Genomic DNA, 60,948 nt, shown 5'->3' with positions numbered 1-60,948 from the left:
CGAGGGGCCGAATGGTCTACTCCTGTTCCTATTTTTTATGCTCTTATGACAGTTTAAAAGTGGCAAGTTCCACTCAAGCCCCTGTACCAACAGAACTGCTCAGAGTCACAGAATTAGAATAGTCACTTCCTGGAGGACTGATAGCATCGGGTCCACATCCGATGAGATCCAGTTGAGAATGGTCTAATTCATAAGATTACAGGAGGGAAATTAAGGAACTGCACCTGAAATTATCCAAGTCACAGTGAAGATTTATTTTCCTGTGTTACTTGTGTGGCTTGTTCAATGAAATGTTTGTCCCGGGTAACGGAGGGGAAGGATTGAGAGTTTTCAGTGTGGGACAGAACTGAGAGCAGAGAGAACTGATTGATACAGAATGGCATCATCATCCCTTTTGTGCTTTTTTCATTCATTCATAGGATGTAGGCAGTACTGGCTGGGCCAACATTATATTGGCTATTCCTAATTGCTCTTGAGAACCGAGTGGTTTGCTCAGCCATTTCAGAGTCAACCACATTATTGTGCATCTAGATTCACATGTAGGCCTGACTAGGTAAGGACAGCAGATTTCCTGAAGGACATTCGCGAATCGATGGGTTTTTAATGACAATTGATGGTTTCATCATTTAGACTTTTAATTCAAATTTCACCACCTGCCATGGTGGGATTCAAACACTACCCTGGGCCTTTGGAGTACTAGTCCAGTGAAAATACCAGTCCGCTGCTCCCTCCATCTCTCTTGCTCCTACCAACTTATCACATACCTTCCCTTTTGTTCTTTCCTCCTCTCCTCTGTATCTGTTTCAAACCTGTTACATCTCTAGCATTTACCAGTTTTGATGTAGCATAGTGGTATTTTCACTGGACTGGTATTCCAGAGACCTAGGGTAATGCTCTGGTGGTCCAACCATAGCAGATGGTGAAATTTTAATTCAACAAAAATCTGGAATTAAAAGTCTACAAAACCCCATCTGGTTCACTCGTGACCTTTAGGGAAGGAAATCCGCTGTCCTTACCTGGACTAGCCTACATGTGGCTGACTCTTAACTGCCCCCTGAAAAAATGGGCAATTTAAGGATGCTGGCTTAGCCAGTGATGCCCACATCCCATGAACGAATAAGAAAAAAACCATTAACTCTGTTTCTCTCTCTGCCTGCTATTTCCAGCTTTTCCTGATTGAAAAGGCAGGAATCACTCTGTAAAAAGAACAAAAGGGAAGATCTGTGATAGAGAGTGAGGCAGGATGGATTAACTGACACAAGAATGATGGACAGGGCAGCACGGAGCTGGTGATGGTGGACCCGGGTGGTTCGGAGTCAATGCTTTCTCCACCACGGCCTGGGCTCGATGGCCGGTGACCAAACGTTAACCAAACAAACCATTTTGTGTGAGAAACCTGTCGGCAGTGTCAGCGAACTGAAGGGCAGTAACGGGTAAAGAAATGATCATCAGTGATTTTGAAGGCTTGCTTGTCAGCTTCCCTGGTCAGTCCAACTATTGGAATCCTCCAAACATTCTGGTAGCTCAGCACTACCCTGTTTGCGATACAAATATTTATCCTCTGTAAGATTCCGGTCCAGGAACAAAATTATTTCAAACCAAATGAATTAAACAAACAATTGAAGCACGTGATCTTGGCAGGGCCCTGTTAAACTCCGGATCAAACATTTTCCTCTGTAATATCGCACCCTCGATTGAAGGGCTGTGGAGCAAAAGTAATAAGATTGTAAAAATACTAAGGTTGAAAAAGTAACACTTTCGCAAATTCGATGAGATCAATTGTATAATTACATCATGTTCATCTGGCGAAGTATATTAGGAACCCAAGTCCAAATCGTCGTGTGAACCTTGTGAATTAAAGCAAACCAGGCATGGATTCTGCAGAAACGACTTTTTCAAAAGGGAATTCAGCAATTTAAATGAAAGGGAGGGAAAAACGGGTTCATTAAGAGAGAGAAGCAAATTGCGATTAATTAGTGTTCTCGTTTAAAAAGGGCCCTCGGATCGGATGTTGGAAGGGCCTTTTAAGCCTTTTGGATGAATACATGGTGCTAGGCCATTTTATGATGACATTGTTACATCAGTCTCGCTGCAGCGTTCCTGAGAATCGCAGCTGTATTTCATTTCTCCGCAACAGAGACTCAGATTGCTGCAGCGTTACAGCGCAGTTTAGCATGCCAGGCAGGCTCGGTTATACCACGGCAGTTTCTGTAGTGTAGAGGTTATCACGTTCGCCTACCACGCGAAAGGTCCCCGGTTCGAAACCGGGTAGAAACATTATGAAAACTTACTCATTAAATTGTGAGAATAATTTGCATCGTTAAAGCTGACCTGAATCTCCAATGTTGCAGGCATAATGCATTTGCTCTCACCGAGGTCATAAAACACGTGCAGCAAAATCAGAATACCCGCAATAACTCAGCAGGCCGGGCAGCATCTGCGGAGAGGAACACAGTTAATAAAAAGAAAAGAGGTGCAATATAAAAGATATATGCGATTTTATATTTCACCTCTTTTCTATTTTATCTTAGTTCTGTTGAAGAGTCATACGGACTCGAAACGTTAACTATGTTCCTCTCCGCAGATGCTGCCAGGCCTGCTGAGTTTTTCCAGGTATTTTTATTTTTGTTTTGGATTTCCAGCACCCGCAGTTTTTTGCTTTTATCTGCAGCAAAATCAGTACGTCTTTCGATGCAGCTTAACAGTTACTCACCATGTCAAAGGTGTCTCATTGTAAGGTGTGCTCACAAAGACAAAGAGTGATCAGATCTAATTAACGCATCATTCTCAAGCCTGTTCCCAATAAAATTCTCGGATTTTGTTTAATTTCAAATGAGCACCATGTGATTTGCATTCCCTGTTGACTGACATTCTTTCGTCTATCAGTCATGTTTGCAATTCGGGGCTGGTGTATATTTCAGAGAGTCTCAATTCAGACGAAGGCATCAATAACGGATAAAATATGAATATTAAATATAGAATAACGGAACAAATACTGAGTTTCTTTAATTTCGTCTTCCAAGGATGAGAAGGATGTTCCTAATGATTGAGCAGAAAGCATTGCACCCGGAGACATTTGCTGGACGGACACGTCTACATTTTGAAATTCAAAACAAGCTGAGGCACCAGGGTGAAATCAACAGTTGCTTCCCTGCAACAAGTGACATGGACCCTCAGTCCAACCATTGGAAACCTCCAAACACCCTGGTAGCTCAGCACTGCCCTGTTTGTTACACAAATATTTATTCTCTGTTAGATTCCGGTCCAGGAACAAAATTATTTCAAACCAAATGACGTAAACGAATAATTGAAGCCTGCGATCTTGGCAGGGCTCTGTTAAACTCCGGAACAAACATTTTCCTCTGTAATATCGCAACCTCGGTTGAAAGGGTATGGAGCAAAAGTAACAAGATTGTAAAAATAGAAAGGTTAAAAATAATACTTTCGCAAATTCGATATGAGATCAATTGCATCATGTTCATCTGGTAAAATATATTAGGAACCCAAGTCCAAATCGTCATGTGAACCTTGTGAATTAAGGCAAACCAAGCATGGATTCTGCAGAAACGACTTTTTCAAAAGAGAATTGAGTAACTTAATGAAAGGGAGAAGAAATAGATCATTTAGAGAGAGAAGCAAATTTTGATGAATTAGTTTTCTCGTTTCAAAAGGGACCTGAGTTCGGATGTTGGGAGGGCCTCTTTTGCCATTGTTTGGATAAATGGTGCTCGGCCATTTTATGATTACATTGTTACATCAGTCTCGCTGCAGCGTTCCTGAGAATAGCAGCTGTATTCCATTTCTCCGCAATATAGATTCAGATTGCTGCTGAGTTACAGCGCAGTTTAGCATTCCAGACAGGATCATTAAAGCCGTGGCAGTTTCTGTAGTGTAGTGGTTATCACGTTCGCCTCACACGCGAAAGGTCCCCGGTTCGAAACCGGGTAGAAACATTATGAAAACTTACTCATTAAATTGTGAGGATAATTTGCATCGTTAAAGCTTACCTGAATCTCCACTGTTGCAGGCATAATGCATTTGCTCTCACCGAGGTCATAAAACGCGTGCAGCAAAATCAAAATACCTGCAAAAACTCAGCAGGTCTTGCAGCATCTGCGGAGAGGAACACAGTTAATAAATAGAAAAGAGGTGAAATATATAAGAGAGATGCGATTTTATATTTCACCTCTTCTATTTTTACTTAGTTCTGTTGAAGAGTCATACGGACTCGAAACTGTGTTCCTCTCCGCAGATGCTGCCAGACCTGCTGAGTTTTTCCAGGTATTTTTATTTTTGTTTTGGATTTTCAGCACCCGCATTTGTTTGCTTTTATCTGCAGCAAAATCAGTACGTATTTCGATGCAGCTTAACACAGTTACTCACCATGTCAAATATGTCTCATTGTAACGTGTGCTCACAAAGACAGACAAAGAGTGATCAGATCTAATTAACGCATCATTCTCAAGCATCATTCTGTTCCCAGTAAAATTCTTGGATTCTGTTTAAAAGCTAACTGCGCTCAATTTCAAATGAGCACCATATGATTTGCATTACCTGTTGACTGACATTCTTTCGTCTATCAGTCATGTTTGCAATTCGGGGCTGGTGTATATTTCAGAGAGTCTCAATTCAGACGAAGGCATCAATAACAGTTAAAATATGAATATTAAATATAGAATAACGGAACAAATAATGAGTTTCTTTAATTTCGTCTTCCAAGGATGAGAAGGATGTTCCTAATGATTGAGCAGAAAGCATTGCACCCGGAGACATTTGCTGGACGGACACGTCTACATTTTGAAATTCAAAACAAGCTGAGGCACCAGGGTGAAATCAACAGTTGCTTCCCTTCAACAAGTGACATGGATTGTCCAACGATTGAAAACCTCCAAACACCCTGGTAGCTCAGCACTGCCCTGTTTGTTCCACAAATATTTGTCCTCTGTTAGATTCCAGTCCAGGAACAAAATTATTTCAAACCAAATGAAGTAAACGAACAATTGAAGCCTGCGATCTTGGCAGGGCCCTGTTAAACTCCGGAACAAACATTTTCCTCTGTAATATCGCACCCTCGGTTGAAGGGGTATGGAGCAAAAGTAACAAGATTGTAAAAATAGAAAGGTTAAAAATAACACTTTCGTAAATTCGATATGAGATCAATTGCATAATTACGTCATGTTCATCTGGTAAAGTATATTAGGAACCCAAGTCCAAATCGTCATGTGAACCTTGTGAATTAAGGCAAACCAGGCATGGATTCTGCAGAAACGACTTTTTCAAAAGAGAATTGAGTAACTTAATGAAAGGGAGAAGAAATAGATCATTTAGAGAGAGAAGCAAATTGTGATGAATTAGTTTTCTCGTTTCAAAAGGGACGTGAGATCGGATGTTGGGAGGGCCTCTTTTGCCATTGTTTGGATACATGGTGCTAGGCCATTTTCTGATTACATTGTTACATCAGTCTCGCTGCAGCGTTCCTGAGAACAGCAGCTGTATTCCATTTCTCCGCAATACAGATCCAGATTGCTGCTGAGTTACAGCGCAGTTTAGCATTCCGGACAGGATCATTCAATCCGTGGCAGTTTCTGTAGTGTAGTGGTTATCACGTTCGCCTCACACGCGAAAAGTCCCCGGTTCGAAACCAGGCAGAAACATTATGAAAACTTACTCGTTAAATATTGAGGATAATTTGCGTCGTTGAAGCTTACCTGAATCTCTCATGTTGCAGGCAATATTGCATTTGCTCTCACCGAGGTCACAAAATGAATGCAGCAAAATCAGCACGTGCTGAGATTCCATGACACACTTGAGTGGATAGATGTTCGTATTTCACTGCGCTCACATATTAGCAGCTCGTTTAGTCAACAAGATAAATCAAAGGATCTTTCGATGCAGCTTAAGAAAGTTACTCACCATGTCAAAAGTGTCTCAGTGTGATGTGTGCTCATAAAGACAGACAAAGAGGGATCAGATCTAATTAACGCATCATTCTCAAGCCTGTTCCCTGTAAAATTCTTTGATTTTGTTGAAATGCTGACTGTTGTGCTACATCTCAAATCAGACCCATATCAAATGCATTACCTGGTGACTTACATTCTTTTGTTTGCCAGTCATGTTTGCAATTCGATGTTGTCTATTTCAGAGAGCCTCAAGTCAACCAAGGGCATCAATATCAAATACATTAATACTGAATGGTGAATAAGGTAAAAAATTGCTGAGAAAAGTTTGTTGAATTTCTTCTGCTCAGGAGGAGAAGTGTGTTCATAATAATTGAGCAGAAAGCATTGCTGCCTAAGACATTTGCTGGACCGAGCCTTCTGCATTTTGAAATTCAAACAAACTGAGGCACCAGGTGGAAACCAAGAGTTGTCTTCCTGTAACAAATGACATGACCACTCAGTCTAACCATTGGAATCCTCCAAACATTCTGGTATATCAACACTTTTTCCTAAACAGATATGTATTCTGTAAGATTACCTTCCCAGAACAAATGCATTTTAAACCAAACGAACGAAACAAACTATGCCAGCCTTTGATCTTGGCAGGTCTCTGTTGAACTGTAACAATGATTTCCCACTGTGATATAACACCCTCGATTAGCCGTTTGTGGAGCAAATGTAATTAGATTGTATAGATCAACTCAAAAATAATGAGATGTTTGATCAGAAAAATAAGCACTTTTGTCAATTCTATATGAAATCAATAGAAAAAGTAAATAATGTTCATATGCATAGCTATGTAAGACGCACTAGTCTAAATCTTCATGGCATTGGGTGAGGGAAACAGTGTTAATTAAGGTAAACTAGGCATGGAATCTGCAGAATCTCCTTTTTCAAAAGGGAATTGTGCAATTAATTGATATTCAGAATAATAACAGGTTTACTAAAAGAGGGAAGGAAACTGAGATTAATTCGTTTGCTCTTAAAAAAGCTGATCGAGACAGGATTATGGAAGGGCCCCGTATGCCATTGAATAGATACATGGTGCTTTGCCGTTTTATGATTACATTGTTATATGAATCTTTCTGCAGCCTCCCTGATAATACCAGCTGAATTCCATTTCACCGAAACAGAGACCCAGAGTGCTGCTGCATGACAGCATGGCTTAACATTCCGGATAGGCCCTGGTCAGTCGGACAGCTCACCCTTCATTCTCCCCTGATTCCGTTTCCTAAAGAGTTTGTAATTATTCATAGAACTGGAGACTGGGTTTCCTGTTTTGGTTCCTCCTCTATTTTTCCACCTGCCAACGAACAACACTTTCCAAAATCTCGTCACAATGTTCCGCCTTGCACCATGTTCAGGGGTGAACACATTTAGTTTTGTGGAGAGACTTTAAAAGCTGGGATCGTTTTCTTTAGATCAAAGCAGGTTAAACCGAGTTTTCATGGTGTTGTTTAAAATTATTGGGCTGAGGAAGGGATCGGCGGCGGATGGTTTGATAGAGCAGTTAGGGAGAAACTGTTTCCACTCTCGAGGGTCAGTCACCAGAGGACTGGGGTTTATGATAATTAAATAAAGACAGGCTTGAATTTACATAGCACCTTTCCCGACCAGCGGACGTCTCAAATCACTTTCCAGTCAATGAAGGACATTGTGAAGTGTCGTCATTGTGGCAATGTCGGAAACACGGCTGCCAATCACCGCTCAGCAAACTCCCACAAACATTAACGTCATAATGAGCGGAGAATGTGTCTTTGTGACGTTGATTGAGGGATAAACATTGACCAGGAAGCGGGGAGAACTCCCCTGCTCTTCTTTCAAATAGGTTCATGGCATCTTTTACATTCTGGCGCCTACATCCCGTTCATGTCTCTTTTTTCCGTACTGAATATGAAAGGAGGGATGTCACCAGACCTGCACCGAGTCGTGGCTTCCTCGGTTCCTTGGTAGTTTTTCCTCTTCCTCTATTCTGAAGACCGATACAAAGTGATTCTGTGGCATATCTGCCATTTCCTCGGTTTCAATTACAGTATCGCTTGTCTTGCTAGTCTTTAGGAGCACTCATTGCTATTAGCCATCTTTGAGACGGAGAGTAATTATGTTAATCTGCATCTGTAAACAAACTGCTAATACGTCTACCGAGTGACAGTTGAAAATGATTCATAACCTTTACTGTTTCGTGTATCATGAAATGTGCTTCTTTTTCGTTTGTGGGATGTTTTTCAGCGCATCTGGAAGAGCAATTGCCACGTGGCTGTAAGATACTGTATTTAATATTTAACAACACAAGTGAATTATCGAACTTCTCTTCACATTTAAATGTGCAGTTTTTGATAGTGTTTCTGCCCAATTTCAAAACGGGGTCTTTTTGTGTGTTTGGCGAACGTGATAAGCACCACACGACAGAATCACTGTGCTGCCGAAACCCAATGGACCTGTCCACAATGTTAACCTGCGTGGTCATGCAGCAGCACTTTGGGTCTTTGTTTGGAAGAAATGGAATTCAGCTGCTACAATCAGTAATTCTGGAATCAGACTGACTTAGCAATGTCGTCATAAAATGACACAGCACATTAGGAGACAATTCGGCCCATCGTGTCTATGTCAGTTTTTTTACAAAGAGCTTTCCAATTCGCCCTAATTTCCTTCTCTTTTTCCATAACCCTGATTTTTCTTCCCTTTCAGTTCCCTTTTGAAAACTCTGAGTGAAGAGAAACAATATTGAAAGAGGTGCAGGAGTTTCTGCAGTGTCCATGCGCACTGTGTAATCATTAACAAAGTTTCCCAGACCCAAAGACATCAAGGGTTGGACTTTAGATTCCGATATAATTTTTGAACCAAAAATGTATTTATGCAACTGATTTCATACCGAACTTTCCAATGAGATTGTTTCAGATCAAGCATGTCCTCGTTTTTCTCAGTCGCTCTATACAATCTAATTTCCCTTGCTGTACAAACTGTTACAGAGACTGTTTTAGAAAAGAGGGAAAGGTTTGCTGCAGCTACACAAAGCCCTGGTTAGGTCACACCTGGAGGACTGTGGATAGTTCTGGGAACGGCACCTTATAAAGGATCAGTATTTGCCTTGAAAGTTTCAGAGGAGCCGCATTGATTTTGTTGGTGGGTTTGGAAATTGAAAGTTGTCCCTCCGCAGCTTGTGGCACTATTTCCCCTCACTGTTCACTTCATGTTCATGTGGAACACACTCGATGCTGTTATTGGCTGAACAAGTCTTCTGTGTTTTAACTAAACAGGCTGTTATTCGGCGCTCCCGCTCCTGCCGCCCGGGGTTAGCCCTCATCAGGGAATGTTGTTTTCTTGTTGCTGTGTGAACTGTCACAATGAACTGATCCCGGAGTCTCTTTCCCCCGGGATCGACAAAACCCGTCACGTCTCTTCTTCTTTCATTCTCACTCTTTCATTCCCAGTTTGAGTCGGTTCTCCTTTCGGGTTCTTCAACAAATCCATTTGGACGGACAAGTGGCAGCTGAAATTTAATGTACGGAAGTGTGAAGTGATTCATTTTCGTCGGAGAGGAGAGGAAACAGAAAATAAAGGTTACAATTTTAAAGGGGCTTCTATGTTGCACAGCGAGTGGTTCGGATCTGGAATATATCAATTCGGTTCAGTTCCACGAGGGGGTGGACGCATTTTACCATCGCAAACTTCATTCACATTAGTTGTGTAGCTTCATATTAAAAAGGTTCAGGGAGAAAAAGCAGGTTGGGAAGATGCAAGAGGAGATTGTTTCTTTCTGTATGTTTTTACATTGGAGGCCGTTCAGTTACTGAGCGTTACAAAGTGGACGGCGTTTGAAATTTCCAGTCAAGGCAATGACAATTTTAGACGTCGCAGTGGCCGAGCGGTCTAAGGCGCTGGATTTAAGTTTCAGACTCTATGGAGGCGTGGCTTGAAATCCCATCGCTGCCAGAGTTTCAGACTGTCCGTATTTTGAATCAATTTTGCCACACCCTTCAGTCATTGAGTTGGAAAGGGCTGCAGCACAGAGAAAGGCCCTTCGTCCCATCGAGTCTGCGCCGGTCAAACAAATACCTAACTATTCTAATCCCATTTTCCAGCACTAGGCCCATAGCCTTGTATACCATGGCATCGCAAGTGCACATCCAAATACTTCTTAAATGTTATGAGGGTTTCTGCCTCTACCACCCTTTCAGGCAGTGAGTTCCAGATTCCCACCACCCTCTGGGTGAGAAAATTCATCTTCGCATCCCCTCTAAACTTCCTACCCTTTACCTTAAAATCCGTCCACCAAGGGGAAAAGTTCGTTCCTGTGTGCCCTATTATGCCCCTCATAATTTTATGCACCTCAATCATGTCCCCCCTGTGTGCGCTCGGTGTGCAGTGCTCCATTCTGGCGGAAAGATCGAGGAGAGGTAGCAGAAATTGCAGGACAGCCAGGAATAGATGGGGCTGCATTTCTTCGTTCCCTTCTGTAACCCCTCTGTCGTTTTATGTACAGAACATTAAAAGGTACATGGCGACGATGTACGGAACTGACTTGCTTATGTAATGGGTTTGAAACGCTTTAGAGTGAAAATCCGACATTTTGAACCTGCAATCTACATTTATTAGTTTACATTTCTCACTGTTCCTGTTTTAAGAATGAGTTACAGAACTTATTATCTATTAAATGGACTAAAATACCTTTCAAACGCTTCCCGGTATTTTTCATTTACGTTCATCTGTTGGCATACACCAAATTTGCAGTTGCAAATGGAACAAAAACGGAGCCAATTTGGTGACATCCCTGCTTTCTGGATGTTTGTCTCTCCTTAGGCCGCTGTCTCTATCGGTGTCTATGTCTGTGTGTGTTCCTCTGCGTGTGTCAATGTGATTCAGTTCCCCGAGGGGGATGAATGCATTTTTACCATCATAAACTTTACTCACTTTCGTTGTGCATCTTCATAGTACATGGCACAGAAAATAACAGTAGGTTTAAAAGTTGGAAGAGGGCCTTAACCTTTCTGGCGCTGTTGGCGTAACCCGTGGTTAAAATAGTGGACTTATCAAACCAGATGCTGTGAGTTCGATCCCTGCTGGTGCCTATGGATAAAGTTTAGCTGATTGAAGCGGTGGAAATGTAAACTGTGGGGAGGAGTATCTCGGCTGTGAAGAGATTTAGACACGTCAGGGTAACAAGGATAGGACATGGGAGAATACTTTCCAGATGTGCAAAGCTATTAAGAAGGTCTGACAGAAATTGAAAAAAATGCTGAACTATTTAGGCACAACAAGTAATTAGGAAAGCTAATAGAACGCTATCATTTGCTGTGAGGGGAATTGAAGTAAGAAGGTTATACTTCAGTTGTATAGGACAGTGATATCAGGAGTACAGTGTAGAGTACTGGCCTCCTTATTTAAGGAAAATGTAAATGCGTTAGAAGCAGTTCAGAGAAGGCTTACTGAGCTAATACCAAGAATGGGCGGCTTGTCTTATGAGGAAAGGTGGCAGGCAAGGCCTGCATCCGCTGGAGTTTAGAAGGTTAAGAGGCGACTTGATCGAAATCTTTCAGATCCTGAGGGGTCTTGACAGGGTGGATGTGGAGAGGATCTTTCGTCTTGTTGGAAAATTTAGAACTAGGGGTCACTTTAAAAGTAAGGGGTCGCTCATTTAAGACAGAGATGAGAGAAGTTTTTTCTCAGACAGTCGTGAGTACTTGTAACTCTCTCCTTCAAAAGGCAGTGGAAGCAGAGTCTTTGAATATTTTTAAGGCACAGCTAGATTGATTCTTGATCAACAAGGGGGTGAAAGGTGATCGGGGTAAGCAGCAGGTTTCAATCAGATCAGCCGTGATCTTGTTGAATGGCGGAGAAGGCTTGAAGGGCCGAGTATCCTACTCCTGCTCCGAGTTCATATGTTCACATGTTCTTTGAGTCCAGACTGCTTTCCGGCTCAGTGCCCAAATGCGAAAAAGTCAAGGATGATTGAAATTTTCACTGAGCAACATGTAAACTGACAGTGGATTCACTCGGTGCGATGGTGTGTTCCAGTTCTATATGTGCAATCATAGAATCAATTTCTATTTGTTGTTTTGAACCCAATATTTCTATTGGGCTGGATGTTATGCACATGTTTGATATGATTTATCCCATTTACAAAAATAAATATTGGAAAACTATTTGTGTGGGAGGTTACTGGATAAAAGCAGGCCTGGAAATGGAGCAGAGGAAGAGGATCCCTGGAGTGATGTTCAGTCAGTTCAGGAGGATGGTATCAGAGGGAATGGAGTAGGGAGAGAGGATCCCTGGGGTGATCTTCAGTGAGTTCAGGAGGATGGTTTCAGAGTGACTGGAGAAGGGAGAGAGTATCCCTAGGGTGATGTTCAGTGAGTTCAGAAGAAAGGTATGAGAGGAAATGGAGCAGGGAGAGAGGATCTCTGGGGTGATGTTCCGTGAATTCATTTGCTGTTGCGCCTGGCAGGCCGCAGGGCCTGGGAATTTCCACGATTTGTGCTCCCTGGTGTTCCTAATAAGCCCCAAACTGTGGTAATAATTTGCAGGATTACTGCTCGATAATGTGTTTGTGTCAGATCGGCCCTAGTCTCCAGGAATCTCCCATGGTTTGTGTCAATGGTTCAGTCTGCGGTATTTGTGTATTTTTTGTTATTCATTTATGCGATGTGGGCGTGGCTCTCTGGGCCAGCATTTATTGCCCATCCCTAATTGCATTGAGAAGGTGGATTGTGACGTCTCTGCCTTGTGAGTGTTTAATTGGACAAGGTGGAGAGAGTCCAGGCGAATGCTCTGGGCGCATGGGTTCAAATCCCAACATGGCAGCTGCTGGAATGTGACTTCAATTATTAAAACCTGGGATTGAAAACTAGCCTCAGTAATGGTGACCATGACAACTATCACCGATTGTCGTAAAAACCCGTCTGCTGCACGAATGTCCTTTAGTGAAGGGAATCTGCCATCCTTACCCAGCCTGGTCGACATGTGATTCCAGGTCGACAGCAACCTGACTGACACTTAACTGCCCTCTGAAATGGCCTTGGAAGCCTGGCTGTTCTGGGCGGCCTTGCCAGCGACACCCACACCTCATGAAAGGATAAAGAGATAAAAAAAACTTTTATTCCCTATCTAACCCCTGCTGCACCGACCCTGGGAGTGTTAGATGGGACAGTGTAAAGGAAACTTTCGTCCTCCATATACTGTCCTGTATGGGCCTCTGATGAAGCAGATCCCTGCTGTTTACAATTACCTGACATGTGACTGTGACAGGCCTGAGTATGAGTGAAATCACCGAGGTTCCCCTCGCTGTGCAATCATCCTGGCTCTGAAGTTTGCCATAAAAAGGTAGAGGTAAAGGTGTAGTAACACCGATGGGTCGCTGGATGGCGCAGTGACTCTTTCACTGAAGGACCTTGGGCTCTGAAGAAGAGTCATGAGGACTCGAAACGTTAACTCTTTTTTTTCTCCACAGATGCTGTTGGGCCTGCTGAGCTTTTCCAGCATTTTGTGTTTTTGATTCACATCCCAAACAGAAATGGTTAAAAAAAATCTGGGAAAGGCAGGAAACAGTGTAATGGGGAAATGGAGCGGTGTCGATGGGCCTGGGGGAAAGGAGTTCAGCAAAGTCCGTTCGTTTCACATTCATGATTTATTAACAATTTCGGAGAACATTTTACAGAAAAGTTTATTTTAAAGTCAACTGGACTGAATATGATGACTGAGTCACACTGAGAACAGAACACATTCGCTCTGAGCTGCCAACTGTATGTACAGCTGTGACAGAGACCAGAAAGAGAAAACCGGAGCTCAACATAAAGGGAAGGGAATAATTGTGAATGAGGAATGAGGAAAGCTACTTATTTACACATGGAATTCAAACTACTGGGGAATTATAAGCTACAATTACAACACAGCCATAATTATCTCGCACATTTCAAACAGAGAAGCGGAAATACCGTCCATGACTGTCTTAGTTACAAATTCGGAAACATGAACTGAAGGTATTTAATTTTTAGATTCACCGAGAGGACATATTTTAAATTCGTAATACAGAGATCTCAATAAACGGCTGAGGAAAATCTACGGTGTCCAAAATTCAACGGGTCACTTGATCTGTAAAAGAGGATAAAATAATGAAGCAGATTTTTAGAATGTGGGACATTTATGTTAGTGTTTTAATCAATGAAATATTGAGAGATTTTTCAAACCGCTTCTGTCAGTTTGAAGTGTGAGTGGATTGAACCTTCTGACCTTCACCAGAGTGACGGCAGTGCTGTAGAAAATGCTCAGGAAGAACAGGATGATGAATGTGGAAGCGGTTGTCCAGATGTTGCCGTTATCATCCTCAGAGTCTTCAATCCAGGGGCGATCTGTGGAATCTGCGAGGATATAACCGAGGAAATATAATTAGGTTATTTATTAATCTAGGATATCTTTTAAAAATATACTCTTTACTCTTTCCTAAGTTATTAATGTATTCTCTAATTTAATGTTCAATATATATCTACTGTTAAACTCGTGAATTTCAGCAACCTATCTCTGTAACTATCTCCACAGCTGTTCTTCCTTTACAATCCTCGTATAGTCCGAGTCGGAAAATATAGAAAATTATCTCCAATATCATTTTATTTTCGAACAATTTCGAACGATCTATTATTGGAGAATATTATGATGGGTATTGGGAGAGATTCACTGAGCAACTTATTTGGAAACTGTGAACGTTGCTTTTTAAAATCTCGGATGTGATTTCCCATCTTGTTTGTCTATTTGTGATGGGAATGTTTGGTGCGTCATTAACTTAAATCAGATTCTCAGTAAGAACATTGTTTCAGTGTGCTTTTCGGATCATTATGTAATAGGGACAATTGCCGGAGGATACGTCGGTTAAAAAAGTGCATTTGAATTATACCTTCTTCAATAGCCTGGCGTTTGTGTCATGCTTTAGCTTTTATGTATGTGTGCATGAGTATATCGTGCCTTGCATCACTCTTTGTTTCTGTGTCCATATGTGTGTATGAGTATTGAGGTGTGCTCATTTGCCAATGAGTGCTGACTTGTGCATTTTTGTGTCTGCGTCTGCATGTCTATTTTGTTTTTTTTGCCAATGTGTATGTATGAGTGTGTTATTGTGTGTGTTTATGTATTGATATCTATGTTTATTTATTACTATCTGTGTTAATGTGTGTTTATGCGTTCTTGTCTGCTAATATGTGTTAATGTTTCTTTTTGTGTTCCACGTATGTGTCAGCATATTAATGTCTGTGTCACAGCGCGTGTGTGTGTGTGAGAGAGAGAGAGTTTTTAATGTGTGCATTTGTGTGTTGATGGATATTTAAAACTATGTATCAATGTGTGTTTATGTTTTCAAACGTACTAACGTGTGTTTTTTGTGTTCTCGTGTGTATAAGCGTGTTTCATGTTTGTGTCTACATGTGTGCCTGTGAATATGTTAGTCTGTTCCTCTATGTGTTTGTCTGTCTGGTGCCGTCTGCTCATGTGTGTGCATGTGTTCATGTGTATCCATGTACTTGTTTTAATGTGTATGATAGTGTGTGTCTTTTTGTCTGTATTTCTGTCATTGTGAATGTGTGATGATGCATATTTGTGTCCTTGTATGAGTCTGCTTGTCTGGTTTTATCTGTTTGTGTGTGTGAGATTGTGTATATGTGTGTGAGTATGTGTGTGTGTATGTGCGTGTGCACGTGTGTATTTGTTTGTGTGTGTGTGATTGTGTATATGTGTGTTCCTGTGCCTGCATTTGTGTGTGTATTTGTGTTTATGTGTGATTGTGTGTGTGTGTGATTGTGTGTGCGTGTGTGTGTCTGTCTGTGCCTGTGTTTGTGTGTGTGCGAATGTGTATTTGTCTATGTGTGTGTGTTTGTGTGTCTGCCCTTGTTTGTGAGTGTGTCTGTGCCTGTGTGTGTGTGTGTGTGTGTGTGTGTGCCTATGTATGTATGTGTGTGTGTCTGCCTGTACTGTGTGTGTTTGTGTCTGCGTGTCTGTGCCTATGTGTGTATGTATGTATGTTTGTGTGCGTCCATTTGTGACCCTTGTGTGCATTTTTACCATTTTTCAGTGTTTCACCAGGTCCTAACGATCGATCCCACCCTGATAGTGAAAATTTTGGTGAATATTTTCAATGTTCTGTATAAACGTGTTTTCTGTGAGATGCAAGGTGATATCAGGTGAACGAATGCAAACAATCAACCATCTGCCTCATAAAATGCAGGGACAGAACCGTGAACAACCCAGGGAGGATTTAATAATCAGTTTAGATTCGGATGATGGGAAATCAATCTTAGCATAAGATTAACAGGAACAAGAGTGTGAAAACTTCTTAAAATTATGTTGCATAAATATATATTTTACAACATTTTAAGCATGATGGGACTTTAAAACCTGTGGCCAGTAAGCTAGAAGCCGACTTCTGCTGTTGGTAACTGGGTCCTTACAGCAAAGGCCCGTTCCCTTCCAGATTCTCTGCTCGGGGACTGAGAGTCCAGTGAGTTAATAGTTTTGTTCCGTCTGGTTGGCTAAGCTATTTCCCTTTCGGTTCTCTCTGCTGAGAAGGTGGAGACACACCAGGTTAACCAATGACCTTCCTCGTCTTTCTGTTTAGGAAGTGGAGGTAAAATTGGCTAAAAATTTTCCTTTCAGTTTTCTCTGTTGGGGAAGCGGAGGTACAGTGGGTTAATAATTTCCCTTCCCCCTCTGTCTGTTGGGGAAGTGGAGGTATAGCGGGTTAACAATTTCCCTTCCCCCTCTCTCTGTTAGTGAAGTGGGGGTACAGTGGGTTAACAATTTCCCTTCCCCCTCTCTCTGTTGGGGAAGTGGAGGTACAGTGGGTTAACAATTTCCCTTCCCCCTCTCTCTGTTGGGGAAGTGGAGGTACAGTGGGTTAACAATTTCCCTCCCCCTTCTCTCTGTTTGGGAAGTGGGGGTACAGTGGGTTAACAATTTCCCCTCCCCCTCTCTCTGTTAGTGAAATGGGGGTACAGTGGGTTAACAATTTCCCTTCCCCCTCTCTCTGTTGGGGAAGTGGGTACAGTGGAGTAACAATTTCCCCTCCCCCTCTCTCTGTTGGGGAAGTTGGGGGTACAGTAGGTTAACAATTTTCCTTTCCCCTCTCTCTGATGGGGTATTGTTGAGACATGTTTCTGTGTGACCCTCACTTCAATTCCCAGTGGGTGCGATGCAGCAACTTAAAGCTGGCATCCATTTTAAAGGAATGGACAATAAGAGAAGCAGCAACACCGAGATCTAAATGTGCTGAGTTTGTTTGCCGGAAATAGGAAATTGTTAGATTCCCCCTCAGTGGGAGGAGAGTTGGTGATGTTATTTTGCAGAATCCCGTGATGAATGAGCTTTACTCTGTCTCTAACCCAGGGTGTATCTGAGCTGGGAGCACTGGGTGTACAAGACTTGGTTCTGAGCCCTGGAAATATCCGATTTTAACTAAACAGCTCTAACATTAGCAAAAGTGGAAAACAACATTAATTAAGCGATTGTGCAATTAAATCACAATTGGAGAAAAGGACTTTATTATTTTTTTATTGAAGTTTGAAACGTAACCGAGAGATTCTCATTGACATGAATTAACGGTGTCCATCAGTGCAAGGGAAATATTCACAAAACTCGGTTTACCGCTGGATTTATCAACCGTTCTGTTGATGATCTTCAAGGGGATCGCTTCATGTCCCACCACACAGGAGTAAGAAGCGCCGCTGGCCCACTCCTCCGCTGCAATGGATAACAGGCTGTACATGAAGAAGGAGCTATTGCCGTTCTCCGCCACCACCTCGGTGTTCTTGTAGTTCCCGGGATTCACCGGCTTGTCATTGACGGTCCACTTGACGAAGATCTCTCGGGGGGAGAAACCTCTCACCAAGCAGCTGAGGGAGACGAATCTCTGAGCGGAGACATCTTCTGCCGAGGGCAGGAGGACAGACACGGACGGTTCCCGCAGATTTTTACCTGCAGAAAATGTACAATAAGTGTCAATAAACTGGATAATTTCGTAGACAATGAAACCGCTGGTTAGATGTGAGAGAAACGTGTTTTGTGATGAATATTAAGGGGTTTCATTATCCACTTCTTGGAAATATATCACCGATCCTTCACTATAGCTGAGTCAAAATCCTGGAACTCCCTCCCTAACAGCACTGTGGGTGTATCTACATCACATGGACTGCAGCGGTTCAAGAAGGCAGCTCAACACCACCTTGTCAAGGGCAATTAGGGGTGGGCAATAAACGCTGGCGCAGTCAGCGACGCCCAAATGCCATGAATTAATAAATAAAAATCTTTGGGATCTGTCCGGTTTTCCAGCTCGGGGCAGAGATGGATACAATCCTTTTCCCTGAGAACTTATGGGGTTGGACGAGAAAGTTTCTCAAAGTTTACAGCACAGAAACAGGCCATTCGGCCCAACTGGTCTGTGTTGGTGTTTCAGCTTCGCACCAGGCTCCTCCCATCTTGCTTCATCTAAACCCAATGGCACAGCCTTCAGTTCATTGTTCATTCATCTACTTATCAATTTCCTCCTGAAAGTCCACAGGCCCAGAGCGTTTAGTTGGCGAAATTGCTAATCAGAGTAGACCATAAATACACTGAATAGTAAATATTGATTCTTACACTTACACTGGAAATAGACACATTGAACTACTTATTGCTTCAATCTCACCGCTCACCTGGTTCCTTGTGGATGGAACTTCTTAAAGGAGTCGGCAGATCCTGATGGCTCACCACGCAGTAGAACTCAGCCCCACTCAGCCAGGCTTGTGTCGAGATGTTTACGTTGCTGACCACACTGTCGGGATCCTCTCCCGGTTGGACGGCGATCTCTGATTTCAAAGGCTTCTTCTCTTGTGTCCAGGACACGAGGACTCCATAAGGAGCATTAGAAACGATGCAGGTTAAGGTCACGGTCGCCTCCAGTAAGACCTGTTCTATTGGCGGTGGCAGTAGAGTAATTGTGGGATCGTTGCAGTGGGAATCACCTGTGAGACAGAAATGAAAATCAACCAAAGTTTCACATTCAGAATCAGGACAGCAGTATTCAGCCTTCACTCCCTGAAGGAGAATAAATCACCTTGGACATATCAACCTCTAAATATCGTCTTTAATTTTCTTTACACAATGGAAAACCAGCTTGGTCTGTGTAAATTGTTCTCATAATTTAAGTCCTTCAGCCCCGGTAACATTCTCATGAATCTGCGTTGCCCCAGTCCCAATACAAATATACCATTCCTGGGCCCTGGAATGCAGTACTGAAAGCCGTTTTATAAATAGGGTGGATGCACTTTCAAACACTCTATCCCGAAGCTGTTACCAGTGAAGGGTTCCAGACACCTTCTGCCTCTCCAAATATGATCAGCTGACTCAGGGTAAAGCTAATGTCAAGTCCACCTCACTCACTCTATGACGTCAATGCAGAGACGTGACGTGATAAAATCCTGAATGGTGAACAATCCGAATGCAGCCCTTACATCGGAATTAAACAATAACTACATGATAGTAAATTAGAAGTTGTTCCGTCTACTAACTCCAATAAATTCCTGATTTGATTAACATCGGAGAGCAGAATGATCTATTGCTTCCTCGGTTTGTATTTCTTACCCTCACACTTGGTGGCGTTTCGACTTTGGGTGACTCCTTGGTGAGTGACCTGACAGGTATAGACCGCGTCGGTGAACCATTCCCCAGCGGAGACATTCAGCCGACTGGTCGCCGAGAAGGTCCCCTTCACTTCAAAGGCGGGAGAGGTGACAATTCCTGAATCCATGGGTTGTCCATTCTTCAGCCACTTCACGGTCATTGACTTTGGACGGAAATCGACGATTGAACAGACGGCGGTGGCAAATTTGTTGGTTGTGATTTCTTCCCGGGAACTCACGGTGAGGAGAACAGTTGGAAGTAAGCCAGAAGCAGGGCCTTCAAAAAACACAGGTTAGCCATTTCTTGCAGAAGAAATTGATAACAGATACAATGAGTTCTTATATTTTAACAGGCTCTTTGCTGTCAATGGACACTAACCTGGAATTTCCAGGGACCAAAACTGTGCAGAGTACTATAAATGCGTTATAACCATGGCCCTATACAGGTCAATCACAGCCTTTCTGTTTCTCACAGGTTCCCCAACACTTACATTTCCATTCAATGCTCTTGTCTGAGCCGCTGTATCGAACCTCACAGTTGATATTGCTGCATTTCCCCTCTGACTCGGTGATGGTTAACTGGCTGGTCAGGGTGAAGGTTCCCTTCTGGTTTCTCACTGACGGGTATGTCTTAAATCCAGATCTGAGAGGCTGCCCATCTTTCTTCCAGGTCAGGCTGGTGATTTCTGGGGAGTAGTCCATCGCCAAACAGCCGTAGGTGACGGAGCCCTCGGTGTTGTGTTGCTGACAGGAGGAGACCAGTTTGTAGAGAGTGGGCGAAGACGGTGTCGCTGGGAAAGAATGGCCCATTGAACAAGTTAGACTCTGTGATTTGTGATCATCAAGTAACCAAACAACTCAAAATTTGACTATAACTATAAACATATCCAAATATATTCCAACTAAAACCCACACCCACATTTGATCATTTATTATTTCCATCATTTGGTGACCCTCACCTGTCGGTTCCCTCTTTAGAAACCCACACCAACTTTTCCGCTTCTATCCCATTACTAAAAGAGAACATTTTGATGTCATCTGAATGACGTACCTTTCACTGGATTAAAGTGGAAGAGCAGAGGATTTTCCCCATTATTTCGCCACCATTTATTTCTCAAACAACAGCACTTGGTGATAGAGAAATTGTCTCGTCATTTATATCATTGAAGCTTTGTAAATTGGCTCTGTTCAAATTGAGTGATGCCCCCTCCCCTCTCCACGTCCCCCAAAACAAAGAATAGCAACGGCCCTTCGAAAGTACCTTTGCAATGGTACCTATATAATGACCAGTGAACACTAAATTGAATACCAGTTATAGTAATTACGACATTTTCTAATCGTATGTACATGTGAACATGCTGATCAGTAACAGAAGTCGGCCATTCGGCCTCTGGGGCCTCCTCCACGATTCACTCCGATCATAGCTGATCTGATAGCTGTGGTGTTAACTCCACATTCCCGCCTACTCTCGGCTAACCTTTGACTCCCTTGTCAATGAAGAATCTCTCTACCTCTGCCTTGAAATATTAATGACTCCTCCTCCATCGCTCTCTGGGGAAGAGAGTTCCAAAGTTCCACGACTCTTTTGAGAGAAAAATAAAATCTCCTCATTTCCGTCTGAAATGAGAGACCTCTTATTTTTAAACTGTGTTCCCTATCGTTAGTCTCTCTCACAAGGGGAAACATCCTTTCAGCATCCACCCTGTGAATTCCCCTCAGGAACTTATATGTTTCAATAAAATCAGCTCTCATTCTTCTAAACTCCAATGGATACAGGCCCAGCCTATCGAAACTTTCCTCATGAGATAACCGACAACACCTCCCAGTATCATTTGAACGAACATTCTCCGAACAGCTTCTAATACTTTTATATCCTTTCTTAAAGAAGGCCAAATCTGCACACAGTAATTCAGACAAGGTCTCATCAACGCCCTATTAAACTGCAGCAAAACATCCTTATTTTTATATTCTATTCCCCTTGTAATAAATGACAACACTCCCTTTGCCTTCCTCATCACTTACTGTTCCTGTATTATAACATTTTGTGATTCATGCACGAAGGGATCCACATCCCTCTGTACCTCAGGGTTCTGCAATCTCTCTCCCTTTCAATAATATGCTGCTTTTGTATTCTTCCTGCCAAAGTGGACAAGTTTATATTTTCCCACATTATACGGCATCTTCATTTTTTTGCCCACTTACTTAACCAATCTATATCCCTTTGTTGACCCTTTATCCCCTCTTCACCACTTACGTTTGTATCTATCTTTGTGTTATCAGAAAATTTAGCAAATTCATTCAGTCCTTTCGTTAAGTCATTGATATAAATTGTAAATAGTTGAGGCTGCAGCATTGATCCCTGTGGCACTCCACTTGTCACATCTTGCCAATCTAAAATAACCAATTTATCCCTACTCTCTGTTTCCTGTTAGCTAACTAAACTTCTACCCGTGCTGAAATATTACTGCCGACACCATTATTTTGTGCAGTAACCTTTGATGTGCCACTTTGTCAAATGCCTTCTGGAAGCCCAAGTACAGCACATCCACAGGTTCTCCTTTATTCATGTTCCTTGTTACTTCCTCGAAAGGCCTCAAATAAATCAGCCAAACATGATTTCCCTTTCACAAAACCTTGATGGATCTACATAATTGCATTTGGATTTTCTAATTGACCCGTGATCGACTCCATAATAATAGATTCCAGCATTTTCGCTCTTTCAGCAGTGAAGTGGGAGACAAACAGTTTGTGATTGGAGCATCAGTGAACAACCGCTGAAGAAAGGTGCAGGGAGCCAGGGGGAAGCGCACATTGTCTCCCTTCTCTCCCAGGCACTTAGCACCTTTCCCCGGGAATGGAAAGGATTTCAGGAGGAGGAGAGACAATGAGGGAGAGAGAGAGAGGGAGAGTTAGAGAGAGTGGGGCCCAGGGCACCTGGGGCCTCGGCTCGCAACTGCTATCGCCCGGCTCTCCCCGCTATAGCCCGGCTCTCTGCGCTTCCCCCCGGCCTCTCTGCCCTTCCCCCACCGCCTCTCTGCCCTTTCCTCCCAGCCTCCCTGCCGTTTCCCCCCTGGCACCCTGCCCCTTCCCCTTCCAGCCTCTCTGCCCTTCCCCCACCCCCCGCCTCTCTGCTCTTTCCTCCGAGCCTCCCTGCCTGTTCCCCCCAGCTCCCAGCCCCTTCCCCTTCCCGCCTCTCAGCTATTTCTTCCCCCTCTTCTCTGCCATCTCCCTCCCCCCCAGCTCTCTGCTCGGGTTTATGCACTTTCGCCTGACTCTCTGCCCTTCCCACACCCCCGTCTCCCTGCCCTTCCCCCCCCTTTGCCCTTTTCCTGCTCCGCCGCTCTGCCCTTTACCTTCCATCCTCTCTGCCCTTTCCCCCCTCCCCTCTGCCCATTCCCCCCTCCCCTCTGCCCATTCCCCCCCTCCCCTCTGCCCTTCCCCCCCCGCCTCTCTGCCCTTTCTCCCGCAGTTCTCTGCACTTAATCCAAGGTTTGCTGCACTTTCGCCCGGCTCTCTGACCTTTCCCCCATTTCTCTGCCCTTTCCATCGCCTCTCTGTCCTTCCCCCCACGCCTCTTTCCCCGTCCCACCCCTCGCTGCTCTGCCCTTTCTCCCTCCCGCCTCTCTGCCCTTTCCCCCTCCCACATCTCTGCCATTTCCCCCCCGCCTCTATGCTCTTTCCCCCTCCCGCCTCCCTGCCCTTACTCCCCCGCTTCTCTGCCATTTCCCTCCCGCCTCTCTGCCCTTTCACCCTCCCTCCTCTCTGCCCTTTCCCCCTCCCGCCTCTCTGCCCTTTCTCCCCCAGCTCTCTTCATTTACTCCACAGCTCTCTGCGCTGTCGCCTGGGTCTCTGACCTTTTCCCCGGTTCGCTAACCTTTCCGTCACCTCACTGCCCTTCACCCCCCACCTGTCTGCTTTTTCTCCTCCAGGTCTCTGCACTTACTCCAAGGCTCTATGCGCTTTCCCCCATCTCTCTGCCCTTTCCATCGTCTCTCTGTCCTTCCCCCTCCCGCCTCTTTGCCCTCCGCCCCTCCCGCCTCTCTGCCCTTTCCCCCTCCCGCCTCTCTGCCCTTTCCCCCTCCCGCCTCTCTGCCCTTTCCCCCTCCCGCCTCTCTGCCGTTTCCCCCTCACGCCTCGCTGCCCTTTCCCCCTCACGCCTCTCTGCCCTTTCCCCCTCCCACCTCTCTGCCCTTTCACCCTCCCACCTCTCTGCCCTTTCCCCGTCCCGCTTCTCTGCCCTATCCCCCTCCTGCCTCTCTGCCCTTCCCTCCGCCTCTCTGCCCTTTCCCCCTCCCGCCTCTCTGACCTTTCCCCCTCCCGCCTCTCTGACCTTTCCCCCCTCCCGCCTCTCTGCACTTTCCCCCTCCCGCATCTCTGCCCTTTCCCCCTCCCACATCTCTGCCCTTTCCTCCTCCCGCCTCTCTGCCTTTTTCCTCCCGCCTCTCTGCCCTATCCCACCCAGCTCTCTGCACTTACTCCACGGGTCTCTGCCCGTTCACCGGCTCGCTGACCTTTGCCTCATCTCTATGCACTTTCCGCTGGATCGCTGCCCCATTCCCCGACTCTCTTCCCTTCCCCCCGCCTCCCTACCCTTTAGCCCCGCCTCTCTGCCCTTTACACCGACGCTCGTCACCCCCTTGGGCCATGCTCCACTTTCTGGAACTGCTCGGCCTCAGGCCTCGCTTCCAGGTCCCTCTTCCCGGCAGTTCCCGCCCTCCCACACACCGATTTAGGAAAAGTGATCGAATGAGTGAGAGTGTGCTTAATTGACAAAGTGAGGGTGGCTGAGTGACAGAGTGAGTGAGGGTGGATGAGTGAGTGAGGGTGCTTGGGTGAGTGAAGGAGTGAGTGAGGGTGGGTGGTGAGTGAGCGTGGGTGGGTGCCTGAATGTGGGTGAGTGAGAATGGATGAGTGAGTGAGGGTGGATGATTGAATGAGGGTAGATGAGTGGGTGAGTGAGGGTTGGTGGGTATGTGAGGGTGTGTATGTGAGTGAGGGTTAGTGGGTGTGTAAGGGTGGGGAGAATGAGTTATTGATTGTGAGTGCAGATAGGTGAGTAAGGATGGGTGGATGAGTGAGTTTGAGTGAGGATGAGTGAGGGTGGGTGAATGAGTGTGAATGAGGCTGGGTGAGTGAGGGTAGGTGAGTGAGGATGGGTGAGTGAGTGAGGGTGAGTGAGTGTGAGTGAGTGTGAGTGTGAGTGAGTGTGGGTGAGTGAGTGTGAATGAGGCTGGTAGGTAAGGGTGAGTGAGGGTGAGTGAGAGTGAGTGAGTGAGGGTGAGTGAGTGATTGATGGTGAGTGAATGAGGGTGAGTGAGTGGGGGTGAGCGAGGGTGAGTGAGTGTGAGTGAGTAATTGATGGTGAGTGAATGAGGTTGATTGAAGGTGGGTGAGTGAGGGTGCGTGAGTGACGGGTGAGTGAGTGAGGGTGCGTGAGTGACGGGTGAGTGAGTGAGGTTGAGTGAGAGAGGGTGAGTGAGCGAGGGTGGATGAGGCAGGGAGTGAGGGCGAGTGAGTGAGGGCGTGTGAGTGAGGTTGAGTGAGTGAGGGCGAGTGAATGAGGGTGGGTGAGGGAGTGAGGGTGAGTGAGTAAGTGAGGGCGAGTGAGTGATGGTGAGTGAGGGTGAGTGATTGTGGGTTGTGAGGGTGCCCAGGTGCTGCAGGCTCATCAAGGCGATGTTTCTCCGGATGATTTTCCGCTCCGGCTCAGCTTTCCATTGCCTGTTGTCCACAGCCGAGCCGGGGGCTCCTCCATTTGGCTCCACCACCTCCACCTCCTCCTCTTCCTCTCCATCGATCCTGTCCCGATTCTCCATATTGATCAGCTTTCAGTAACACCAGCTGTGTAAAGTCAGGCAGCAGTGTAGATCGCTGGCCAGCTGCTTTAATGCCGATGCCTTTCTTTAAGAAACCCGTGTCAGTGCGCGAATAGGCAAACTGAGGGGGCTGGAGGAGACGGTTACAGCAAAACCAGGATGGGCCATGCAGGCAACTTGCACCAAGTGTGCACCAGTGTTGTGGATCCAGGAGGCCATGGTCTCCGCCACATCCCTCCCCTTTCCTTGTTTCTTTGTGTTTGGTTCCACACTTGGAAATTCTCCACATATATAGTGATGTCACCTGCGTAATTTCATTTTACACAAAAAGACATCAGAAATGGAACAATGAACATGCATGCAGCTTAACGGATTTTCATTCTGCAATTAGTATTTTCAGCCCACTTCTGTATGTGAGAATATGTGTGTGTGTGCTTGAGAAAAAGAGAGAGAGTGCATGCAAGTGTATGTGTGTTTTTGAGAGAGAGAGACAGGGATAGAGACAGAGAGAGACAGAAAGTGTGTGTGTGAGAGAGTATGCGTGTGTGAGACAGGGAGTATAAGTGTGAGAGTTTGTGAAATAGAGAATCTGCGCGTGTGGGAGAGAAAGAGTTTGTGTGTGAGAGAGAGTGAGAGAGAGTGTGTGTGAATGTGAGATTGTCTGAGATGGAGAAATGTGTGTGTGTGAGAGAGAGCGACTGTGTGTGTGTATGTGTGTGAGAGAGAGAGAGAGTGTAAGGATGTGAGTGACAGGTAGTAAAAGTGTGTGAGAGTGAGTGTGTGAGAGAGAGAACGTGTGTGTGTGAGAGAGAATGGAGAGTGTGCGCATGTGTGAGAGTTTGTATGTGTGTGAGAGAGAGGGTGCATGTATGTGAGAGAGAATAGGTGTGCGTAAAAGAGAGGGAGTGTGTGTGTGTGTGTTTGTGAGAGAGAGAGAGAATGAGTGTGTGAGAGTGCATGTGTGAGAAAGAGTGCATGTGTGTGTTGGAGAGAGTGTGCACATGTGTGAGTGTATGTAGTTGAGAGAGTATGTGTTAGAGTGTGTGTAGTTGAGAGAGTATGTGTGAGAGGGTGTGTGAAAGAGAGAGGCAATGTGTGAGACAGAGTGCGTGCGTGTTAAAGTGTGAGAGAGAGAATGTGAGAGTATGTGTGTGTGTGTCTGTGTGTGACAGAGAGAGAAAGAGACTGTGTGTGTCTGTCAGAGAGAGTGCGTGAGAGGGAGAGAGGGCATGTGTGTGAGAGAGAGCGTGTGTGACAGAGAGAGTGAGCGAGTGATGGTGTGTGGTAAAGAGACTGAGTGTCGAGGTAGATGAACCATGATCTTACTGAATGAAGGGCAGGATCGAAGGGCCCAATGTCCTCCTCATGCTCAATTTCTGTAATTCATTCCTCCCCCTGCAGGCAGCAATCGAATGACTCCGTTTTTGATGGTGGCTCCTTTTCCCCAAATCCCCCGCGGCTGGTTGTTGGGAGCGGGAGCCTGGTCATTGTCCATTTCAATCGTTTAAATAACTCGCAGCCTCTGATCAGATCAGAACAGGCGCTGCTCTCTGGAGCCTCACTGTCACTCCCTGATTCTGTTTGTTCTGAAATTGTGCTCAAGTTCAGGTCACTCACATTCAATGATTTTCTGATATTCAAAATACTTAAACATAATTAATTCATTAAAATTTATATATGTTCTCTCCAGAAATATTGTTAAAACAATTAATGTGCGTCATTTCAACCGAGCAATGGAACAATTTATTTTCACAGATCTGGCTGGAGAACTCACAGCCAGTTAGTTCGATGCTGATTCAATTTGTTTGATCTCTGCGGGGAAAAGATTCTCAGGTCAGTAACAGGACAAGTTAAGATATGGATTAATTCCCCCACTCCTCCCCCAGTACACTCCTGTCATCAGCTGCAAGGGTGGGATTCAACAGGAAGCCAACTCTCCACTGATCTGTCAAACACTCCGGGTCAGGTACAGCACCGGATGGATATCAAATAAAACTCCCTCTACATTGTCCCATCAAATATGCCCAGGAGAGAGTTCAATCCGGTTTTGATATAAATGCTGTGGCTGCAAGAGCCGGTCAGAGGCTGGGAATTCTGTGGCGAATCACTGTCCTATCACCCAAAGACAACTCGCCATCTACAAGGCACAAGTCAGGACTAGGATTGAATAGTTTCCACTTGCCTCAATGTGTGAAACTTCAAAAAACCCCAAGAAACTCGATACTATCCAGGACAAAGTAGCCCACACAATTGGTACCCCATCCACTGCCTTAAACATTCACTCCCTCCTCCACCGATGCACAGTGACAGCAGTGTGTACCATATACAAGCTGCACAGCAGAAACTCACCAAGATTCCTTCGACAGCACCATCAAAACCCACGACCTCTTTTAACTAGAAGGACAAGGGCAGCGTATGCTTGGAAACACCACCACCTGTACGTTCCCCTCCAAGACACCGAACATCCTGACTTGGAACTATATCGCTGTTCCTTCACTGTAAATGGGTCAACATCCTGGAACTCCCGACCCAACAGCACTGTGAGTGTACCTGCAGCTGTTCAAGGAGGCGGCATTTCAACACTTCAAGGGGTAATTAGGGATGGGCAACAAATGCTGGCCTAGCCAGTGACCCCAACATCCTATGACAGGATTAAAAATAAGATACAGGCTAATTTCTTCGTCCACACTGTCCACCCAAATAGGTCAAGGACTGCTACAGCACGGATTAAAATAGAATAAAGCTCTCTCTGCATTGCCTAACCGAACACTCCCAAGAAAGGGACATCACTGATTTAAAATCGATCAAATCTCCTTCGACAGTCTGTCTGTCGTTTCTAAATTGCCCTTTCTGACTGTCACAATGGGTTGGGTATCTCATTTCTGAGGCGCCTGGTCAAAAAGTCAAACTTTCACATTTCTCACAGCTACAAATTTTTTGAAGAAATAAATCAAATTGCACTTCCTGAAATACAGGAGGGGGAACCAGAAGGTTTACAACCAGTCAGGAAGATTCCTGGTCCCAGCACAGTGACCACGTGCACAGAAACAGAACAGACACAAATGGTGCAACAATCGAGTTCCCAGCAGATAGATCTGTTCAATCTGTCCATTTCATTCAAGCTATTTGATTCTAATTGATCAATGGTCAATTTACTACAATTATTCTATAACTTCTTTGAAATTAATCTGATTTCCATTTCAAAACTCCCTTTGAAGTCTATCTAATTCTCTCTGTCTGTCTCAAAACTCCAAACAGTGTGAGATTTAATTTACCCTGAAAATGAGCGCACTAAATATGACAGATTCAGGATAATTTATTGTCCATAACAGAGACTCAATGACAGGGCAAGAATTAAACAAATCAGGAAACATTCACATTGAAAACCGATTACCCATTGATTTGATTTGATTGTAGATATAAATAGAACCAATAAAATCATCGAGGCGAAACACCTTATCGAGCTGAGCACAGCTGATTAAGAAAAGTATTCTTTTCTAAATTCATTTTGGATACAATTAAAAATTCTCTCCACCCTTTGAGATTTTGAATTCACTATAATGACCAGTAAACTACTCAATTGTTGGAGTTCATTTATGTTGAATCAATTATCACTGATATTATATTGTAAGTGAATTATCTTGTTATTGTCAATTCATTTTCTTGTTAGCTGATTTCTACTCTATAATATTAAAAAATGGTTTTCAATAATTGAAAACTTGTTTCTCCCTGGTACTTTATGAAATAATTGGGGTTTATTTAAATCAACCTGACACTGAAATAATGTTAAACAATAAACTTAAAATTACTAGGTGGTAACATTCAGGCAAGTATATCAATTTTGCTTAAATCTAATCACTATTTACTATTTTACTTTTATTTCTACTGCTCTGTTTTAATGTACAAAATTGTAAACTGTACGTGTTTCTGAACGCATTGAAAAATCATAAATTCCATCTATTCTCATCGAGCAATTCACACGACGAATTTATGAGTGGAATATTTTAAATACTTCAAATCTGGCCGGGGTCACATCGCATTAACTGTCGATGAGGTGTAACATCATCTGTTTGCTAAAGCAAATTGTCTTAACTCCAAGCTAAATGTACAAAAATGTTCCCAGCAGTTACTTATCAATAAAAGTGCTTCCTAGATAACAATCCCTATTCTTTAATTGTTAAATATATTGTTCATTGAAAGAAGATCCAAATTGATCAATATAAAACTTGATGAGAACAATTCATTCAGATCATCTGCGATACTGAAATATAATCAGCAAATTGATTCGAGATTTTGTTCTTCAATTTAATATTTAATAAGAATTAAGCATTTAATAAGAATTATCTCGGTGTCCAAATCCCAATGACATTGAAGGAATAATATGGTTACGGCTGCACAGAAAGAATGTAATAACCGGATAGACATATTGCCAAACTGCAATATCAAACTCCTCTGTAAGTAAATGCAAATGTTATCAGGGATAAAATAAATAATTCAAAATCTCTTGTGAAACCGAACAATCCTGTAGAATCACTATATTCTTATTGAAATGTTTTCATGCATAATCACAAAATGTTTCCAGCCTAAACACTTTTCCGATCATGTTAATTGTGCGCAGTGCACAGCAGAATTGTGAAAGGTGATTAATGATCAATTATGTTAATATAAAAGCTGTTCAGTCAATTTGGAGAAATATTACCACATTATAATTGTTTGAATTATATAAATTTTACTCTACAGTTTGAAAACTTGGTAATTATATACCTTAAACCAGTTTATATTTCTCCCTTCTCCTAACTATGCTTCAGTTCTGCCGAAGGGCCATGAAGGCTCGAAACGTTAACTGATTTCTTCTCCGCCCATGCAGCCAGACCTGCTGAGTTTTTCCAGGTAATTCTGTTTTTGTTAATTATATAGTTACTGATTGCAGTAAGAAATTATGTTCTGAATGAGCGTCATAATCCATGGTTTAGTTTAATCTGCTAATATCACTTAAAATAAAAACAAAATGTTCTAACACATCTTTAAATGCTTTCCCCCCATTTCTGAACCCTGACTGTTTTCTGCCTACAATCGCGCTTCAAGCAGATACAAACGCGTAGACTGTTCCATTCGATCACAAAACGTGTAACTGCTCAATGTCACCGAGTTAAAACAATGCAGAAACAATGCAAAACCGCCAAAACATTCCAGAAATTCTACTTATTCAAAGTCACTCAGACACACACTCTCCTCAGGAGAAACACACCAATCTGCGGGGCTGAAACCCGGTTCATGGAGAAGCAGCTCAATCCTACAAACACTTCCAACAGAGTCAAATGTAATATTGCAAGAAAATCTCAATATCGAATCCAAATAACCCGCTCGTCACTAAATGAATAATTAAGCTAAACAGAAATGTGGAATAATATCAACATGCATTGTGGGTAGGCGGAGCATGTTCAATAAATTAATATTGAAACTTAAGCATAATTTGTTAATATTGGGTTTGATTTCAAAGATACTTAAACCCTTGTGCAGCAGATGGTAAAACACGCAGCCATTAGATGTTACCGAGATTAAACATTGCAGAAACGTCAAACTGTTTCAACAAACGTTAGATATTTCAAGTTGCCCGGCCACAGAGTATCCTCAGCAGATGAACACCAAATCACAACAACCAGGGACTGAATCCCTCAGCAGCACTTTTTTGTTGAGGCACAGCGCAATTATATAACTCAATTTCAGCAGAATCACATGAAACATTGTAAAATATCTCCATACAGAATCCACCAAACCCAAGTTTCATTGAACGAATGAATTATTAAAATAGAGAAAAATATAAAGCAAAGACTCAAATAAAACAGTTACTAAATAAGTGCATGGTTCTTACCTGCAGTCACCGTCACCATGGTCCCTTGTCCCCAGTAGTCCATAGCGTCACAGTGTTACACTCCCTGGGCTGTGCCATACCATAACTGTCCCTGCACGAAAAAGACAGAAATCCACCATTATTTTAAATATTCAGAAGTCAGAGGCAAAGTCAGGTCACGATGAATCTTCACGAAATTATATTTGCGTTTGTAGATATCGTTAGTTATTCATCAATGGCTCTCATGTTTTATAATTCAGAGTAACACATGAACATGTTATTGAAATCACCAACTGATGAATGAATAATTATCACAGCTTTTGCATCTTAAACCATGTTTTTTGGCAGTGTTGGACACAAACAATACTTCATTGTAAATATAGTTGGATTGTAAAAGCCAGCACTGACCCAGGCAGACTCAATTAGTGCTGAGGGGTTTTTGTATTGACAGTAACTGTTGTGCCACCCCAGTTATCACAGTGAGACACATCATGTCAAATACTGCAACAGACTGTTCACTGTAAAATACAGAGATTTAATCTCACTGCGCTTTCCAAAGACCTGATTCCGACTCGTTTAAGAGCGAATCAGTGAGATATTTCAGCCTGTGCTGGTCATTATATTTATAAATGTGGTTGGAGTTCTTTAAAAGCCTCTGTGCAGATTTAGCGTGTCCGTCAACACTAACAAAGTGGAAGACTTCAATTTCTTTTTACAAACCAATATTATCTCTATCCATTGTTTTATTTAAATATCATTTTCTTTGACGTTCCTGCTGTGATAGTGATCACTAATTTGAACAAACTCCTTCTCTGAGGTTTTTGTATGAGGATGTCGCTGTGCACAGCACTGTGACCCACTGTATCTTGCACAGTAATAGGTGGCGGTGTCTTCAGTCTTCAGGCTCGTCATGTCCAAGGAGAAGATGTTCCTTGAAGTGTCTTTGGACGCAGTAAATCGATTCTTAATTCCTGGGGCGTAGTTGTTGCTTGATGAACTTTTGTATTCAAGGAGCCATTCCAGCCCCTGTCCGGGAACCTGTCGGACCCAGTACATCCAGGTACTACCAAGGTCGAAGCCGCTGGTTTTACAGGTCAGTTTCAGGGAGCCTCCGGGACGCCCGGTCTCTGCCTCTGGCTGAGTCAACACAACATCCGACTGGACACCTGTAAAAATATATCAAAAACCCCGAGGATTAATCCTGGTGAAATGATTCCTGACTCTGTAACATTCCAGAGAGAGATTAACACTGAGACGGTAACAGTGAGAGACTTGGACAATAAAAACTACTCACGGGATAAGAAAGTCAGCAACAAACTGAGAGAAATCGCCGACCTCATTCTTCTGGTCACTTGGGGAAAATGGTTCTGTCCAGAACTCAGTGAACAAACCAGCTCCCGGACTGTTGGATTCCAGTCCCAGTGAGCGGCATTTAAATAGCCGGCAGAAGGGGGCGGGTTTCCAGGCGCCGCCTGTTGATTCCCTGGTGGAGGCGGCGACTGGATCCACGCCCCACCTTCCACACCCCCAACAGAATGGACTCAGATATTTACAATAGGTTATTGTTAAAAGTGGACATTTTATCTGTATCGGGATATTTGGCTGAATGGATTCATTGTACTGACTCCAGTGGTTCTAATGGTGAAATTACAGTTGAGCATCTGTTAATAAAAATCTAATTCCATTGTAAATTAAATCCATCTATTTCTACATTACTTCCCAAGGGGTTGAACCTAAAAAAATAAATTACATTATCAGGGAATAAAGGTCAGTCTGTTTTGCAGCAACCCCGGGTCTCATTACAATAATTAAGCATCATCAGTCATAGGAATTATTATTGATTTATGTAACTAAATGCAAGGGATGAACAAAGTGATTCTATTTACAGCCAGGGTGGCTATCGCTGTATAATTTGGGACCGAAGATAAGAAGAATCTCCTCACATTATACAATGCCTCTCCTTGCATTTCTCGATCTGCCCCTGACCCGAAGACAGCCCTGTGAAAATTAGCGATAAAAGAAGCCCGCCTGCCTGATAATTCAACAGTAAGTTTACAGAGAAACGTAAAATTTACATCACCTGTTGACAAAGAAGTTAATGAATCAGAACAGACACGGAGATCAGAAAAGTTATCCTTCAGCATCCAAATCATTGCAGCTAATTTTATTGGCCTCCCGCTGTCTACCATTCACTGGTATTGGGAACACAGGATATCAGAGCTTTGCGGCATATTACACAATATCACAAGAATAAATGTTTTATCTTCCAGCGGGTCATGAACTGGTCATTTCTCCACTCATTGGCAGCTATGAGAGGGACTGTTAAATAATCGAAATCAGCACAAATTAAACTGTACAGTACACGATGCTAATGAGGTGTAAGAGACCCCTCAGGCTAAATGAGGTGCACAACTGGGAGAATATTCAAGGAATTCCTGCAGGTTCAAGACAATTCTACGATTTTCTTTTAATTTAATTTCTTTTAATTTTTTGCCATTCAACTCAGCTTATTAGACTGAGGGATTGGGACCATCAACATCGCTCTCTCGCACTCCATGAAGTTCTTAACAAATCGGCTTTAATAACTGGAATGCCCTTTACTTAGAAATAATATAAATTAAGTAACATGTGGTGAATTTAATATTTTCTGATCGAGTTTAATCTCACAGTGAACACGGCATTCATTCAAATATTTCCTTAGATGAAATACCATTCAAAAATGTGTCTTTCGTGTGCTACAGAAACATTTATTGTTTGAATGGCTAAAACCATTTTGTTCATTCATATCCAGGCTAATCTGCCCCACACAGTATTTGGCAGCAAGCCAGCCGGCTGCAGTCAGGGAGGCTCGAATGTCCGATGCTGTTTACAGGAAGCATCAGGGAGTTTGTGCAGCTAATCAAAGATCTGTTTCCTCAGTACTGGCAAGCCAACTTCAAACTCTTAACATTGTCAACAAGGCCTATTTATAACAAATCTACCCAGCAACAACACTGGAGTCAGTTTTCTTTTTTAAGTTGTGAACCTATGTGAACTGTTCCCATCTCTCAGAGAAGAAAAGTTATCCAGCTTCTCTGACACCCTGTTAGCAACAATAGCTCATTGGAGGATCTCTCCAACACATCATAAAATTCTGATGGTTGGATGGATGGGAAGAATTACAGACAGACTATTAGAGAGGACTCAGAGAGAGGATACATTTTATAACAGTCAAACATATACATTTGTGTGATTTTTTTGCCTCTTTACTCCTTCACGGGATGTGGGAGTCATTGGCAAGGCCAGCATTTGTTGCCTGTCCCTAATTGCCTTTGAACTGAGTGCCTTGCTCGGCCATTTCAGAGGGCAGTTAGAGTCCATCATGTTGCTGCGGATCTGGAGTCACATGTCGGCCAGACTAGGTACAGTGGCAGATTTCCTTTCCTGAAGGACATTAGTGAATCAGATGAGTTTTTTTTTGCACAATCGCTGGTAGTTTCACGGTTTCCTCCTCAGGACCAGCTTTCAATACCAGATTTATTATTGAATTTACATTCCACTAGCTGCCATGGTGGGATTTGAATTCGTGTCTTTGTTACTTATCCAGTGACATTAATACAACACAACCGTCTGCCAAAGAATGTAGGGATGACTGCAGTGATGCAGGAATGAATGGTAATTGGATGTCTGGCTATCTTGATTAAGGAATCAATGAATGGGTTGACCGATGTATCGATCGGCGGGCCTGAAAAACGCTGTTCCACCTTCCCATCTTGGTGCATGACTACTTTATGTCTTGAAGCAGGTTTAGTATTTCATTTGTGTCAGTCTAATACCTTCAGTCCCTCCAGATTTTCTGGATGTTTTCCATCCCCAGTCTAACGAGCTGAACGTCACAAGCGAAGACTGGTGATGTCCCTGCGGTACTGATGATTCTTCCCTGCTGATGGTGAATCATCATCTTTCAGACAGAAAGCGGGTACATAATTCGGTTTCGGATGGAGGATTGTAATATTTGAAATATGTGGTCCTTGCATGTACAACAAAACATTCAACACATCCTCACCCAAATTAGTGAAGGTAACAGACATTACTCACTGGAGAGCCGCATTAACTTACAGTCAGGTCCAGGTAGTTTTATTTATACCATCGCTTTACAAATCCTCACACACTCCAGTTACATATCAGGAGTTTCTGTGTGATGATGAGGTGATTACTTGTCAATAAAGCGCAAAGGCTGCTGGGTAGCTGCTCATTATCCTCGGTCTGATTTAATTCCATTTCCCACTGAATTCTGGGACAGATGTGATTCCTTGCTGACAGAATGGTCAGTGTGGTCTCAATCAATGTTAATGATATTAAATGAATCGCAATTTCATTTTGTATGGAATCAAATGCTGAAAATGCTTGATTCAAACAATTATTAATCTTTGTGAATGGATGATATTTGCTGATTATAATTATTTGTCTTGTGAATTGATGGTAATTGGTGAATATAATTATTTATCTTTGTGGATTGATGATAATTGGTGAATATAATTATTTATCTTTGTGTTTTGATGATAATTCTTGAATATAATTATTTACCTTCGTGAATTGATAATGGTTGGTGTTCATAATTATTTATCTTTCTTCGCCTTTACGACCTTCTTCTTCTCTGCTGAAAGATAAGATCCGTTCCACAGGAGGTGAATGATGCAAAAATCACCACACTATCTGAAAGCAAAGCCGACAGGTGAGACTGCAACAACTACAGGGATATCTCACTCATAGAGTCACGGAGAAGGCCGTTGCTCGGGTCATGCTTTAAAGATTTCATCTGGTTGCAGGCTGAAGCACAGTGTGATGTTTGTGTCAGAAGATATACTCTGGACATGATTTGTTCCATACGCTCAACACCGTCAACAGGGCACGACTCTAGAAGATTTTTGGGAGAATTGGCTGTTCACCAAAGCTCCCCAGTCTCATCCACTCCTTCCATGACAACATACCCTGCGCTGTACAGATTGATGATTCCACTTCCAACAGATTCGGAGTGAAGAATGGAGTGAAACAGGCCTGTGTCCAACCCCCACTCTGTTGGGCACCTTCTCCATGCAGCTGATCTTTGTCTTCCCTGTCGATATGGAAGGAGTCGACTTACACACTCGATCAGACTGCAAGATCCACAATCTATAAGACAGAAAGCGGAGACATAAACAAATTGAATCCTGATCAAAGAATTGCTCCACGCTGATAACTCTGTCATCAAACCGGAAACTCATCCACAAAGGCTGATGAACTGACTCTCCCATGCCTGTAACTTGTTCTCCCTGACTATAAGCATGGAGAAAACAGTGGTCATGGGAAAAGGTGTTGCATTTCCGTCATTGATCACACTAAATAACAAACAGATGGAAGTAAATTCCGCTCCCTGGGTTCCAAGGTGACAGGCAGCCTGTTCCTTGATGAACAACTTGATACCCGCATGGGGAAAGCAGCTTCCACCTTTGCCTGATTCATGAAATGCCCCTGGAATAACATCAAACTGACCCTTAGGACCAAGCTGATGATTTATAAGGCCTGTGTTCTCAGCACCTTGTTGAATGGCTGTGAAACATGGGCGACTTACAGTTATCAAGTAAAGAAGCTCCACAATTTCCATCTTCAATACCTGCTGCGCATTATGGGTATGCACTGGCAGGATAAAGTCACGAATGCAGTGATACTCTCAAAGGCAGAGCTCCCAAGGCTAAAGAACTCATCAAACAGAAGCGGTTTTGGTGGCTTGGGAACGTTCGCAGGATGGAAGATGGTCACATACACAAGGACTTTCTGTTTGGTGAGGGAGCTGGAGGCAGGCAACCAGTGGGACACCCAAAACTCCGCTTCAAGGATGCTTGAAGTGAAGGCTCTAAATATCGATTATCACAACTGAGTGTAACTAACTGACAACTGAGGAAAATGGCAACACCTCCTGTGGGTTGGCGTGAATCACCACGATGACCAGCGGCTAAAGCGGCTTGGAAATCGAGGCCAACACCGGGAAAAACAACCAAGCCACAACGACACTTTGTAGCTTCATGTGCAGCACTTGTGGCAGAGCCTGCCTCACAACAATTGGCCTCCTTAGCAATCAGCACATCTGAAATGGGTTTGTTTCCATTGTGTGTCTGTGACCTTTCATAGATGGAAGGTTGTCCAGGATCATCGTGAAATTCACTTGCAAACAATGCGATATGCTTCTCGCTCTTTCTCTCCCTCCCAATCTCCCTCACACACACACAGACCAAAATGGCATCTTGTGCTTCAACTTAAGATGCCACCTTGACTTCCTGGGAGGCTCCCTAGGCCTTAACTATTGAAGAAAATGACCCTAGCTATCTAAGAGGTGGTATCATGAACCAATAAACTCTTCCCAACACTATGTTTGTTGAGGTGGATCTTAAAGCTCCCGCCGTCTCTATACAGCTCCCTGGTCAACATCCCTCCCTTTAATCAAGATGAACAAAGTTATATCACCAGGAATTGGGCCGCTTTACTCTGGTGCTGACTTTAACGTGCGCTAATCAACCAGGTTCATCTGAAATTAGTTGAATTTTGTTAAATTTTGACACGTCCCGCATAAGCCGATGTGGACGACTACATCTGGGGAAGTGGATTCTTGATGCAACAATGTCAAAGATCGAACTTGACAGCGACATTTTCACTGTAGCTGCAATTGCAAAGTTGGGCCAGCAGATGGATGTGAAATCTTGATGGACACATTCTATGAAGCAGGCATTGTCTCAGTTAATACTGCACTGGACCCTGTCTCTGTCTTTTTAAATTGGACTCCATCTATTTTTATGTTAGACCAAACACTGTCTCTCTTTATATTTCAATGTACCCTGTTTCAATTAATACTGCACCAGTCAACACCAATATTTATATCACACAGTCTGGAAGTTCCCAATTCAAACTGATCGGATTTACCTCTGCAGTCCTGTCACATCCAGTCGTAAATGGTGGTGGACAATTAAACAAATAACTGGAGAATGGGGCTCCACAAAGCTGTGGGTCTGGAGTTTTATGTATGGGAAGTGTTGATGTGCTGGTATTCTCACTGGGCTAGTAAATCGCTGGGGGTCTGCGTTTGAATCCCACCACGGCAGATGGTGAAATTTGAATCGAAAAATCTAATGATGACCATGAAACCATTGTCGTAAAAACCCAGCCTAACAAGCCACACTGTTCCCAAGGGGGCAATTAGGGGCGGGAAATAAATGCTGGCCTAGCCAGCGCCGCCCCCATTCTCATGAACGAATGAAATAAATGTAGGCCAGACTGGGTAAGGACGGTAGGTTTCCTTCCCTAAAGGACATCGGTGAACCAGATGGATGTTTAATATAATCGAATATAGTTTCATGGTCACCATTATTGAGATGAGCTTTCAATTCCAGAATTATTAATTGAATTTGGATTCCACATGCTGCCATAACGGGATTCAAACCCCTATCCACTTGGAAAAGGCCTGGATCTCTGGGTTACTGATCCAGTGAAGTTCCCACTGCACGATCGTCCCTCCCATGTTATACAGGATCCTGGTTCGATTATTAATTCCCTGGGAACTACTTTATTTCTATTGTGCTGGATCAGGCCTCTGTTTGTATTAAAATAGACCCTATCTCATTAATGTTCCACAGGAAGCCATCTCAGTTTGTATTGCACTGCATTCTTTCTCTGTTATATTACACTAGGCCCTGTCTCTGTTTATGTTATATTAAATCTTGACTATGTCTACATTATAGTGGTCATTGTAACTACGGCACTAGGCTATGTTTCTGAAGAAGAGTCATATGGACTCGAAACATTTAACTCTGTTTCTCTCTCCACAGATGCTGTCCAACCTGCTGAGTTTGTCCAGCATTTTCTGCCTTTATTTCAGATTTCCAGCATTTGCAGAATTTTGCTTTTATCTATGCCTCTGTTTAAATTAGAGCTGCATTACTCCATGTTTCTGTCAGATGGAGAGATAATATTATAAATAAAGACGTTAGGCTAGAAATCGGTATCTGAAAGGACGGTTTCGGATCGGCCGTATATGCTACGCAGCACTTGATATTCATTTTCAGTGCAGTCAGCAGAATTAGATTTCAGATATCCCTTCTTTCCCTGCGCCAAGGACCAATTTCCCACCTATAGAGTCGTATGTGTAGGAGGATGCAGGGCATTGTGTTCCCATGTGCTTGTTGCCCTTGTTATTCTGGAAGGTGGAGGTCACAGGTATGGAAGGTGTTGTTGAAGAGGCCTTGGCGAGTTGCTGCAGTGCATCTTGTGGATGACACACACTGCAGCCACTGTGTGTCGGTGGCGAAGGGAGTGAATGTTTAACTCCTGGATGAGGAGCCTATCAAGAGGTTGATTTCCCCTGGTTGGTGTGGAGGTTCTTGAGAGTTGCTGCAGTTACATTCGTCAAGGAAAGTAAATAATTTCCAACAGGCATCTGACTTGCAGATTTTCAGATGGTGGAAAGGCTTGGGGGAATCCGGAGCTGAGTTATTCACCACAGGATTCCCAGCCTCTGACCTACTCTTGTAGCCATAGTATTTATATGGCTGGTCCAGTTCAGTTTCTGTTCAAGGACACCTGCACAACGTTGATGGTGGGTTTCAACGACGGTAATGCCTTTTGAACGTCATGTGGAGATGTTTGGTTTCTTTATTGTTGGAGTTGGTCATTACCTGGCACTTGTGTGCCGCTTATATCACTTGCAACTTATCAGTGCAAACTTGACAAGTTCGAGATGCAATAAGTAAGGACGGTTTCATTATCTGAGAGGTCATAAATGGAACTGAACACTATGTAAATATGAGCGAACATCCCCACTCCTGACCCAGTGATGAAGGGAAGGTCACTGATGAAGCAGCTGAAGATGGTTGGACCAAGGACACTTCTCTGACAGACTCCTGGAACGATGTCCTGGTGCTGAGATGATTGGCCTCCAACAACACAACATCTTCAGATGCGCTAGGTGTGACTCCAGCCAGTGGAGAGACTTGCCCTTGATTCCCATTGACCTGACACTTTCCAAGGCTACCTGATGCCACACTCAGTTAATAGCTACTTTGACATCAAGTACTGAAGCACTCATACATCATGGCTGGAAGTTCGCTCTCTTGTCCATGTTCAGACCAAGTTTACAATGAGGTTTGATGCTGGCTGACCCTGGTGGATCCAATCTGAGCTTTGGTGAGCAGGTCGGCGACACCTTCATTCACTTTACTGATGATTGAGAGTAGACTGATTGAGCTGCAAGGGGACAGACCTGATCTGTTGTCCATTACGTACAGTGTTCTAGCTTCACGCTATGGTTCATCATTTTCAGGTATGCCTGGTCTTGCTTCTGACCTGCTGGCCTACATTCCTCATTATTCCCAGGCTGGATGTTAGACTCATAGACGTTTACAGCACAGATGGAGGCCATTCGGCCAATAGTTTCGGGCCCATCGTTTCCGCCCCGGTAAACAAAGATCTGACTACACTAATCCCATTTTCCCGCGCTTGGCCCATAGCCCTGGAGGCTATGGCAGCTGAAGTGAACATTTAAATCCTTCTTAAATGTTATTAGAGTTTCTGACTCAACAACCCTTTCGGGCAGTGAGTTCCAAATTCCTACCACCCTCTGGGTGAAAAAGATTCTCCTCAACTCCCCTCTTAGCCTTCTACCTCTTATCTAAAATCTCTGCTCTCTGGTTTTTGACTCCTCTACTAATGGAAAAGATGCCTTCCTATCCACCCTATCATAACCAATCTTTCCTCATAGCTCAGACCCTCCAGCCCAGACAGCATCCTGGTAGATCTCCTCTGCACTCTCTCCAGTGCAGTCACATACTTCCTAGAAATGTGGTGACCAGAACTGCACGCAGTGCACCAGTTGTGGCCTAACCAATGTTTTATACAGTTCCAGCATAACCTCCCTGCTCTTGTGTTTTATGCCTCAGCTGATAAAGGCAAGTAACCCATATGCCTTCTTAACCACCTCATCTACCTGCTCTACTACCTTCAAGAATCTGTGGATAGGCACACTAAGGTTTGAGTGAGAGATATTCTGGTCCATGAGATTACAGGGTGTGATTGACTGCAACTATCCTGCTGTTAATGACCAACAGTGTCTCGTTGATGCTAAGTTTTGAGCTGCTAGACCTGTTCTGAATGTATCCCGTTTAGTACAGCGGCAGTGCCGCACAACACAATGGAGAATGTGCTCAGTGTGAATACCAGCCTTGGTTTCCACAAGGACAGTGCAGGGGTCAATCTCACCTATATCGATAGTGTGGTGGGCCGGAGATCAGGTAAGGGTTTCCCTCGTGTTGGCTCACTTACCATCTGTGGCAGGTCCATTCTGTCAGATACATAATTCAGGACTCATCCAGCTCCGGCATTCTTGGTCTTGTCAAATGGTAATTGATTTAGCAAATTCACAGCACATTCGTTGCCCTTGGTACCCTCAGTGTTTCTTCCTCGCAGTGCTAAAGATGAAGGAGTACAGATTCATCAGCTGAGGGAGGGAAATAGGTGGTAATCACCAGGAGGTATCTCCACCCATATCTTATCTGGTTCTGTGGGACTTCAATACGGTGTCAATATTGGTGCACTGCACCGTGTCTCTGTTAATATTACACTAGCCTGTCTCATTGTTACTGCTCTAGTCTGTGTTTCAGTTTCTGTAATACTAGACCCTGTTTCAGTATTGCTGCTCTCCACCATGTCTCTGTTCATATTATACTGGGCCTGCGTCATTGTCACTGCTCTAGTCCATGTTTCTGTTTCTGTAACACGGGACCCTGTCTCAGTTATTGCTGCTCTCCACCAGGTCTCTGTTCATATTACACTGGGCCTGTCTCATTGCTACTGTTCTAGTCCATGTTTCTGTTTCTGTACATTAGGTCCTGTCTCAGTTATTTATGTAATTGTCCTCTGTTTATATTACATTATTATATTCCCTTACTTCATTGCACTAGACCCTGGAAATAGGAGTTAAATGGTTTAATTTAAACAGCCGCAAGATAAGAGAGGTCTGCGGATCATGAACACAAATCTGGGATGCAGGGAGGACAAGTCATAACTTCTAAATAGGCACCCATGATAATTGTTCCCATCATCTTGCTGCCTTATCTTCACTATTTCCACCCCAGCCAATTTCCACATTATTGCACTTGTGCAGTGCAGTAATAACTGAGGCAGGGTCTAATGTAATTTAAATACAGATATGATCTAGCACAGAACTGAGACAGTGTCTACTGAAATACAGAAACAGATTAATATATACAGAGAGAGGTCAATTATAATATAAACAGAAACAGGGCCTTGTCTAATAGAAGCAAAGACAGGGTCTAGAGTAATATAAACAGAAACAGGGTCCAGTGTAATATAAATAGAGACAGGGTCTAGTGTATTATAAACATACAGGGCCTAATTTAATATAAACAGGGGCAGGGCCTAGTGCAATATAAACAGAGACCAGATCGAATGTAATATAAACAGAGACAGTGTCTAGTGCAAAATAAACAGAGACATATCGAGTATAATATTAACAGAGACATGCCGAGTGTAATATAAACAGTGACATATCAAGTGTAATACAAACAGGGGCAGAGCCTAGTATAATATAAACAGAGACAGGGTCTAATGTAATGTAAACCGAGACAGGGATCAGTGTAACATAAACAGAAACAGGGTCTAGTGTAATATAAACCAGGGCAGGGCCTAGTGCAATATAAACAGAGACATGTCGAATATAAAAAAGAGTCATGTTGAGTGTCATATAAACAGGGAGAAGGCCTAGTGCAATATAAACAGAGATACCGTCTAGTGAAATATAAACAGAGACACCGTCTAGTGCAACCCCCCCACCCCCGACCTTAAACCAATTCATATTTCTCCCTTCTTCTAACTATGCTTCAGTTCTGCCGAAGGGCCGTGAAGGCTCGAAACGTTAACTGATTTCTTCTCCGCCGATGCTGCCAGACCTGCTGAGTTTTTCCAGGTAATTCTGTTATTGTTTTGGATTTCCAGCATCCGCAGTAGCTTTTAGCTTTTTGTTTTTAAACAGAGACATGTCGAGTGTAATATAAACAGGGACAGGGCCTAGTGTAATATAAACAGAGACAGGGTCTGGTCTGTGTAATATAAGCAGGGACAGGGTCACGTTCGAACGCAATATCGAGACAGGGTCTACTGTCCCATCAAACACTCCCAGGACAGGTGCAGCATGGGGCTAGGCACAGAATTTAAAGCTACCTCTACATTGTCACATTGAACACTCCTAGGGAAGATGCAGCACAGGTTAGAGAGAGGGAAACTCCCTCGACACTGTCACCATGAAACACTCCCAGGGCAGATACAGCACGGGTTAGATATGGTTAGACACAGTCTAGTGTAATGCATAGACAAGGCTCCATCAAACAGCCCCAGGACAGGTGTAGCATGGGGCTACATTAATAATGTAAAGTTCCCTCTACATTGCCACATGAAAAACTCCCAAGGCAGGCAAAGCACGGGTTAGATTCAGGGTGAATCTCCCTCTACACTATCGCCATCAAACATTCCCAGGGCAGGTACAACACCATTCAGATACAGGGTAAAACTTCCTCTACATTGTCAGCTCAAACACAGTTAAGGCATGGAGGGTAAGGGTTCTATGCAGTGTAAAGTTTCCTCTGCACTCTTCATCAGACATTTCCCAGGAAGCTCGACACTGGGGGCAGGTTAAGAGGAAAGCTGCCTCTGCACTGTCACATCAGGCATTCCCAGGGCTTAGATACGGGGCAAATCTCCCTTTACACTGTCTCATCGAACACAGCCATGTCAAATACAGCATGGTTTAGATGCGGAGTAAAGCTCCCTCTAAACTGCCCTATCAATTACTCCCAGGCCAGGTATACCACAATTTAGATACAGAGTAAATCTCCCTCTACACAGTCGTATCAAACAGTCCCAGGGCAGTCACAGTGCAGGTTAGGTGCAAAGTAAAGCTCCCTCTACACTGTCCCATCAGACACTCCAAAGGCAGGGACAGCAGGGGTTAGATACAGGGAAAGATCCTTCAGCACAGCCACACCAAATCCTCGCTACTGGCTGCAACACAGGTTAGGTACAGAGTAAAGTTTCACCTGCAGTTTCCCATCAAGCACTCTCAGGTCAGTGAATGTTCAAAACAGATTTAGAGTAAAGTTCCCTCTACAGATTCCAATCCATTTCATTAGATCCAGTTAGATTGAAGTGCATGAATCGGGCTGAGAGAATACATTGGCTAGGCATTGACTTCATGTTGTGGAGTAAAGACAGTGACCCATGGTGGAGAGACAAGACACAGAACCAGAGAGGAGAAAGAGACAGAGAGAGAGAGAGGGTACAGGAAATCTTTACAAACACATTTGCCGTGTCATTATATTTCATGATAAGTGGGAATCTTTCTTAATTCGGAACATAGATATCATCCTGACATAATTCTCATATAACTGATTTTAAAAATGCCCAAAAAACAATTGCTACTGAAATCGGTTGATGTATTTGCATGTTTGACTCTATTTCTGTGCTGTGTTGGTGGGGAAATATTTGTTGTGTTTTTGTGTCTCCAAAATCTAATCTGGGACTTCTATTTCTGTGTTTATTTACATAAACGCCTCACTGATTTCAATGAAGTGTTCATGGCAGCAAAACCAGATAAACAGAGACACTTATTGATTGGTTTCAACTCAAAACAAGGGTTTATTTTAAGAATATTGACAGTTGGTACAAAATTAATAGAAACTTTTTCAACGTCCATTAGAACAGATGTTATTTATTTCAAATAATTAAAAATACATTTAAATTAATAATTCAATTCTGAAAGTTCTACTGTCACAATCAATGATGAATATTTGAACAGGCTGGGATTACACTGAATGTCAGTTTGTTGGAAGATTTAACCGATTAAAAATGGACAATTTAAAACAGCAGCCAGAGGAGCGACCTATAATCATATTAATCTCAGAGTTTTCAACATATCACAACTAGCATTTTAAAATGTTAACATTTAGGAAGAATTTGCATTTATAGAACGCTGCTTATGACCCCAGGACGTCCTAAAGCCCTTGAAATTCATTGATGTACATTTGTTGAAGTTTAGTCACTGCTGTAATGTTGGAAATCCATCCGGTGATTTGTGCACAGCAAGCTCCCATGAATAGAGCTGCGAAAAATGACGAGATAAGATGTGATTTTAGTTGAAGAATGAATACAGGTCTAGGATAGTGGGGAGAACAGTCCTGCTCTATAGATTGGTGCCAAGGGAGATTTTGCACCTGTCATCGGCCTGAATGTTTGACCTGTTTCTCTCTCTATTGATGCCCACTGACCTGTTGAGTGGTTATTTTTTGCTCTGCTTTAGATTTCCCGAATCCGCAGTATTTTCCAGTATTCTAATTTGTTCTTGGGATATGAGCGTCAATGATGAAGTAATTCTTGTACTTGGCCCTGTCTCAGTTTATTCTAGTCCAGACCATATATCAGGAATCACTGCACTACACACTGTCTCAGTTTATATTAATTTAGACCCTGTATCATTAATCACTGCAGTAGACCCTGTCTCAGTTTACATTAATCTAGACCCTGTGTCAGTCATCTCTGCACTAGGCCTGTCTCAGTTTTTATTAATCCTGACCTTGTATCAGTAATCACTGCACTAGGCCCTGTCTCAGTTTCTATTAATCACGACCCTGTATTGGTAAAGACTGCACTGGACATTGTCTGAGCTTATATTGATCAGGACCATGTATCAGTAAACACTGCACTGGACCCTGTCTCAGTTTCTATTAATCTTGACCCTGTATTAGTAATGACTGCTCTAGGCCCTGATTCAGTTTATATTAGTCCAGACCCTCTATCAGTAATCATTGGAAAGGACGCTGTCTCAGTTTATGTTGATCCTGATCCTGTACCATTAATTACTGCATTAGCCCCTGTCTTAGTTTATAATAATCTCGTCCCTGTGTCAGTAATCACTGCACTAGGCCCTGTCACAGTTTATATTAATCTAAATTCTGTGCCAGTAATCACTGCACTAGACGCTGTCTCACTTGACATTGATCTAGACCTGTATCAGTAATCAGTTTATATTATCACAGAATCACACAGTGCAGAAGAGGCGCTTCGGCCCATCGAGCCTGCACCGACACGTGAGAATCACCTGACCTACCTACCTAATCCCATTTACCAGCACTTGGCCCATAGCCTTGAATGTTATGACGTGCCAAGTGCTCATCCAGGTACTTTTTAAAAGATGTAAGGCAACCCACCTCCACCACCCTTCCAGGCAGCGCATTCCAGACCGTCACCACCCTCTGGGTAAAAAAGTTTTTCCTCAAAAGCCCCCTAAACCTCCTGCCCCTCACCTTGAACTTATGTCCCTTCGTGACTGACGCTTCAACTAAGGGGAACAGCTGCTCCCTATCCACCCTGTCCACGCCCCTCATAATCTTGTACACCTCGATCAGGTCTCCCATCAGTCTTCTCTGCTCCAATGAAAACAACCCAAGTCTATCCAACCTCTCTTCATAACTTAAATGTTTCATACCAGACAACATCCTGGTGAATCTCCTCTGCACCCTCTCCAGTACATCACATCCTTCCTATAATGTGTTGACGAAAACTGCATACAGTACTCCAGCTGTGACCTCACCAAGGTTCTATACAACTCCAACATGGCCTCCCTACTTTTGTAACCTATGCCTCGATTGATAAAGGCAAGTGTCCCATATGCCTTTTTCACCACCCCACTATCATGCCACTTCACCTTCAGAGATCAATGGACACACACACCAAGGTCCCTTTGTTCCTCAGAAATTCCTAGTGTCATCCCATTCATTGAATACTTCCTAGTCAAATTACTCCTTCCAAAGTGTATCACCTCGCACTTTTCAGTGCTAAGTTCCATCTGCCACTTATCTGCCCATTTGACCATTCCATCTATATCTTCCTGTAGCCCAAAACACTCAACATCACTGTTAACCAACCAGCCAATCTTTGTGTCATCCGCAAACTTACTAATCCTGCCCCACATGTAGTCATCTATATCGTTTATATAAATAACAAATAATGGGGGACGCAGCACAGATCCCTTTGGTACGCCACTGGACACTGGCTTCCAGTAACTAAAGCGTCCTTCTGTCATCACCCTCTGTCTCCTACAACTAAGCCAATTTTAGGGTTATATTCTGCCCTGTCTCAGTTTTTATCAATCTAGACCCTGTATAAGTAATCACCGTACTAGACCTTGTCTTGCTTACATAATTTTAGAGCCTGCATCAGTAATCACTGCACTGTGCCCTGCCGCAGTTTATATTGAGCTAGACCATGTATCAGTAGTCTCCGCACTAGATCTGTCTCAGAATATAATAATCTAGACCCTGTATCTGTAACCCCTGTACTTGAGGCTCTCTCAGTTTATATTAATCTAGACCCTGTAGCATTAATTACTGCACTAGGCCCTGTCTCAGTTTTTATCAATCAAGACCCTGGATCAGTAATCACTGCAATGGACATTGTCTCAGTTGACTTTGATCTAGACCCTGTATCAGTAACCATTGAAACAGACCCTGTCTCAGTTTATATTGATCTTGACCCCACATCAGTTATCTCTGCACTAAACTCTGTCTCACTTTATATTAGCCTAGTCCCTTTATCAGTAATCACTGCACTAGATCTAGTCTCAGTTTATATTAATTTAGTCCCTGCAGCAGTCACCAATGCAAGAGCTCCTGTCCCAGTTGTATTTATCTAGGCCCTGTACCAGTGAACATTTCACCAGGCCCTGTCTCAGTTTATGTTGGTTCAGACCCTGTATCAGCAATTACCGCACAAGAGCCTGTCTCACTTTATATTAATCAAGACCCCATTTCAGTAATCACTCCACTTGATCCTGTTCTGGTAATAATAATTTGCACCCTGAACCTAAAAGCACTGCACTGGACTGTTTCTCGGTTTATATTAATCTAAAGCCTGTATCAGTAATCACTGCACTAGACCCTGTCTCATTTTATATGCATCCAACCCTGTAACACAAATCACGGCACCAGGTCTTGTCTCCATTTATATCAATCTAGACCCTGTGTCAGTAATCACTGCACTAGACCCTATGTCATTTTATATCAATTTGGACCCTATATCAGTAATCACTGCACTTGAGCCTCTCTCCGTTTATATTAATCTCGACCCGGTATCAGTAATCCCTGCACTATGTCCTGCCTCAGGTTTTTTTTTGTCAATCTAGACCCTGTAGCAGTAATCACTGCCCGAGCCTCGTCCCAGTTATATTTATCTAGGCCCTATATCAATGAACACTGCACCAGGCCCTGTCTCAGTTTATGTTAGTTCAGACCGTGTATCAGTAATTACCGTACAAGAGCCTGTCTCAGTTTATATTAATCAAGACCCTGTTTCAGTAATCACTGCACTTGGCCCTGTTCTGGTAATAATAATCTGCACCCTGAATCTATAATCACTGCACTTGGCCCTCTCTCAGTTTCTATTAACCTAGACCCTGTATCAGTAATCACTGCAGTAGGCCCTACCTTAATTTATATTTATCTCAGCCCTGTATCAGTAATCACTGCATTGGACATTGTCTGAGTTTATATTGATTGAGACCCTGTATTAGTAATTACTGCACATGAACCTGTCTCAGTTTATATTAAGTTAGATCCTGTGTCTGTAATCACTGCACTAGAGCATGCCGCTGTTTTTATAAATCCAGACCCTGTATCAGTAATCCTGGCATTATAGCCTGTCTCATTTTATATAAATCAAACCCTGTATAACAATCAGTGCAATGGACACCCTCACTTTATATTGATCTAGACCCCGTATCAGTAATCACTGCACTAGCTGCTGTCCTCGTTTTTATTTATGTCGGCCCTGCATCAGTAATCACTGCACTATGGTCTGCCTCAGTTTACATTAATCCAGGTCCTGTATCAGTAATAACTTCGCTGGACACTGTCTCCATTCATATGAGTCCAGACCCTGTATCAGTAATCACTTCACTGGCCCCTATCCCAGTATATATTTATGTCGACCGTGTATCAGTAATCACTGCACTAGCCCCTGTCTCTGTTTATATTGATCTGGACACTGTGCCAGTTATCACTGCACTAGACCCACCATCAGTTTATATCAATCTAAACCCTATGGCAGTAATCACTGCACTAGACCTTATCTCAGTTTAAATGAGACCAGAACCTGTATCAGTAATGACAGAACTAGAGAATGCCTCCGCTTATTTTAGTCCAGACACTGTAACAGTAATCACTGCACTAGCCCCTGCCCCAGTTTATATTTATCTAGACCATTTATCAGTAATCACTGCACAATGCCCTGTCTAAGTGTCTGTCAATTAGAGCCTGTATCAATAATCACTGCACTAGACCCCGTCTCAGTTTATATTAATCAAGACCCTGTATCAGTAATCACTCGACTGGACACTGCCTCGGTTTATATTGATCTAGACCATGTATCAGTAATCACTGCACTAGGCCCTGTCTCAGTTTATATTAGCCTAGAGACTTGTTCAGTCATCACTGCAATATGGCCTGCCTCGGTTCATATTAACCTAGGCCCTACATCAGTGATCGCTGCACTAGGCCCTGCCTCAATTCATATTAATTTAAGCCATGTATCAGTAATCACTGCGCTAGGCTCTGTCTCAGTTTACATTAATCTAGACCCTGTATCAGTAATCACTGCACTATGCCCTGCCTCTGTTTTTAACGTCAAGACCCTGTATCAGTAATCATCACACTAGGCTCTGTCTCAGTTTATATTAATCTAGACCCTGTATCGGTAATCACTGCACTGGACACTGTCTCAGTTTATATTGATCCAGACCCTGTATCAGCAATCACTGCAGTAGGCCCAGTCTCAGTTTATATTTGTCTCGGCCCTGTATCAATAACCTCTGCACTGGACATTGTCTGAGTTTATATTAATATAGACCCTGCATCAGTTTTCACTGCACTGGACCCTGTCTCAGATTCTATTAATCTAGACCCTGTATTAGTAATGACTGCACTGGACATTGTCTGAGTTTATATTGATCAGGACCATGTATCAGTAAACACTGCACTAGAACCTGTCTCAGTTTCTATTAATCTAGTCATCTATGTCGTTTATATAAATGACAAATAATAGGGGACCCAGCACAGATCCCTGTGCTATGCCACTGGACACTGGCTTCCAGTAACTAAAGCATCCTTCTGTCATCATCCTCTGTCTCCTACAACAAAGCCAATTTTAGAATTATATTCTGCCCTGCCTCAGTTTTTATCAATCTAGACCCGGTATCAGTAATCACCATACTAGACCTTGTCTCAGTTTAAATTAATTTAGAGCCTGCATCAGTAATCACTGCATTGTTCTCTGCCGCATTTGCTATCAATCAAGACCCCGTGTCAGTAAGCACTGCACTGGACACTGCCTCAATTTATATTGAGCTAGACCATGTATCGGTCATCTCTACACTAGACCTGTCTCAGATTATATTAATCTAGACCCTGTATCTGTAATCTCTGTATTTGAGGCTCTCTCAGTTTATATTAATCTAGCCCCTGTAACATTAATTGCTGCACTAGGCCCTGTCTCAGTTTTGATTAATCAAGACCCTGTATCAGTATTCACTGCAGTAGAAACTGTCTCAGTTGATATTGATCTAGACCCTGTCTCAGTTTATATTGATCTTGGTCCCACATCTGTTATCCCTGCTCTAGACTCTGTCTCACTTTATATTAGCCTAGTCCCTCTATCAGTAATCACTGAACTAGATCCAGTCTCAGTTTATATTAATTTAGCCCCTGCAGCAGTCATCAATGCAAGAGCTCCTGTCCCAGTTATATTTATCTTGTCCCTGTATCAGTGAACACTTCACCAGGGCCTGTCACATTTTATGTTGGTTCAGACCCTGTATCAGTAATTACTGCACAAGAGCCTGTCTCAGTTTATATTAATCAAGACCCTGTTTCAGTAATCACTGCACTTGACCCTGTTCTGGTAATAATAATTTTCACCCTGAACCTAAAAGCACTGCACTGGACTGTTTCTCAGTTTCAATTAATCTGGGCCCTGTATCAGTAATCACTGCACTAGACCCTATGTCATTTTATATCAATTTGGACCCTATATCAGTAATCACAGCACTTGAGCCTCTCTGAGTTTATATTAATCTCGGCCCGGTATCAGTAATCCCTGCACTATGCCCTGCCTCAGCTTTTTTTATGAATCTAGACCCTGTTTCAGTTATCACTGCACGAGATCTGTCTCAATATATATTAACCTAGACCCTGTATCAGTAATCACTGCCCGAGCCCCTATCCCAGTTCTATTTATCTAGGCCCTATATCAATGAACACTGCACCAGGCCCTGTCTCAGTTTATGTTAGTTCAGACCCTGTATCAGTAATTACTTTACAAGAGCCTGTCTCAGTTTATTTTAATCAAGGCCCTGTTTCAGTAATCTCTGCACTCATGCCTGTTCTGGTTATAAGAATCTGCAACCTGAATCTATAATCACTGCACTTGGCCCTCTCTCAGTTTCTATTAACCTAGACCCTGTATCAGTAATCACTGCAGTAGGCCCTGCCTCAATTTATATTTATCTCGGCCCTGTATCAGTAATCACTGCATTGGACATTGTCTGAGTTTATATTGTTTGAGACCCTGTATCAGTAATTACTGCACAAGAACCTGCCTCAGTTTATATTAAGTTAGATCCTGTGCCCGTAATCACTGCACGAGAGCATACCTCAGTTTTTATAAATCTAGATCCTGTATCAGTAATTAGTGCACTTGGCATTGTCTGAGTTTATATTGATTGAGACCCTGTATCAGTAAACACTGGACTAGACCCTGTCTCAGTTTATATTAATTTAGATCCTGTATCAGTAATGACTGCACTGGACCCTGTCTCAGTTTATATTAATCCAGGCCCTGTATCAGTAATCGCTGCACTTGGACCTATCTCAGTTTATATTGATCTGGACACTGTATCAGTTATCACTGCACTAGACCCTGCCTCAGTTTATATTAACCTAGGCTCTGTGTCAGTAATCACTGCACTGGACATTGTCTGAGTTAATATTGATTGAGACCATGTGTCAGTAATCCCTGCACTATGCCCTGCCTCAGTTTTTATCAATCTCGACCCTGTATCTGTAATCACTGCAATAGGCCCTGTCTCAGTTTATATTAGTCCAGAGCCTCTATCAGTAATCTACACCCTGTATCAATCATCACTGCATTAGACCCTGCATCAGTTTCTATTGATCTAGACTTTGCATCAGTTCTTTCTGCACTAGAGCCTGTCTCAGTTTATATTTATCTGGATCCAGTATCAGTAATCACTGATTATGGTCTGCCTCAGTTTATATCAACCTAGACCCTGTATCTGTTATCACTGCACTTAGCAGTGACTCCGCTTTTATTAATCAAGACCCTGCATCAGTAATCACTGCAATGAACACTGTCTCCATATATATTGATCTAGGCTCTGTATCACTGCAATATGCCTTCCCTCAGTTTATATCAAATAGACCCTGTATCAGTAATCACTGAACGAGACCCTGTTACAGTTTATATTAACATAGAGCCTGCATTTGTCATCACTGCACAATGCCCTGCCTCAATTTATATCAATCAAGACCCTGTATCAGTAATCTCTGCACTAGGTCCTTCTCAGTTTATATTAGTCCAGAGCCTCTATCAGTAATCACTGCACTAGGCCCTATCTCCATTGATATTGATCTAGACCTTGTATCAGTAATCACTGCAAAGGACACTGTCTCAGTTTATATTGATCATGATCCTGTATCATTAATCACTGCACTAGCCCTTGTCCTGGTTTATATTTATCTAGGCCCTGTCTCAGTTTATATTAATCTGGACCCTGTATCAGCGATCACTGCACTATGCCCTGTCTCAGTTTTTTTTAAATCAGTCTAGACCCTGTATCAGTAATCACTGCACTAGGACCTATCAAAGTTTATATTAATTTAGCCCCTGCAGCAGTAATCACTGCCCAAGCCCCTGTCCCAGTTATATTTGTCTGGGCCCTGTGTCAGTGAATAGTGCACCAGGCCCTGTCTCAGGTTATGTTAGTTCCGTCCGTGATTACTGTACAAGAGTCTGTCTCAGTTTATATTAATCAAGGCCCTGTTTCAGTAATCACTGCACTTGCCCCTGTTCTGGTTATAATAATCTGCACCCTGAATCTATAATCACTGCACTTTGCCCTCTCTCAGTTTCTATTAACCTAGACCCTGTATCAGTAATCACTGCAATATGCCCTGCCTCAGTTTATTTCAATCTAGACCCTGTATCAGCAATTACTGCAATTTTCCCTACTTTAGTTTATATCAATCTAGACCCTAAATCAGTAATCGCTGCACTAGGCCACGCCTCAGTTCATATTAATCTGGACCATGTATCAGTAATCACTGCACTAGACACTATCTCAGTTTTATAAGTTTCAAGACATTGGATCAGTAATCACTGCACAAGACACTATCTCATGTTATATTAATCCAGACCCTACATCATTAATCACTGCACTGGACCTTATCTCAGTTTATACTGATGTACACCCTGTAACCGTAATCACTTCAATGGACACGGTCTCAGTTTATATTGACCCTCATCCTGTATCATTAATCACTGCACTAGCCCCTGACCTAGTTTATATTACTCTAGTCCCTGTGTCGGTAATCACTGCACTAGGACCTGCCTCACTTTACATCAACCTAGACCGTCTATCAGTAATCACTGCACTAGGCCCTGTCTCAGTCTATATTGATCTACACACTGTATCAGTAATCACTGCACTAGGCCCTGTCTCAGTTTATGTTGATCTACACCCTGTATCAGTAATCATTGCACTATGGCCTGCCTCAGTTTATATCAATCTATATCCTGTATCAGTAATCACTGCACTAGGCCTTAACTCAATTTATATTAGTCCAGAACCTGTATCAGTAATGACAGAACTAGGGAATGACTCAGTTTATTTTAGTCCAGACACTGTAACAGTAATCATTGCACTAGCCCATGTCCCAGTTTATGTTTATCTTGACCCTGTATCAATAATCACTGCACAACGCCCTGTCTCAGTTTATATCAAGCTGGAGCCTGTATCAGTAATCACAGCACTATACCCTGTCTCAGTTCATATTAATCTAGACCCTGTATCAATAATCACTCGACTGGACACTGCCTCAGTTTATATTGATCTAGACCATGTATCATTAATCACTGCATTTGGTCCTGTCACAGTTTATATTAGTCTAGATCCTTGATGAGTAATCACTGCACTCGCCCCTGCATCAGTTTATATCAACCTAGACCCGGCAACAGTAATCACTGCACTTGGCCCCATCTCAAGTTTTATTAATCTAGACCCTGTATCAGTAATTACTGCACTGGACACTGCCTCAGTTTATATTGATCTAGACCCTATATCATAATCAGTGCAAAGGACACTGCCTCTGTTTATATTGATCTACACCCTGTATCAGTAATCATTGCACTAGCCCTGTCCTAGTTTATTTTTATCTCAGCCCTGTATGAGTAATCACTGCACTATGGCCTGCCTCAGTGTATATCAACCTAGACCCTGTATCAGTAATCACTGCGCTGGACATTGTCTGAATTTATATTGATTGAGACCCTGTATCAGTAAACACTGGACTAGACCCTGTCTCAGTTTATATTAATCTAGATCCTGTATCTGTAATCAACACACTCGAGCATGTCTCAGTTCATATTAATCGAGATCCTGTATCAGTCATCAATGCACGTGAGCCTGTCTCAGTTTACATTAATCTAGACCCTGTATCAGTAAGCATTGCACTAGGACCTGTCTCAGTTCATGATAATCTAGACCCTCCATTAGTAAGCACTGCACTAGGCACTGTCTCAGTTTATATCAATCTGGATAAAAGCAAAATAGTGCGGATGCTGGAAATCTGAAAGGAAAGCATAAAATGCTGGAAAATCACAGCAGGTCTGACAGCACCTGTGGTGAGAGAAGCAGAGGTAACTTTCTGAGACCGTATGACCTTCCTCAGAGCTAAAGAGAAGTCAAAATGTGATGACATTTGCTGTTTAAGCAGGATGGAGCAGGTCAGGCTGGATAGAAGGCAATCAATAGGTGGGGGTAAGGTGACACTGATAAACATATCATAGGTAAAAGGAAAAAGGGAGTGTTAATGGTAGTGGTAAGGCTAAAGTTGGTGCTAATAGAGTCATAAAGGTAATAAAGCAGAATGTGTTAACAGCAGAGCCAGAATCAGCACACTGTGAAAGAACAACATGGAACAAGTAACTGATGGCCCTTTTGGGGGTGTGGTAGGGGGAGGGGGCGGTGGTTGGGGAAAAACAGTATAAAAAGGGGATAAAAATGAGGATAAAACAATGAATAAATGAAGAAGGCTGTAAAGTGCATAAGCGGAAGATGAATTTCTGTTCCTCCAGTTTGCGTTGGACTTCACTGGGACAATGCAGCAGGTCAAAGAGGTGCATGTGGGTATCAGAGCAGGATGGTGTGTTGAAATTGTAAGGGACAGGAAGGCCTAGGTCATGCTTGCAGACAGACTGAAGGTGACCCACAAAGCCGTCTGCCAGTCTGTGTTTGGTGTCCCCAATCTAGAGGACACTGCATTGGGAGCAGCGAATGCAGTGGACGAAATTGAAGGAGGTGCAATGAAGCAGGACTTCAACTGAAAGGAGTATTTGGGCCCTTGGATGGTGAGGAGGGAGGAGGGAAAGTTACAGGAGTGGAATCTTCTCTGATTACTTGGGAAGGTGCCATGGGAAGGGATGAGGTGCTGGGGGTGATGGAGGAGTGGACCTGGGTGTCTCGGAGGGAACTGTCCCTGCGGAATGCTGATAGGGGTGGGTGGGTGGGGGTGGGGTGTTGAAGGGAAGATGTGTTTTGTTGTGGCATCATGTTGGAGTTAGCGGAAGTGGCGGAGTATGATCCTTTGCATACAGGAATGGCGGGGTGAAATGTGATCAGAAGGGGGACCCTATCATGATTCTGGGAGAGAGAGGAATGCGTGAAAGCAGAGACGTAGGAGATGGGTCGGACATGGTTGAGGGCCCTTTCAACCATAGTGGGTGGGAAATCTTGGTTAAGGAAGAAGGAAGGCATGTCAGAAGCACCGTTTTGGATGGTGGCATCATCAGAACAGATGTGAAGGAGACGAGGGAACTGAGAGAATGGGATGGCGTCTTTCCAGCATTTTCTGTTTTTGTATCAGCCTAGACCCTGTATCAGCAATTACTGCATTGGACCCTGCCTCCGCGACATTAATCTCGGCCCTGGATAAGTAATCACTTCACTGGACCCTGTCCCAGTTTATATCAATCTAAACCCTGTTTCAGTAATCACTGCATGAGGCCCTGTCTCAGCCTATAATAATCCAGGCCCTGCATCAGGAATCACTGCGCTAGACCCTACCTCAGTTTCTGTCAATCAAGGCCCTGTTTTAATAATTCCTATACATTCCCTGTTCAATTTATTTCACGCCCTCATGTGTAACTGTAAATGCTAGATTACACTTTGTTTTAGTTATTGTTGTATCGGTAAACTTAACTGTTAATGGTTTATTACTGCAGCCATCCATATCTCTACTTGTGTTGCAATTGGTCCTTTCCCAGTTATCACTTCAGCTGACCCTGCTGCTGTTTATATCATTAGGTCTTGCGCCAGTTATTACTAGGCCATGCTTCTGTGGACACTCCAATTAACCCTTTTCCAGTTCTCACTGTAGGAAATCCATGTTTTAATTTATATTTCACTGCACCTTGTGTTTCGTTATTTTACACTGAACCATGCTTCAGTGATCACTGTCCTTGACCTGCTGACCTTGTCTCAGTGATGACTGTACTGGACCATACGAACATACGAGCATACGAACAAGGAACAGGAGTAGGCCATTCAGGCCCTCGAGCCTGCTCCACCATTTAATAAGATCATGGCTGATCTGATAGTAACATGAAATCTGCATCCGGCCAACCCGTGATAACCGATCACCCCCTTGCTTAGCAAGAATCTATCCTTGCCTTAAAAATATTCAAAGGCTCCGCTTCCACTGCCTTTTTAGGAAGAGATTCCCAAAGACTCACGACCCTGAGAATGAAAAAAAATTCTCCTCATCTCTGTTTAACATGGGCGACCCCTTATTTTAAACAGTGACCCCTAGTTCTAGATTCTACCACAAGAGGAAACATCCTCTCCACATCCACCCTGTCAATACCCCTCAGGATCTTATATGTTTCAGTCAAGTCGCCTCTTACACTTCTAAACCCGAGAAGATATAAGCCTAGTCTGTCCAACCATTCATCATTAGACAACCCACCCATTCCAAGTATTCATCTAATAAACCTTCTCTGAACCTCTTACAACACATTTACATCCTTCCTTAAATAAGGTGACCAATACAGTGCACAGTACACCAAACATGATCTCACTAGTGCCCTGTATAACTGAAACATAACTTCCATACATTTGTATTCAATTCCCTCCCAACAAATAATAACATTCTATTAGCTTTCCCAATTACTTACCACTTCTCCTTTTATCTTTCTCTCAGCACTGTATCTGTGTATATAACGCTATCTGCAGTTTAACTTATTAATGCACTGGACCATGCCTCTTTATACACTGCAATTGACCTTTTCTCAGTTATTACTGCACCAGACTATGTCTCTATCTCTATTACATTATATGATGCTTCATTTATTAATGCACATAGCCGTGCCTCTATATATACTGCAAGTGACAATTCCTGAGCTGCTGTTGCATTGCACAAAGTCTCCGTTTGTATTATATTAGGATTTACCTGATAACCAAGTTGTGAGAAAAGTTATTGCTCATGGAATAAAAGGGACAGAAGCAATGTGGATACAAAATTAGCTGAAAAAAAGGAAGCAGGGAATAATGGTCAATGGATGCTTTTTGGGCTGGAGGAAGGTTTATAGCCGAGTTTCCCTGGGGTCGGCATTGGGACACTTGATTTTCCTGATATATGTTAATGATCTAGACCTTGGTGTGCAGGGGACAATTTGAAAGATTGCAGTTGATACGAAGCTTGGGAGTGTTACGAACTGTTGGGAGTGCTGTAAACTGCCAGGAGAACGGTGTGGAACTTCAAGAGGACACAGACATGTTGGTGGCGTGGGCAGATAGGTGGCAGATGAAGTTCAATGTGGGGAAGTGTGAGGTGATGCATTTTGGGAGGAGGAACATGGACAGACAATATAAAATAAGGGGTGGAGTTTTGAAAGGAGTGCAGGAGCAGAAAGACTTGGGTGTCTTTATGCATAGATCATCGAAAGTGGCAGGACAGGTGGGGAGAGCAGATACTAAAGCCTATAATATCCTGGGCTCTATTAATAGGGGCATAGAGTAGAAGAGCAGGGAGGTTATGCGGAATTTATATAAGGCCCTCGTTAGACCTCAGCTGGAATATTGTGTACCGTCCTTGGTACCATATTAAAGGAAGGATGTGAACATATTGAAGAGAGTGCTGAAGAGGTTTACAAGAATATTCCCAGGGATGAGAAACTTCAGTTATCAGGGTAGATTGGAGAAGTTTGGAATGTGTTCCATGGAGGGGAGAAGATTTGATTGATGTTTTCAAAATCATGAGTGGGCTGGACAGAGTAGAGAGGGAGAAGCTGTTCCCATTCGTAAAAGGATAAAGAACGAGAGGGCACAGGTTTAAAGTGATTTGCAAAAGAAGCAAATGTGATGTTGTGCTTTTTCACCCAACGAGTGGTTCGGGTCTGGAATACACTGCCTGGAAGTGTGAGGGAGGCAGGTTCAATTGAGGCATTCAAGAGGGCATTAAATGATTATTTGAATAGAAACAAAGTGCAAGGGTGCGGAGATAAGCCAGGGTAATGGCACTAGGTCAGAATGCTCATTTGGAGAGCAGTTGCAGACAAGATGGGCCGAATGGCCTCCTTCTGTGCCGTTAAAGTTCTGTGATTCTATGATCCTGTGATATTACTGTATTAGACTGCTTCATTCATTACTGTACTCTTCTATGTCTCACCTTATATGAAAAGGTCCTAACTCATTTATTAATGCAATAGACCAAGTCTCAGTTATTACTGCACTATAAAAGGTCTCTGCTAACTGGATAGAGCGAGTGCCAGGTGGATAGGTGGGTATTAATTTTTAAAATGTTATAATAAACTGTAGCTAAAAAGGTTTTGGAAGAATACATTTAGTCTTGTTACTAACTATGAGACATTGTGTGCAATTTTTAATTACTCTAGTGTGATGTGTGTAATGTTTGTGTTGAAAGGTTGGGGTGAATTTTGTAACATTCCCTTCATCAATGAGATTGAGGAATAGAAATAAAGCTGAACCATATTGCACTGCACATTGCACAACTTAGTCACAAACTGCATTGTGTTGGAGATAAATAATTCATACTTGATTTGATCAGTGGCAATTGCTCACAGTTTTCTTTAATTTCCAGATATTTTTCACTTTTCCAATAGGAATTCCTGTTTGGTTTTGGCGTGGCCACTGATTGTGAGAGACAGGGTCTGAAACCGCAACCTCAGGCGAATGGGCGGCCACAGGCTCCGAATAACCAATGTTCTTGTGTGTGAAATGTGTGTGTGTGTCTGTGTGCATATGTGTGTGTCACTGTGTGTGTGTCTCTGTGTCTGTGAGTGCCTGTGTCACTGTTTGTGTGTCTGTGTATGTGGCTGTGTGTGTGAGTGTGTGCAGCTGTATGTGTGGTTCTGGATGCGGGTACGTCTAGATGATTTCATGCTTCATTGCTTGCAATAGACATTATAATTATTTTTAGCACGTTACGATAGTTTATTGAGAATATATCTATATGCTGCCTATGCTGTCGTTAATATTTATCGGTAATGGATTGTCTTGAGTGCTCTGGAAAGTAATGCCAAGCTGGCCATTCCGTTGTCAAGGAAAATACATCTTTCAAATGACTCACTGAACTTCTTCCCTCTCTTCCTCTGTCTCAGACTACACCTAAATCAGTTAACCTCTATTCCCTCTCTCAGACTTCACTTAACTCACTTACAAAGACTCACAAGGGCCGGATCTGGCAGCTATGAGGAACCAATGTTTAAATCTTTTGCTTAAGGCACATTATCACTGAAAAGATTAAGCGCCAAAACCTCATCAGAGGAAAATTCAGTGCCACAAAGACACCAGCTCACTTACTTAACCTCTCTCCTCTCTTTCTCTCAGGCAGCACCAAACCCTCTTAAAACTTTCCATTTTAGAATAACCCCCTGTGAGCGGTATTATTGTTTTAATTTCCGCTCTTTTCTCCCAGTGATAACCTTCAGTCCATCTCGTCTTCGGTTAATATGCTATAACCAAAATAACCTCATTTATTTAATTGTTTAAATTGGGAATGGAGGTGAATGCAATGCTGAGACCGGCAGCAATCTGTGTGGTTGCTCTTGATGCTGTCAGAGTGAGTTCACCCTCACAGGCAGGAAGACTGTTCACGGTGATAACATGAAACTGACGCCTGCTGTTTCATTCTCAGGTAACACAACTTCCTGTTTCTCTGCTGCCGGTTCCAAACCGCACATCTCACTTCTGAGCAGAAAATAAAACCAGGGGCCACAATCTGGTGAGAACACCTGTCAAGGCGGCCTATATCTGGCCACAGAGTCAGGGCAGA

At 43.1% G+C, this 60,948-nt stretch overlaps 3 non-coding genes and 1 gene segment (V, D, J or C); 3 read left to right on the top strand and 1 right to left on the bottom strand.

The window, feature by feature from the left end:
* The first annotated feature begins 2,204 nt into the window (after nucleotides 1-2,204).
* On the top strand, nucleotides 2,205-2,277 carry trnag-acc (transfer RNA glycine (anticodon ACC)). Its single transcript has one exon. It is a non-coding gene; the product is annotated as a tRNA-Gly (tRNA).
* Nucleotides 2,278-3,880: 1,603 nt separating this feature from the next.
* On the top strand, nucleotides 3,881-3,953 carry trnav-cac (transfer RNA valine (anticodon CAC)). Its single transcript has one exon. It is a non-coding gene; the product is annotated as a tRNA-Val (tRNA).
* Nucleotides 3,954-5,581: 1,628 nt separating this feature from the next.
* Nucleotides 5,582-5,654, top strand: trnav-cac (transfer RNA valine (anticodon CAC)). The gene has a single exon. It is a non-coding gene; the product is annotated as a tRNA-Val (tRNA).
* A 7,892-nt stretch (nucleotides 5,655-13,546) lies between these two features.
* On the bottom strand, nucleotides 13,547-31,330 carry LOC144697588 (Ig heavy chain C region, membrane-bound form-like). The segment is given in 7 exon segments: nucleotides 13,547-14,027; nucleotides 14,166-14,293; nucleotides 17,559-17,888; nucleotides 18,605-18,913; nucleotides 19,533-19,847; nucleotides 20,062-20,361; nucleotides 31,259-31,330. Coding segments are annotated over 7 exon segments (1,434 nt in total).
* Nucleotides 31,331-60,948: the final 29,618 nt, after the last annotated feature.

This window comes from Cetorhinus maximus, chromosome 23 (genome assembly GCF_964194155.1).
Source record: "Cetorhinus maximus chromosome 23, sCetMax3.hap1.1, whole genome shotgun sequence".
NCBI classification, from domain to species: domain Eukaryota; kingdom Metazoa; phylum Chordata; class Chondrichthyes; order Lamniformes; family Cetorhinidae; genus Cetorhinus; species Cetorhinus maximus.
Note: the sequence above shows the minus strand (reverse complement) of the source record. Positions and strands in the feature narration are given on the sequence as shown.